The sequence below is a fragment of the Bubalus kerabau genome, chromosome 3 (assembly GCF_029407905.1).
Source record: "Bubalus kerabau isolate K-KA32 ecotype Philippines breed swamp buffalo chromosome 3, PCC_UOA_SB_1v2, whole genome shotgun sequence".
Classification (NCBI taxonomy): Eukaryota; Metazoa; Chordata; class Mammalia; order Artiodactyla; family Bovidae; genus Bubalus; species Bubalus kerabau.
Genome location: NC_073626.1, coordinates 691,110 through 760,637, shown reverse-complemented (window position 1 = coordinate 760,637; position 69,528 = coordinate 691,110). Strand labels below are relative to the sequence as shown.

Genomic DNA, 69,528 nt, shown 5'->3' with positions numbered 1-69,528 from the left:
ACACCGTTGTGACTGGGCTTCACCGTGGTGGGCTTCCCAGAGTCAGCCGTTTTTTGCAAAGTGGCAGCCCCGCACACAGCCATGCAAAAGTGTTATTTTCGCACTGACTCTGGCTCACTTACTGTCTTTGCCACGTTTTGGTAATTCTCACGCGATGTGAGACTTCAGTACTAGTATTTATTATTCTTACGTGCATTACGGTGGTCTGTGATGAGTGGTCTTTGATGTCACTGTAATACCATGGCTCACTGAAGGCTCAGACGAGGTTTAGCATTTTTAACAATTATTCATTTGCACTTGGTTCTGGCTGTGCTGCGTCTTCCTTGCTGCATGTGGCTTCGGTGGTTGCCCCATGGCGCATGGGATGCTCCCGGACCAGGGATCAGACTCCCGTCCCCTGCATTGGCAGGCGGATTCTCAACCACTGGACCACCAGGGAAGAGCCGGGGTCGAGCATTTTTAGTGATAAAATGTTTTAAAATTGAGGTCTGCACACTGCTTTTGGACACAACGCTATTGGCCTCTTGACAGGCCCCAGCAGCGTGCACACATAACTTTTACCTGCCCTGGGAAACTAAGAGTTTACGCGACTCACTGTGTTGCAGGATTTAGTTTAAGCCGAGCCCACTGTATCTCTGAGGTCTGTCTACGCGGATCTGCGGCAGGACCGGCGGCCTCACGTCAGAGGAGTCGGAGGAAAAGCACCAGAACGGCCACTTGGGGCGCCGCGGACCCCGCATCCCGGGCGCCGGCCGGCTCTCACCACAAGGGGGCGCGCTGGGCTCGCCGGGCCGGCCGCAGCCCTCCTCGCATGTCATTCTCTGTATAAACAAGTTACGTGCAAGTGTTTAGGATATAAATTACGACCATGCCGGCTGCCTTGCAAGGAATGTAAACACAGCACTGTGGTCGGAGCAGACTCTGAAACTGACTTCATAATTTATAGCAGGCCCCCGAGTAGCTCAGAATAAAAGGGGGAGAAAAATCCCTATTTGACTGCAAAGATGATAAAGCAGACACAAAAAAATGTTTAAATCACAGCGAGATTTTGGAAAATATAGAAAGGAAGCCTCAGGATTAGGCAGACAGTTAGGACTTTGTAAAACAAGATGTTAAACTGAGACTGTCTTTGGACTGAAAACTGACTCGGCATGCAAGTCTCCGGGTGGGAGATGTCCACCCCAGGGTATCGGGGGCCTGGTGACCGACCGGGGGACAGCTTGCAGGAAGTGGGAATCCAAGGTGAGTCCTCAAAGTGGACTCAGCACCTGGAGAACCTCTGCCTCGCTCAGGGGTCTGCAGGCTGCTCGGACCTCAGGGCTGGCCGGCACCAGGCCCTCTGCCCAGGCTGGTCTCCTCTCTTGGTCCAGAAGTTCTCAGCCCGGCCTTCAGCATCTGTGACTGGGAAGGCCTGGAAACCAAGCAAGAAAGGAAATGGCCAAGAGGGAATCCCAAGGGAAACCACGGCTCCCTGGAGAAGGATGGATGGGACCAGAGAGGCAGACTGGGGCGGCACGTGGGGGCCGACCTCTGTGCCCCGAACTGGGGGTGGACACATGCCTCATCCTGCTGCTGTCCCTGATGCCGGGACTGCCCACACCCTCCTCACCTTCCCCTCCGGACACAGGGATCTGACGGCCACCCAAGGAAGCAGGGCCTGTGTCCTGGGCACCTGCCCTCTGCTCGCAGCCCGAGGAGGGCAGCCCAGCCCAGCCGGTGGGGAAGCGAAAGCACGGTGCAGAGGCCGGGCACTTGGGAAGGACAGCGAAGGGCAGGGGCACCTGGCTTTCCTTTAAGCTCCTTTCACCTTCTGGTTTCGGTTTGGCCAGAAAGAGCGAGGATGAAGCAAAGAAATAACAGAAAACGTTTCTTCTTCCCTTTCTCTCCTGAGAAGACCCACAATCAGAACCTGGCCTGCGTTACTCAAGGCACAGACCCCACACCACGCCAATTACACAGCTTAGAAAAAAAATCCTGCCCAGTGTAGAGTTGCATCGTCCTGGCGATCAGATGCCCATGGAGGAGAGAGGTCCCCCCCGGCAACTATTTGTTATATACATTTTATTGAAAAAATTGTACATCAAAATAGTTTGGCAAACTGTAAAAGTATACATAAGTGCAAATATATCCTCCTTTTAAAATACAAGCAAAGTGTGAGTATACACGAAGATCATAAAAATATCTTTAAACTATGGTGGTAGAAACAGCCTTGTAAAAACGTTGTATTGTCACAATACTGGAGACCACGTTTCTTAAACTAGACACATCATTGCTAAATACTTTCTTGATAATGTTCTTTGGCACCTGGATCCAAAGGTAGTGTTTGGCAAAATACAGCTCTCCCACTGAGCCAGGCAACAAGATGACGCTCTCTTGGAATCTTGTGCTGGGCACTGCCTTTTTTAAAAAAAGAGCACACACATTTTCCATAGACAAAGAAAAACACATACACACACAGCCCGTCTGCCTGTTTCAGACCCTGATTACTGAAGGCAATGAAGATCCCAGAGTTCCACATTTGTGTTTTCTGCGTGGTAAGTTTTCACCATCTCCCGTCGCTGGGAGCCTGCGTGTGTTTGGGGCATTACCTCACCGGGGGTTGTCCTCCTACCAAGAGTGGACAAACGTCAATGCGTGACGCTCACCTGGGGTCTCCAAGTGACTGGCATGGCCACGCTGGGAGTCCACCTCGGTCATCGCCCGGGGGCAGCGGGGGCCTGGGCTGGCCCCCGCCCTGCGTTCACATGACACAGGGCTTAATGTCCTGGCAGACGCTCTGGTGGTGGTGGTGGTGGTAGTAGGGGCCGCTGGCAGAGGGGTGGAAGGAGGAGATGCCGTTGAAGTTGAGGACGAAGTCTTTCCTGTCGCACACAGGCGTGGAGTGGTGCTGGTATCGAGGGAGCCCCACTGAAAGGGGAGAGAAGAGAAACGCTCTTCAGAAACGTTTGCTCCACTAGGGCGCGGCCTGTGATTCTTAAAATTGTCCTTTAACATGCATCTCTTTTGACTCCAAGCGGGTGGGCCTGTCTTTCTATTGCTGAAAACCTGGGAGAGGAAACCCAGCCCCAGAATGTCTGAGTTTCAAGCTTTGGCCACAGGATGACTCTGGAATTCCGGTTTGCTATTTGGTTTTGAGGGGCCCACAAACACGGAGCACAGGCCGCTTACCCAGAAGTCAGGCTCTCCGTTCCTGAGTTCCTGTTAATCCTGGAGGCCGGAGGGGCTCTAACAGCCACCGGCCCGGGCCCTGGGCACTGGCCCTAGGGCTCCCGTCCCAGAAACACCACGGGCTCCCTCGCTTCTGGTTTCCAGCCCCCGCCCCGCATTATTTCCCAAACAACTGATCGCCAGGCAGTGGCAGGAGGAGCCGAGGGGGCAGAAAACACTGGCGGGGAGAGGGGCCGGGAGAACGCGCCCATCCCAGGGTCGTGCCTCTAGACAGGGGAGAGCCCAAGGACAGGGCCTGCCCTTGGGCGAGGGCTCGGCCGCGGCCCCTCCCCCGCGCCGGGAGCCCCTGGAGCGCCGGGCCGGCCCGCAGCCTCTTCCCGGACCTGAGGCCGGCCTCCTGTCGCCGACTTTTGCTTTTGCTTTCTCGGCGCCTCCGGCCCGGGGGGCGCAGTTGGCTGGGGGGTCCAGGGGCAGGCCTCTCAGGCCCAGCTGGGCTAGGCCTGCTCCCTGAGGCCTCTCCAGCCTCCCGCGCTGGGGAATCCGCAGCCCTCGCCGGTGCCCGGCGGGCGGTTCTCCGCGCGCACACCCTAACCCGCGGCCCGGCGCCTCGCCCGGTCGCCCTGCGCTTGCGGAGCCGCCCGGCAGCCCCGTGGCCAGAAGCTCGGCCCATGTTCGGCGTCGGGCGGCGCCGACTGCGGCCCACCGCGCGCCCAGACGCGAGTCCCTGCGGCCGCGCAGGTGCTCCCGCCCCCGGGCTAAAGCACCTGGCGGCGCCGCTTCCCACGGCTCTAATCCGCGGCCCCGTGTGGCGCTTTGATGAGGCCGAGGCCGAGGGGCCTCCTCGAGCACGCCGGCCTGGGTCTCCCGGGGCGAGCTGGGTGCGCGCTCCGGGCCCTTTCTCGGCCTCCCTGCTCCACTCGCAGCCCCGGGTTCCTGAGGGACCTGGCTCGGGAGACGCCTGCCAGGCCGCGGGGAAGAGCGTTGGCGGAGGCGAGGGTCAGGGCACTGGAGGGGCGGTGGGGGTGAGAAGGGCGAAGCAGAGCGTCCAGGCTGGCCAGGGACTCCTCAGGCCGCAGACTCGGCCCGAAGGGCGCGCGAGCCCTGGGGCTTGGGAGGCGGAGTCCCTTCTCCCCTAGAGGGGCTGTGCCAGCCGGTCTCCGCGCTTCTGGGACCTGGGCGCGCCTGGTGTGCGGGGCGGGACGAGGGTGGCCTCTCAGAATGGTCAGAAAGCTCTGTCTGCGCGATTTGGAAAGTTTAAGGAAGTGTTTCAGGCCAACAGCGAGGCCTCGGGGTGCAGGTGGTGGCCTAGCGGGCGGCTGGAGCGGGGACCCGGGAGGAGAGGCCGCGGCGCCTGCAGGCGAACCGCTGGGCGGGAGAGCGCAGAGCGCGCCGCGCGCCCGGCGCTGATTGACAGCCAGTCCGAGGGGGTTAAAGAAAATAAGAGCGGAGGGTCGGCTGTGTTGGTTACTTGTTGAAATTCCCATAAAACTGAACAAGACTCCGCTCTCAGTGGGTTGAGTCAGGCTGGAATCCTCTCCGGTGTGGTCCGCCCAGACGGTCTTTGTTTAGTTAACCTCTGAGACCCGCAGTTAAAAGGCCTATTCGGGAAACTTCACCGTCCGGGGAACCAACATCTTTTGCCCATTTCTGGGCTTCCTCTCTCCCTGACGCTCTGCTCCCACGCCGATGCACGAACGTACAATGCAGGCGTGTCAGCCTGGAAACCCTCTTCCAGTTGGGGTGGGTATGGGTCTGCTCCAGCCCCGCTTGCCCTGCACACCAGCGTGCCGCAGAGGGGTTAATGCGAGGTTTATCTCCACGGTCCCCATAAACCTGGCTAAATATTCAAATTCCCTCCTCCACCCCTTCTGTCCCCTCCCACCTCTCACCGCCTTAGGCAAGTCAATAAATTTTCATAATCTGCAACCAGCACAGTTTACACGAGCAACACTGCAAGTGGGGCCCAAGGGCAGGCCTTTCTCAGGGAGCCCCCTGGGCCCTGGGGCCTGCGGGCCTGGGCCGCACCAATGTGTCATCGACTTGGGCCCACTGAGGGGAGGCCGGGGCGCCGCTCCTCCCTGGCCACACGTCCCTCCTGTGATGGTCCCCCGACCCCTCTGTTCCTGGAGGCCCTGTCTCCCTGCTCCGGACGCCTCTCAGCAACGGCCCAGTGCAGCCTACCCCGTGCACTCCTGGGGACACAGCGTTTACTCTCAGGTGAAAGCACAGCAAAACCTACTTTAAAAGACAAAAGAAAGCAGCCACGGCGCCCTGGTCAAGGTCCCCTAAGCGCAAGCCTTCTCCCTCGGGCAAGCCAGGCCTGAGCTCTGAGCCCTGCAGCCTGCGGAGACTCTGGACACCGGCGCTTCCTTCCCTCCTGGAGGGGTGGAAACTCCGGAGGCCCGGCGGGGGCCAAGGGTGTCGGGGAGGCCCTGTCACCCCACCCTCTCCAAAAGGGCGCCGGCGTTGCCCAGGCCTCGGCGGCCAGAGCCGGGAGGCCAGAGGCAATGGCCCGCGGCTAGGCAGCACGTTACCTGGGAGGTCCTCGCGGGCGTTTTGATGCAGGTAACTCTGCTCCAGCGAGTAAGAAGACATGCTGCTGTGCAGGCCTGCGGGGGCCGCGGGGGTGCTGCCCGGCGTCAGGGCGGGCGGCTGCTTGAGGTAAGGCGAGGCGCCGGGAGAGCTCCAGTGCGCCGCGGGGCTGGTGTAGGGCGAGTGGCACTCGATGGCGCTCGCCACGGCCGGGGACGAGGGCACGGGGCTGCTGCTGCTGTCCGGGCCGTAGTCCCCGCCGCCGCCGCCGCCCCCAGCCGCGCCGACGGCCCCGGGCCCGGCGGGCACCGGGCAGCTGGCCATGTAGGTGGAGCCCGGGTTGGGCGACATGTGCGGGACGTGGTGGTGGTGGTGGTGGTGGTGCGGGTGTGCGTGGCCCGGGGCGCCGGCGCCCGCGTCGTAGCCCGCCGACATCATGTCGAGGCCGCCGTAGCCGCCCTGCCCGTGGCAGCCGAGCGGCGCCGACGGGGGCGCCTGGAAGTCGAAGCCCTGCGGCAGCAGCGAGGCCCCGAAGCCCAGGCCGCTCACCACGCGGTGGTACATGGGCTTGAGCGCCTGGCACTTTCGCCTGAAGCCGCGCGGCCGGCGGCGGAACGAGCCCTCCTCGAACATGAACTCGCTGGCCGGGTCGATGGTCCAGTAGTGACCCTTGCCCGGCCGCCCGAGGCCCTTGGGCAGCTTGATGAAGCACTCGTTGAGCGAGAGGTTGTGGCGCACGGAGTTCTTCCAGCCCTGGTAGGCGCCGCGGAAGAAGGGGAAGCGCGCCTGCAGGAACTGGTAGATCTCGCTGAGCGTCAGGCGCTTGGCGGGCGAGCTCTGGATGGCCATGACGATGAGCGCGATGTACGAGTAGGGCGGCTTCTCCGGCCGCCGCAGCCCCGCGCTCGCCTTCTTGGCGCCCCCGCCGCCCGCGCCCGGGCCCGCGCCGCCGCCCGCGCTCTTGCAGGCGTTCGGGGCCGCGCCGGCCGAGGAGGCGGCCGAGGACGAGGACGAGGACGACGAGGCGGCCTCCAGGGCGGCGGCGGCGGGCGGCGGGCTCATCAGGGCGGCCTGCAGCGCGCTGGGGCCCGGGCTGCGGGCGCGGCGGAGCGGGGCCGGCGGCGGGCGCGGCGGGGGTGGCGGCGGCCCGCCCTCGGAGGTCATCGGGCGCCCGGGAGCGGGGCCGGGCGGCGGGGGCGGGCCCGGGGCCGGGCGCGGGGGCGCGGGAGCGCGGGCGGCCCAGAGGCCGGGCGAGCGCCCTAGCCCTCCGCCCGGGCTGCAGCCGCAGCCGCTGCGAGCCAGCGCCTCGCCGTCGCCTCCCTCAGCCCTGCCGGCGCTTCTGGCCGAGGCCGCGGGCCGCCGGCGGCGCCCGGCGCATCCCTCCCCGGGCCTCGGGCCCGGCCTGCGCGGCGGCCTCCGGGCCGCGGAGCCGGAGAGGCCGGGCGGCTGCGCGGGCGAGCGGCGACCGCGGCCGGGACCCCGGGGACGAGCCCGACGTCTCCCCTCAGGAGCGCGGCTCGCTCTGTCTCTCGGACTTCCTCCTCCCGCGCCTCCCCCGTCCCCCCACCGCCCGCCCCCTCCTCCCCGCCCCCCCGGAGGGCGCGCGGGGCCGGCGCTCACTCCTCCCCCCGCCGCCGCCGCTCCCTCGCTTATCTCGCTCCTGGCTCTCCGGGGTCCCCCTTGGCCTTTTAATGCCTCTGCCGAGCGCTCGCCCTGTCCCCCACCCACCCCCTTGCAAGCCTAGGGATCGCACCCCGGCTCACATTTGCCTTGGAAGACACCGCCGCCCCCGCCCCGCAGAACCCGACCACCTAGACTTTAGGGAACCTCCTTTCTCTCTGCCCCCGACAGCACCCCTGTCGCCCATCCCGGAGCCAAGCGCCCCCGGCGGCGCGGCCCACCCGGCTCCTCCCCTCCCCTCCCCTCCCTTTCCCCTCTCCCCCCACCCCCCTCCCCCTCTACCCCTTCCCCCCGCTTACCCCCCTCCCCGGGCCGGTCCTCTGCCGAGTGTGCGGCCGCCGGACCTCCGTAGCCGCTGCCCCTGCGCCCGCGCCGACGCCGTCCGCCCGCCGCGATCAGAGGCTGCCGAGCCCCCGCCGCGCGCCGGGCGCCCGACGCCCAGAGGTAACGCGCCGTCCCCGCTCGGGCCCGCCCTGCAGCCCCCGCAGCGGCGGCCAAGGCCGAGGCCCGGCCCGTGGAGACTCTCCTTTCAGGTCGGAGAGGACGCCTGTTTGCATCTGTCTCCACTTCCTTTCGTTCCCACTTGAGAGTTTGTACAAAATGCAGGAAGAAGGCCCTGAGGAGTGACAGGAGTGAGGTGGCCGGGTTTGTTCTCTGTGTCGAAGCGGGTAGGCTGCTGTCACCGGCTTGACACCCCGGGCCCCCGCGCCGCCCCCGCCGGCCCGCGAGCCCCCTCGAAGCTGCCCCCCAGGGACAGAGCTCCACCCAGCGTGGCCGGTCCTCTTCCAGCTAAGCAAGAGGCAGGCCGGGACGCACTCCCAGTGAGCCTGGACCGTTAGTTTCTGGATTACACGTGCAGGGACTGGGCTGGAAGGGGGGGCCGGGGTCGGAGGCCTGGGAGCCGCTGGGGCCACAGAGGGATGATGGGGGTGCCCGGAGCGGGTGCTGCAGACCGCGGACCGCAGGGGAGGCAGGGCTGCTCAGAAGGGACGGCTCAGCGGGGCGGAGAGAAAGAGAGGTGGTGCAGGGTCCCAAGAACGTGGCGGCCAGAGCCGCCCGGCTGGAACAAGCCCGAGGCGGGCCCTGGGGCTACCCCAGGTCTGCGGGCGGCCCTGAGCCCAGGGCTGCTCCCGGCTGAGCGCGCCGGTGGGGCTGGAGGAGGGAGACGGAGGGCGGGAGGGGAGGCTGGGGGCTGGGCTGGGCTGGCCCCAGACAGTGACCTGAAGTTGAGTGGAAGCAGGCTTTTTCCATCAAACCCTGCCTGGATACCACACACAGAGGCCGAGTGTCAGTTTACTGCCCTGAGCCCGGCTCCTTTTCCCTAAGCTCCGCTGTAATTAGACAAAGAAAACCTAAATTAGCTGAACAGGCGTCGACAGCTTCCTCCAGAGCACCCCTGGTACCTACATGGGAATGTGTCCGAAAAGGGCTTGATTGTAGCCGAGAGTCAGCTAAGAAAACACGGCCCAAATGAACTCAGTTTACCGCTCATTTCCAACAGAAAAAAGAAACAAGCCGCTCTTTTCCGGATGGGATGTTTTGCTTGAGATGGGGAAGGGGCTTTGCAGTTGTTTCCACTTCTAAGAATTCCTTTCTGAGTGACTGGTGAGCGTCTTTTTTTTTTTTTCCCCTTTTTGATAGGGGCCCATTAATTTCACGGTGTTTTTTCTCTTACCCCTTTTGTCATTTTACAGGGAATAACTTAATTACAAGTAAAAGTGGAAGTATTCAATAAATAGTGTGTTTACTAAATCAATGCTTTAAATGTCTGAAAAATAATGAAATACAGTAGGAACTGAGTGAGAAAAGGATATCTGAAAGGAGCTCCCCTGTGTGTGTTTGTGTGTGTGTGTGTGTGTGTGTGGCAACTGGCACAGCTGAGAAGCACAGGGACAAGGAAGGCAGTCATCTCCTTTGGAGCTGGGAGTGGTAGGCAGTGGATTTGGGGAAAATTCAGTAAGCTGATGTGTCACTGGCTCACCTCTCTGATTTCTGCACCTGGAATTCTGGGTCCCTTGGATCTCAGGTCCTAAAAGCTTTTAGGATCCAGAGAGTGAAGAAAAAGCACCAACCCTAAAACCAGGACAAAGTTAGTGATAACCTTGCATACCAGTAGTTCTCAGTTTGGGAGTCTTTTTGAGAATATGATGGAAGCTATGGAGCCTTCTTCCAGAAAAAATATTCTCAATTTGCCCAGGATTTTAGACGGTTCATGGATACTCATTAAAATAAATACTATACATTTTTTGGCTTCTACCAACTTATCTGCTTAAGTCATCAACAGTTTTTAAAACTCCTTTGCCATCTAAATGATGGTGCTTTCCATTTTACCTAAACCCTCTGAACTTGCAAGATACACCCTCCTGCAGCCTGGGGAGAGTCCTAGGAGGCCAGGCAGATGCTGGGGAGGCAGGAGGCTTTGGGCAGCAGGTCTGCAGACCTGGGCCCCCTCCCCAGGGTCTCAGTGCTGCCCTGTGCTCCAGGACCTTCCGGAGGTTGGGGCCCCTCATAGTTATCTGAGCAGCAAGGGGCTCCTCCTCAAACCTCTTTCCTGGAGCTCTCCCTTCTGCCTTTGGAAGCCGTTCCATATGTTCCTTGTAGGTTTCACTGCATTCATCTCATGTGACCCTCAGGTGGTCCTCTACCTTCCCCTTTAGGGATAAGGAAACTGTGGGCCCAGAGGTCAGATAATCAGTCACCTGTGGACAAGTGACAGACCCAGCCGGAGCTCAGGTCCGGGGTCTCAGCCCAGTGCTGCTGCCACTGCCGGGCAGCAAAGCCTCCGGGAACTTTAATTACTGTTTTATACACATCTCCTGGGTGCGCATCATGCAATACCAATTATGTCAAACTCTGTCCCCGGTAGGAATACCTGAATTTCTGTGTGGCAGATGGTTGAAAAGGAAAGTTGTGTTTGTTTCTGAAATAGCCTTGCTCAGGAGGCTTCCGTGTTTCCAAGCTCTTCCTGATAGACTTTCACCATCTTATAAACAACAAAAGTCTTGACTTCTATCTTAGGGGAAGGAAAGGTATGGTTCCTTAAAATGAGTACAGATCCGACCAGGCACTCCTCAGTTAACCAGAAATAGCGGGGTGCCCCGGGTCCCCTCCGCATCCCCAAAGCTGACCCCTCTCGGGTTGACTGTCTCCATCTGGGCTGTGGGTTCCTTTCTGCTGCAAACCCCAAGGTCCCACCCCCTGCCCCAGCGCAGGGGAATGTAAACTTTGGGAAGCCTGTGTTTCTCTGATTTTGTTCTATAATCGGCATTTTATTCTAGGAAATCTCTTCATTATTGTGGTTTAAGTTTTATGTTCTTAGCATGCTTCTCAGCTGCGTGGGTTTTACATGAGATGGCTTAGACTAAACCAGCTACCCACCGGAGACGCACCCATACCGCCCTGCTTTCGGCCCTCTGAGACCTCCATCACCAGCACCCTGGTCCTGGGCCTGCCCTCCCTTCCCTGCCTAGGGAGTCACCGTTGCCCGATTCCCATGGAAAGTGACCACCCGCCCAGCCTGTGCTTTGGTGCACAGCTAAGGTGGCCGCTCCAGAGGGCAGGGCCGCCCAGGGAATGAGCCTGTGTGAGGAAGCGTCCCAGAGGCCCATCTAAAAACTCTGATTTACAAGAGAAAGTCTGGCCCCAAGGCCAGGAGGAGGCGCCGGCTGTGCTTGGAGAGGGCACCTGGGTCTGAGCGGCAACAGCGGGAATTTTACACCCCTGTCTGCTGGCCTTCCTCGGCCCAGAGCGCCAGACCTCCAGGTTTGAAAGCCAGTCACCCAATTCCCAATGTTTATTTAGATAGATTCTTCCGCTCTCCAAAGCTCGTGTCCCAGCGGGCAGGACGCTTTTACAGCCACCTTCCTGAATCCATGGGTGGGCCCCAGATCCGCAGCCCTGGCAGTGGGTGGGGGGCAGACTTGGTCACTCTCTTGGCTGATGGGCGGTGCCTGGGAGGAGGGCAGGGGTCCCGCATCTTCCATCCCTGCAGTGCCCGTGCTTCTAGGCCCCCCTACACTGGGAAACGCATCTCTGGGGTGCTTCTGGGAGCTGGCCCAGACGCCCACCGGCCCCAGCTTGCTGCAGCTCCACAGTGGACCAGCCTTGGGTCTCTCCCCGACGTCCTGCTGTGTTCATTGCGGGGGGAGGGCAGGGCTTGAGCAGTGTTCCTGTGGCAGGGGTGGTCATCCCTCCCAGGGGTGGGAGCTCTGACGCCCCCAAAGAAGAGGAAGGGCAGTGCTGGAACACACACTAGGTGTCCGTCTCCTAAGGGGGCGGCTCCAGTACGCTTCCAGTGGTGAAGCCTGTCCCAGGCATTCCCAGTCTTGGGAGAAAACAGGAGGAACAAGTGGGGTGCTGGAGCCCTTCTGCAAGATCATTGAGGGTCAGCTTCGGGGGCTGGGAAGGAGCCCCGCTGATGAGATGAAGACCTGGAGCCGGGCTGTGTCCGGGGAGCGGGCCGAGAGCGCCCTGAACGCCCTACATCCCTTCCCGAGCCCACCCTGCTGGGCCCCTCTCACCCTGCTTCTTCGTCCCCAGGCTCCGGGGGGAAGCAGCAGGCACGCTGGGCGGGGCGGGCTGGCGGGCGGGCTAGGCCCAGAAGGAAGGAGGGTGGGCGACCAGGACTGCGGAGGCAGCGAGCAAAGGCGTTCGCGCTGGGAGGTCGCAAGACCGCTAGGGAGAGACCGAACCGGTCCGCGGCAAGGCCGCGAGCCTGGGGCGCCCTGGCGGTCCCAACCCCACTCGAATCAGGGTTTCTTCCCGCGTCTGGCTCCTGCCCTCCCCTCCTGCCTTCCCTTCCCCCCAGTAAATAAATATCTCCCCGGGCAGCGAACCCCGCGTGCTGGTTCGCGATGGATCAACTTCCTGGAGCATCAAAACCGCCCTTCTGTCTCCCCGCTGCGCTCAGGATATGGGGCGCTCTCACTTCTCTTCAAAAAAGGAAACGTAGCTCTTCCAAAAATATAAATCAGCTCTGACGTCCAAATATTTCTTTTGTCCTTCAGCATCCTCTGCACGGATAAATAAAGCGTGCTCGGCGCCCAGCGCCGACTCGGGACCTCTGGGCGCCCAGACGCCGCCTAGGTCCTAGGAGCTGCCTTTCAGGAGCCTTCCCTCCAAAGGTCCCCCCATTCCCGCCCTCCCCCGCCTCAGCCAGGCAGAGGGTCCCCTTCCGGAGGCGGCCTGACCTCGGTGACCCGCGAAGCCTGCTGGAGGGGGAGGGAGTGCTAGCTAGTTCTGGGACAGGGGCCCGGGAATGCACCCGAGGCCTTGCGTGCTAGACAAGCCCCGAGGCCGCCTCCCCAGGCCCACCTGGCCTTCGAGGTTCGAGTCTTCCCTAGAAGGGAGCGGCCGCTGGCTCCCCAGCGCGGTTCCCACCCCCAGGGCCGCCGCCTCTTCCAGGCAGGCCCAGAGGGCGTGGAGACAGACATCTCCGAGGACGGCGGCCTCTCCGCGGCTTGGTCCCAGGGGTTCCCAGCCCGTCCAACGTCCAATGGTTGGACCCGCTTCAACCTTACCTGCCACCTTCCCGATTTGGGAGAGGTGTCAGGTTTTTGGCTGGGGCTCCCAAGTGAAATCTATACCAAGGAAAGCATCGGGCAGCAGGGCGCTGGACAGGCGCTGGGAGGGTAGCAGCAGGGCACCGCAGGCTGCCTCAGCCTGTGTCCCTGACACCCCGGTGCGGGGACCCTCCAGCCTTTCCGCTGCCCCCCGAACCCCCCCACCCACCCCGGTGCGGGGACCCTCCAGCCTTTCTGCTGCCCCCCCGAACCCCCCCACCCCGCCCCGGAAATCACCCCGCAGCGCCCACGAGGTGCAGCCTGAAGGCGTTGGTCCAGGCAAGGCGTCTCCACCTGCCTGGGCCCTCCCCGCCTCGGCCGGGAGGCCTCCGGGCTGCGTGATGGGGGCTGTTCTCCAGCCCCCCTTCTCCAGGGGGGTCTTTATTGATGAGCTGCCTAGAAACTCCCGCCCGAAACGCCCCAGAAGGGTTTAGACGATCCATCACCCGCCACTTCAAGAATGCTTCCTCCCTTTCAAACAATCCTCGCACACCAGACGGGCTGCGATGGGGCGGGGCGCGCACTTGAAAAAGGACAGCCAGAAAATCAACGTCCAAACCCTCCCACAGCCTTTCGGAAACAGGGACTCGGGCCAAACATCCCTCCGGATGATTTACGCGGCCCGGTGGTCCCAGACCCCGACCGTGGACCCTTCTTGTGCGTGCAGCGCGAGGCCAGCGCGTGCGCGCGTCTCCGCGGGGCGGTTCGAGTTTTAGGGGAAGCGCTTTCCATCTCGGGGTTCAGGGCAAAAGGAGAACCCGGCCTGGCGGTCACGGTGTCCTTGCTGGTGAGAGAGGTGGGCGGCAGAGGGCAGGCACGGTTTTCTGGAGCCGTCACTAAGTGCCACCCTCCGAGAGAGGGGTTCCGGGGGTCTCGGGGTCGCGGGCTACCGCCCCTCCCCCAGGCGCGCGCAAGTTCCTCTAGGTTCCGCCGGGTGGCGCCAGGCGCTCGGGAATCGCGGGGCCCGCTGCGCCCCGACACCGCCATTGCCGCCCGCCGCTCCCGCCGCCCCGGACCCGCCGCCCCCGATCTTCCCGCTCAGCCTGCCGCCCCCGACCCGCCGCCCGCAGCCGGTCGCCCCCGACCCGCCTCCCGCAGCCCGCCGCCCCCGACCCGCCGCCCCCAGCCCGCCACCCTCGACCCGCAGGGCCCAGGCGACTGAGTCCGGCGCTCGCCCCCTCGGACTCGGACTCGGTGGCCACCTTAGGACACACCCTGCTTTCCAGACCCCTCACGCGTTAAGGCAGAAGACGGCCCGTCAAACGCTCGGGACCCTCCGTGGAAACGAGCTCTGCCTTGCGACCCAGCTGGGTCTGCAGAAGAAAGTCAGGCTTCGGGTTGGCCCCTCTGGTTTCCCGCCGCCAGGAAGGGGCCGGGGCGGCCCGCCTGGAGCTCTGGCCACCGAGGTCTAGCAGAAAACAAGCGACAAACAGACCCCCGGCCGGACACTGGACAAGCCAGTCGCTTCGTCCCCGCGCCCGGGAAAGCGCTTTGCGCACTGAATGGCGGCGAGAGACTGCAAGACCGTCTCTTGTTGTCTGGGTCTAAGTGACAGGAAGAGAAGTTGGCGTTTATTATTTCTTCTTTTTACTAAGGAAAGCACCCTACATTTGTCCTGGCAAAATGCAGAAGGGAGTTTTTGGGGTCCTTTGGGGCAGGCTGCATACGTGGAGTGGGAGGTAACAGGCAGGGCAGTGGTGGGCTTGGGAGTCAAGCTGTCACCACCGGCCTTCGTCTGTGACACCGTAGGGGGGTGGGGGGGGGGGCCGAGCTTCACATTTTAGGAGATAAGAAGGCTTTCTCCATCTAGTCTGACTTTTACTTAAAAATTCCTCAAAATTAACTTTATTCAGGTATACCTTACACAAAATAAGGGCTTCCCTTGTGGCTCAGCTGGTAAAGAATCCGCCTGCAATGCGGGAGACCTGGGTTCCGTCCCTTGGTTGGGAAGATCCTCTGGAGAAGGGAAAGGGTATCCATACCAGTATTCTGGTCTAGAGAATTCCGTGGACTGTATTGTCCATGGGGTCGCAAAGTCAGACATGACTGAGTGACTTTCACACACAAAATAAAACACACCCATTTAAATGAAGAGGTTGTGTTTTTATTCTCATATTTTTTCTTACTAAAAGTTCCAGAAGTGGAGGGTGTATCGTAAGCCATCCCTCAACACCCATCATCTCGATTTCCATTTCTTGCTAAGATATTTCGGAGCAAATACAAACACGGTGTTTTAAAAAACCCCCTTATTAGTCCTCTCCACGCCCTCCAGCTCTGGCTCTCTTGTACCTAAAATTGCATTTTGGTGCAGACAGGCACCTTCCTTTGGGGACTTGGAGACCGGTTGAGATGTGTGCTTTAAAAGCACAATGCTCTCTTCTGCTGCCCTCTCCCCCAGTGACTTCCAGCCCCAAGTTTCTGGGCTTCCCTGCCTACTGAGTTGGTGAGGGGTAACAGCCTTTCCCATCACTGGTGTGTCCTTTAGCAGTGAGTCTCCGGGACACTCATTTGTGCAGTCCCCAGAGTTACCCAACACTGCCTCTACACACATGCACCAGATCATACATACAAAATTCATTTTCCTGCAAGATCACTTATGTATAAAGTGTCCTTTCACTTTATATGTGTGCAGTGTATGTGTGTGTTTATCCCAGCGGACCATACAGTGCTTTCCAATCTTACCCAGACAGTGGCCAGCTGGGAAAAACTTTTTTTTTCACATTGTTCAGAAGCGCCTGTGGAGGCTGGGGTGAGGGGGCCATGAAGGGCAGGGGGTAGACCAGAAGGCCCTAGTTGGCCTATATCCCCAAAGGCCAGTATGTATCTGATGTTAGTCAATTTGCCTGATTTTCTCCCAGTCCCCCTAACTGTACCTGGTATCTTTGTTCTCAGCCTCCCCCTTAATGCAGCCAGAGTGGGTGGGGAGAGATGTGACGTCGTAGGTGGCCTTTGACAATTGCACCTGCTCTTGGTGACGGTGAGCTCTTTTAAGTCTGTGAGCTTCAATTTCTTTTTTTCTATGTATGTAAAATGGGAATAATAAAAATTTTTAAAGTGTCTCGTCCCACAGTGACTATAAAGATGAAATAAACATTGTGAAAAAATTAACATTTCGAAATGTCTATGTATGGTTATTTTTGTCCCCACCCAGAAAAGCACTGTTTGGTTATAAGGTTCTTTGAAGACTCAGGTCCCTGGTTGCTCCCCCTCTCTCGTCAATCTCTTACGTTGCACGTTTGGTTGGGTTTTTAATAAGGAAAAGATGGGTCCTTTGTCTGCAAGTTTAAGCCCGCCTCTGCGGGCTGGGGTCTCCGGCTCTCCGGGTGTGTTCGGGCTCCGTGGCTTCACCGCGGAGAGCGAATTCTCCCCGGTGGCGGGAGGCTTCCCTGGACCAGATCTCGCGGCTCCTGGAGTGAGCTGACTCTTTCGCAGTACCCGGGACGGCGCGCACCCTTGCAGCTCGGTGGGTGGGTTCCCCGGGGCTGGCGCAGGCGGACACCGGGGCGCGGCGTGCGTATGTGTATGTGTGTGCGTGTGTGCGTGTGCGTGAGCTCTGGCAGAGGAACCCACTCGATCGAGGAGGGTAGAGAGCCAATCGTCCTTAGGATAGTGTGCCCGCAGAAAATCGAAGCACCCGCGTAAGATGCCCAGCGCGCCCGAGGCCCGGGTGTGGCGCGTGGGCTCGCGGCCCAGGGGCCGGTGGAACCTCCGACAGCGGCTCTGCACCGTGAGCGCCCGGGGAAGCCCGCAAGTGCGGACAGAAAGCGAAGCTGCGCGCTGTGCCTGGGCAAGGGGTCCTCGCCGGCGGCGGTCTCCCACCAAGCGGCGGCCCACGTTCGCGGTCTCGCAGCGGACTTTCCTCCATCCCGTCTCATCTCTCCTTTGCGAGAGGCACGGGCTCTGGGCGGTGCTGCGGGGGCGGCGAGGCAGGCGAGAGCCCTCCCGTCCGGTCTAGCCCAGCGCCCGGGCGGCGGGTGACGCCAGGCCAACCAGCTAGGCTCTCGAAGCTCTGATGGGAAAATGTAACGTGCAGTTTGAAAAGCTAATAAATATATACTAGGTCGCACATGCTATATAGCTCATTTATTTCTGTGTATCCCCAGCCCGTACGTCTTGCCATTACTTGTTTTGCGACCACGAGCAAGTTACTCATGTTTATGGACTTCTGTTTTGCCACTTCTCTCACCGGGGTCGTAATAACAGCAACGAGTTCAGACAGTCGAGCTCCTAGAACCAACAGCGCGCCGCGCGGAGGGCGCGCAGCAAACCTCGGGGATGGATTGGGCGGCGCGGACCCGCTGCCCTCGGGCCGGGGTGGGCGCGGGCCCCGTGGCTTTCCCGTAGAGGCCCGGAGCGGTGCGGGGGCGGCTAGGGACAACTGGGCCCCCGGGCCTGTCCCAGTGCCACCTGAAGTCCGGCGCTTCGTGTTAGTTTTCGTATTTAGGGTCAGAATGAAGAGTTAGAAACGCACCCCGGAGGACGGAGAGGCTGGCGCGGGACCTGCGGGCGCCAGGCCGGAGCCCGGCGCGCGGAGCAGGTGCGGCGGGCCCAGCTCCGCGGCCGATCCAGGGCCGCAGGCGCGTCGGGCTCGCGGGGCACAGCCGGTCCCCGCCTCGGCCTCCACACCCGCCGCTCCGGGCGGCCAGAGCCCTCGGCGGCCCCGAGGCGAGGTGCCCCCCGGGGCGGGAGCGCCACACGCCCGCAGGGCAAACAGGGCGGCGAGTGTGGCAGCCGGGGATGGAGAGTTTTCGTTTGCGCGCCTTCCGAGTGTCCGCGTCGGGTGATCCGCTGCGCCGTCTCCGGATACTACCGGGAAAGGACGACCGGACACGGCCGCTTTTCGGTTGTCGGCTGCGCTCCGGGCCGGCGTGGCCTATCCGCCGCGCGGGCAGGACGGCGATTCCGCGCGGAACCTCCGCCCCGGCGGCGCAGAAGGGAGAAGAGGAAGTCCCCTCTTGAGCCTCATCAAAAGCAGATTCTTTAAGTGTCTTAAGAAAAGCGGAAGGATGGGGAAATGGAGAGACGCGGCGCCTGAGGCGTCAACGGCCTTTTCAGACTCTGGCCTCTGGGGTGTCTGGCTTCTCTGCGGGTGACCGAAGGCACCTCGTCCGAGAGCGCGTTTTACCTGTAGAAACGCCTTCTCAGCTTATGGGCCACTGAAATAAATCGCGCAGATAAACTCCTAAAACAATCCGGCAGTGCCAGAACCTCTTTTCTTCACGGCGGCATTTCGTTCCTTCTTTGCATTGCTCGCTTTCGCAGCTGAAGTTTCGTCTCCAGGTCGGTGGCTTTGCAAAGTGTTTTCACACCACTCAGCCATGTGTGAACGACTCATGAAAGTGAAGTCACTCAATCCTGTCTGACTGTTTGCGACCCCATGGACTGTAGCCCACCAGACTCCTCCATCCATGGGATTCTCCAGGCAACAGTACTGGAGTGGGGTGCCATTTCCTTCTCCAGGAGCCCTCCTGAACCAGGGATCGAACCTCGGTCTCCGGCATTACAGGCAGACGCTTTATTGTCTGAGCCACCAGGGAAGTCCAAACTTTGCCCATTAATGCAGACCCGGGATACATTCAGAATTTTATTTTTCCTTTGGAAGGATAGTGCATTTTTGGAAAAAGGAAACGCAGTTCTTGTTTGGTGTTTAGCTAGTGAGAGAGAGTGGGTTGGGACTGGAGGCCCCGGGCAGAGGAGACCCAGACGTGGGAAGTGCTTGGCTTTGAAAGAGAGGGACACGCTGGACGAGTCACAGTCGCTCATTCCATCTTCAAGTCTCTGGAGTTAAAACATGCTGAGAATCTAAAAAACTGTGAGTGGTTTCCTTTCATCAACTTTCCATTCAGCAAAAGGGGCTCTGAGTGCCGGCCCCACCCCCACTGAAAGGAAACTGTTTGGGATCTGAAAATGCACGGCAAATCCCCCAGGACCGGGGTCTGCGGTGGTCAAGGGGCACTGGACAGACAGGGTTTGGGGTGGAGGCTGGTGGTGGGGCCTCTGCAGGTCTGGTGGACAGTGAGCCCCTCTGAATCTTGGCCTGAATGCATTGGGGGTCTGGCTGGTGTCCGGGAGGGGGCAGGATGGCGGCCTCCATGAGGAGCCCTTTCCAGGGGAAGCGGTTCAGTCCGCGGTCCCTGCAGCCGCTGGTCGGGTGGAGGGTGTGCCCTGGCGGTGGGCAGAGGGAAGGGCCATGTGGAGCCCGGTGAGGGGGATGGAACAGCAGCCTTTTCCTCCTGTGGCTTCTACCTGTGAACACAGAGGGGGTGGGGGCTCCTGGAAAGGGCTGAGCCTGGAGACCTTTGCATTTGTGAGTCAGTTACCAGAAAAGCTTTGCTGTGTGTTTTACGGACACAGGGATTTAAGAAAAAGGAAAAGAATGTAGATGCATCTAGCAGGTAGGTATGACTGGAAAGTAAGGGTTTGGGTTTTTTTTTTGTTGTTTTTTTTTTTTGCTTTTATTTTTCAATATTAACAAATGTATGTCTGTAGTAATGTGAAAATATTAGGTAATTTGAGGTTTCTTGATTTCATTGTAATGTATTCATTACATTACATTGTAATGTATTCACAATCCCTTTCTAACCAGGAAATTGTTTTGGAGGCCACAATTCAGTTGATGTCTGGAGCTTGGCTACCACTATAAGGTGAGGATCAGAGCTGGGCGATGTACATAGCATCCTTCAGATTCTCAGCTGAGGGGTCATTTCTCTGATTTTGAGAAGCTCAGTCACCGCATCAAAGTGACCTTCATGAAAAGTTAAAACCTTTAAGAAAAGATTTAAATTTTGAAAATTTAAATGACTTTAACAGATTCTAAATTTCCCTTTTATATGATAGCTTGCATTGTGTTTTCTTGTGACTCAGTTTGTCTTTTCTAGAGAAAGTGAACAACTTCAGTTCAGTCCAGTTCAGTCGCTCAGTCGTGTCCGACTCTTTGCGACCCCATGAATCGAAGCACGCCAGGCCTCCCGTCCATCACCAACTCCCGGAGTTCACTCAAACTCACATCCATCAAGTTGGTGATGCCATCCAGCCATCTCATCCTCTGTCGTCCCCTTCTCCTCCTGCCCTCAATCCCTCCCAGCATCAGAGTCTTTTCCATTGAGTCAGCTCTCCGCATGAGGTGGCCAAAGTACTGGAGTTTCAGCTTCAACATCAGTCCTTCCAAAGAACATCCAGGACTGATCTCCTTCAGAATGGACTGGTTGGATCTCCTTGCAGGCCAAGGGACTCTCAAGAGTCTTCTCCAACACCACAGTTCAAAAGCATCAATTCTTGGGCGTTCAGCTTTCTTCACAGTCCAATTCTCACATCCATACATGACTACTGGAAAAACCATAGCCTTGACTAGATGGACCTTTGTTGACAAAGTAATGTCTCTGCTTTTGAATATGCTATCTAGGTTGGTCATAACTTTCCTTCCAAAGAGTAAGCGTCTTTTAATTTCATGATTGCCATCACCATCTGCAGTGATTTTGGAGCCCCCAAAAATAAAGTCTGCCACTGTTTCCACTGTTTCCCCATCTATTTCCCATTAAGTGATGGGACCAGATGCCATGATCCTAGTTTTCTGAATGTTGAGTTTTAAGCCAACTTTTTCACTCTCCTCTTTCACTTTCATCAACTTAGGACATGTCTATCCTCCCATTAATCCTTTAGAGAGGGAGAGAGGCAAACACGTCTTCACCGGTTGAAACAAGGAAAGAGGAATCATTGCAAGAAGAGTAAGCCCTGAAGTCAAACAGGTTGACACCTTCATTAATAACTGGGAGTTTCAAGAGAGCAGAACATTGGAGAACGGTGAAAAAAAAATGTGCTTTAAAACCTTTGTGTTATCTAGAGCGATTTCTAGATGTGTTTCTCTGTTTGCCCAGTGACTTGTCTCCCCTCTTCCCTACTAATGACAGCATCTCACGCCCCTCCCACTTGGGGCTGGCCTGGGGCAGTCACTTGTTCTCTGTGGTTGGCCCCGTGCAGGTGTGGGCAGTACCCGGAGCCCTTCCAGGGGTGCTCAGTAAAGGTAATAAACAAGGATGCTGCTTGGGACTCCTGTGACCATCCGGTCACCTCCCCAGCTGCTTGACAGAAGCCCACTTACAGTAGACGAGGACTCCGGGAGGAAGCAGAGGAGCCGGACAGCTGTGTGCTGACCTCACTGCTGGGGGCGCTGGCCAGACCCTGGAGCTCTCATTTCATTCCTTGGTTCTCAGACCGTTGTTAAGTACCACTCTGTGCGAGGCACAGTTCTAGGTGCTGTGCTGGGGAACATTCAGGGAGGGGACAGTCAAGGTGTCCACTTTTAAAATTTAAGTTCAAGGAAACAGACGGCAAACAATTATGTACAAGACAACCTTTCAGATAAGAGAAAAGTGAAGGCAGACTGTGAACACTTCCTGATGGTAACGCAGGAGAGGGAAAACAGCTTCCCATTTCCAGGTTCTGTGGCTGAACCCCCTGTAATAAAAGGTAAATTAACAATAGAAAGCTGAAGCTCCAATATTTTGGCCACCTGATATGAAGAGCTGATTCATTGGAAAAGACCTTGATGCTGGGAAAGATTGAAGGCGAGAGGAGAAGGGGACAACAGAGGATGAGATGGTTGGATGGCATCACCGACGCAATGGACATGAATTTGAGCAAGCTCCGGGAGTTGGTGATGGACAGGGAAGCCTGGCGCGCTGCAGTTCATGGGGTCACAAAGAGTTGGACATGACTGAATGACTAAACAAGAGAAAAAGAAAAAAAAAGAGAGAAGCAAACATAAATTCAACAACTTTTCTATGTCCTGAATACACGGGAGAGACCCAGGAAAACAGAGTCACTCCCTGAAATGGCCAAGCCTTCTGCTTGGACACCATCTTAAGCTAAAAATGAAAGAGGTTGAGGTGGGGGTCCCCAGGAAGAGCTCGGTGACAAAGAAGTGGTCCCCACTGCAGAGCCAGCCCCCACCTTCTCAGGTGATGAGCGTCTCCTGTGACTATGAGTCCTCGGCTGCCTGGCGCAGAGGGGGACACGACAAACGGAGGCTTCCCTCATCCTTCTGGAGGACTTCTAGGGTTTCAGAGCTTCTCCTGTGTCTGCCTTTTCTAGGATAATCAAAATCATCCTGGGGGTAGCATATTCTGTACTGGAGGTGATAACGAGCAGGGCGATGCAGTGGAGAAACGGACGCTGGGTAGGGGTCAGCCGTGGAGGACCTGGGGGTGTCATTGACCTGGACGTGATGGTCCAGAGACACAGCGTGGGGAGATAGGGCAGATGGAGCAGCAGAGACAAGGCCCTGAGGAGTGATCTCGGGGTGTTGAGGGTACCCAGGATCAGGGCACCTGGGCTGACGAGCCCCCACCAGGGACAGGCGTTTGGGATGAGTGAGGCATCACTGGTGGGCGGTCATCGTGTCTGCCTTCTGGGCTCTCCTTTGTTCAGGCTGTCAGCCCTCCCCCCACCAACACTCACTACTCTCCTAGGTCACATGACATCACCAAACTTCCCTTTGTGGCCACACGTCTGTCTTGCAGGATCTGAGCTCCCTGAGCAGTGATTAAACCTGGCCCTCAGTGACGAAGCATGGATTCCTAACCACCGGGAATTCCCCAGACTTTGTATAGTATAGCTTAATGGGTCACAAACCTTTATTTTAAATGTTTAATTAATGTATTTATTTGGCTGTGCTGGGTCTTCACTGTGACATGCAGGATCTTTTTCCTGTGAGATGTGAGATTTTTAGTGATGGCAAGTGAACTCTTTCTTAGTTGCAGCATGTGGGACCCAGTTTCCTGACCAGAGACAGGACCCAGGCCCCCTGCACTGGGAGCATGGAGTCCTGGCTGCTGGGCTGCCAGGGAAGCCCTGGTTACAGAGCTTTTGACTGTCATGTCCCCCCATTTTCCATGAGGCACTCATATTTTACTGGCGTACATTTGCAGATAGGCTGATTTTTTTCTCATTTTGGTCACAGAGGCACATTGTTCCTGAACTCTGTGGCACTCAAGTCTGGCTCTGTGGCTGGGGAGGATCAGTGAGGGGTTGGAGGAGACCCCGCCTAATTCGGGGCTCTCCTGACTATGGTGGGCGCATGTGCAGGTCTGGAACTCGGGCTGCTGGGGAGGCGCAGAGGGGGCCACTCTGCTGAAACGGATGGAGGTGCCCGCCGTGGTGTGATGCTGAGAGTCGAGCACAGGGTCTCAAGGACGTTGACGAGGGAGCTTTCTTGTGGTCAAGTAGGTCAGAGAGTCATGCTTGGAAATCAAAAGTGGTTTGTGAAAGGGAACCAGAAACCCATAAGGACGACCCAGGCTGCAGCAGAAACCCTTCGTAACACACTGACTCAGGAATCTTGTGTAGGACAGGCTTTGGAACTGGCTCTGTTAACAGCTCAGTGATGCCAGCAAGACCCCAGATTCTCCATCTTTCTGTTCTGCTGGCCACAGAATCCACTGCGTCCTAGAACTCGTTTATGTCATGGCTGTACGAGAGCCGTGTCTGGATCTCTGTGCTTCACGTTCAGAAAGACATGTTTGGGGAGAGTCTGCAGCAGTGGAAGGAACGTTAGCTCCCCTCCTAAATGGGAGCCAGTTTAGGGCCTGTACTTCCCTCTGTGCTGGCAGCAATCTCCCTGGAAGATCCTTCGTGGATGATCCAGCCAGTCGTGGGCAAATGCAGTGGACTGGCCCATGAAGACGCCTTCTCTGGAGTCTGAAGCGGGGCCAGTCTTCCCTAAATCACATGCTTTCACTGGATTAAGAAATGAAATCCAGGTTCTGTAAGAAGGAAGTAGGGGAAATGCATGCAGAATAGAAAGTATGTGGGAGGCTTTTAGGGTGAAAAGTGAGCGTGTCAGTCGCTCAGTCGTGTCTGACTCTCTGCGACCCCATGGACCGCAGCCTGTGAGGCTCCTCTGTCCATGGAATTCTCCAGGCAAGAATGTTAGAGTGGGTTGCCTGCCATTCCCTTCTCCAGGGACTCTTCCCGACCCAGGGATCGAACCCATGTCTCCTGCATTGCAGGCAGATTCTTTACCATCTGAGCCACGAGGGAAGAAGAACCTGAAGTAGATGATTTGAATGTCAAAGAAAATGTAGTGTGGGAGGATATGGGATCGGTTTTTTCAAAATTGTAAGATTCTATTTGTGTGAAATTGAATCTCTGTTCCTGTCTGAATGTGGTGGCAGAGTGGGGTAGGAGAAAAAGAGAGTGCCCCCTAAAACTATCACCAGCATCAGCTGAGGCGCTGGTGAACGCACAGATTCGAGAGACAGATGCAGTGTTTAAGGATGGGGTCTGCGCTGCTCTGTTTTCCAGCAGTGATTCACATGCGTCTGATGCAGCTCGTCAGCTGAACTCCGTCTGGAAACCACTGGTAATGGTACAGAATACACATTTTTCTGAGCACATGTGAAACATTCACAAAAGCTGACTGTGTCCTGGGCCACAAAGGAAGTCTCAGTAAATTTCTAAGAATTTACATCATATGAACCACGTTCGCTCACCACAATGCAACGGCCTCAGATGTACTGAACAAGAACATAAGAAAGGTTATAGGAGCATCCCCGCAAATTATGAAATAACCATTGAGTCACAAAGCTTGTCATGAGAGAAACTGTGAAATGCTGAGAGCTGACAACAGAGAAGGCACTGCATGTGAAAGCACAGCTAAAGCAGCACCAAAGGGAAGCTTACAGCTCCGGAACCAGTGATCAGAAAGCATGAGAAACGCTGGCTGCAAGAAGCACAAGCTGGAATCAAGATTGCCGGGAGAAATATCAATAACCTCAGATATGCAGATGACACCACCCTTATGGCAGAAAGTGAAGAGGAACTAAAGAGCCTCTTGATGAAAGTGAAAGTGGAGAGTGAAAAAGTTGGCTTAAAGCTCAACATGCAGAAAATGAAGATCATGGTATCCGGTCCCATCACTTCATGGGAAATAGATGGGGAAACAGTGGAGAAACAGTGTCAGACTTTATTTTTCTGGGCTCCAAAATCACTGCAGATGGTGATTGCAGCCATGAAATTAAAAGATGCTTACTTCTTGGAAGGAAAGTTATGACCAACCTAGATAACATATTCAAAAGCAGAGACATTACTTTGCCAACAAAGGTTCGTCTAGTCAAGGCTATGGTTTTTCCAGTGGTCATGTATGGATGTGAGAGTTGGACTGTGAAGAAGGCTGAGCACCAAAAAATTGATGCTTTTGAACTGTCTTGTTGGAGAAGACTCTTGAGAGTCCCTTGGCCTGCAAGGAGATTCAACCAGTCCATTCTGAAGGAGATCAGCCCTGGGATTTCTTTGGAGGGAAAGATGCTGAAGCTGAAACTCCAATACTTTGGCTACTTCATTCGAAGAGCTGACTCATTGGAAAAGACTTTGATGCTGGGAGGGATTGGGGGCAGGAGGAGAAGGGGACGACAGAGGATGAGATGGCTGGATGGCATCACTGACTCGATGGACGTGAGTCTGAGTGAACTCCGGGAGTTGGTGATGGACAGGGAGGCCTGGCGTGCTGCGATTGATGGGGTCGCAAAGAGTCGGACGCGACTGAGTGACTGATCTGATCTGATCAGAAATTAAGAAGGAGGAGGGTTCTCAGGTGGCAGTAGTTGTAAGGAATCCACCTGCTAACATAGGAGACTCAAGAGACACGTATTCGATCCTTGGGTTGAGACGATCCCCTGGAGGAGGAAATGACAACCCAATCCATTGTTCTTGCCTGGAGAATCCCACAGACAGAGGAGCCCGCGGGCTACAGTCCATGGGGTCACAAAGAGTTGAATGTGACTGAGCTTGCACACACACATAAGAAAGACGAGGAGCAAAGAAGCGAATGGCCAAATCCAGGAAACCGGAGTAAGGCTGGTAGAACCATCCGAAGAAGCAACACATTAGTCTGAATTTTTACTGAGAAACGACAGTGCCCACTCAGGCTGCATTCGGTGGAGAATGCATTCAGTGAAGGATCCTTGAAGGCTCTGGTTTGGGAGGGCTGCAGAGTCTGTTTCAGAAGCTGCATCTCCAGAATGACGTCAAATCCCAGCACAGACAGCTGAGGAAGGAGGCCCTACAGTGGCTGCCATGCTCAGCACCTCGAACACTGACCACAGACATCAGGGCCTCCTGGACTAGCTGAGGCCTCTGAGGGGCCGGGCCAGGGAGGAGAGTGTCCATCGCAGGCCTGGTGCCCGTTCCCTCACCTGCTGTGTCTCAGAAGGGTCTGGCTGGCAGAGTAAATCTAAGGGAACCCAGTGCAGGGGGCTGGGAAGACGAGTTTCCTTCTGGCTTCCACCTTGGGAGACAGAACTCATTTATGGAAGAAATTCAAAAGACATGGGGTCGGTGGGTACAAGGCAATACCTTCTGAATTCAAGAAGGAGGGAAATTGTAAAGATCATGGCAGATATCGATAAAATGGACAACCTGCTTCTGCAGTATTGAGATAATTTACAGACCAAAAGATGTTTCTTGGAAAGGAATAATAAGGTTGACAAATCTCTGATGAGACTTAGAAAAACACTAATGTTGCACATATACAAAAATATATCAGGAAATAGTGATATAGAGAATTTCATATCATTCATAAATGAATGATTCTTCATCCTCTTGGGATTCAGCGTCCTGAGACAGGTGATCTCTGTGTGAGTCTGACTCCGATGCTGGCCCTGCGTGTGTGGGAAGAAAGGAGGCTCCGGCTCCTGGATTTCCAGGCCGTGAGTATTTCCTCCCAACAGGACTGTGCAGAGTAAGAAGCATCGCAGAGGGGCAGCCAGCAAGTGAGGAGCACGTAGTGCCCGCAATGCAAGTAATTTCGTTGGTTCTGTGCTGATGGCTGGAGGAAATGGCAACCCACCCCAAGATTCTTGCCTGGAAAATGCGATGGACAGAAGAGCCTGGTGGGCTACCGTCCACGGGATCGAAAAGAGCTGGACCTGCCTGAGCACACGCACTGTTGATGGACGTCAACATTCTTCACAAAACGTCGTTACCATAAAAAAGCTTCAGCAAACACCGTTGTTGTAATTTTTATCCTAGAAATGAAAATTATCCTAGAAATTTATTAATTTAAATACATTAAAAGATATGAATGATTTTATGGCTCTTGGTTAAACTAATTTCTTTCTTGAACAGTTACAACAATTTACAGCCTCAGCTGCTATGATAAAGGAGGATCTGCCTCATTACATGTTTCCTAGTTTTGATTATTGTAACAAGGGTGATAACTCATGGTTGTTTTTACTGGAATTTTAAAGTATATCCGAGGGTAAGCAGCTTTACATACATTATCTAAGAGGTACAGTATTTTGTATGGGAGATGTCATGACCTTTGCTTCACAGATGAGAAAACTGAAGCTCCAGGAAGGTGAAGGATCATCCCTCAGTCAGTCTAGAATGTAGGGTTCAAACCTAAAAAGGCTTTTACTTATTATTATTATTATTTACTCTAAAGCTCTTATTTTAAACTACTGTTTTAGTTCATAGAAATGGATATATTCGACTAAATACATAAACTATCTGAGGACTAGAAACAAATGTAGTCAGAGCTTCCCAAAGAATGTCCCAAAGAACACAAGATTTCTCAAGTTCTCAGAGGAAAAAACAACTCAGTATTTAAAACTTTGGGAAATGCTGGATAATGGGTCCCCTCTTGGAGATTCCTAGTGAACGTCAGGATTTTTAAGGCTTTCAGAAGTCTCGAAGCAAAGAAACTGTCTAACTTTGTTTAACATTTCAGAGGAGTAGAGTTCCAAGGAACGTGTTTGGGAAACGCAGCCAAACGTTGTGCCTCGTATTTCTGAGTCACATTTTATAGTGTTGGCTGCAGCATCTAGACGACGGCAAAGGATACTGGTGGGAGTGGGTATTTTATTCCCTGATTTAATGAGAATGTTTCCAGAATTTCATCACTAAGTACTGTGTTACCAATGAGTTTAAGACAGATACCATCTTTATTACCTTTTTTCCAATGTAAAGAATCAGAGATGGATGTTGAGTATGAGGGGATCATACAGAGAGGGTTGTTCAGTGTCTGTTCATCAGGTGGACAACGTGTCTGATGGACAGGGCTCCCTTCCCAGGGTTCCTGGAGTAATAAGACAGCTCCTGCTTGGGCTGGGGGAAGACACATGCATTTTCTGCCAGAGGCAGCACATGGGTTTGTCATCTTTGCTGTGGGCTGCAGAAGCAGGGGCGCGAGTGTGCCCCCCTGAGGGTCAAGCACAGCTGGGCTCCCTGTCTCTAAATGCAGCATGCAGCCCAGGGCTGGGGTGGGGAAAGGGTAGGGAGGGGGACAGATTAATACTGTTCGTGTGAGGTGGGGTGTGAAGAGCTGGCTTTGACGTAGGCTCTCTGCACGCCCCTGCCGAGGGGCCCGAAGCTGTGGGGGTCTCCCTCTCCTCCCCTCACACACCCAGCTCTTTCCTCACCTTGGCTGCAGGCACTGGGACACGGACGAGCAGCTGTTCCCTAGAGATCCCCAGGCTGCCCAACCCTGGCTCAGATGGGCATAAGAATCAAGGATGGAATCAGGGCGGTTTTGGCCACTTAGGACATAAGACTGTGCTTTTGGCTGGAGAGGACTTGGAGATGGAGTCCTAAGGGTGCTGGCAAGTGAGTAATTGTATTTTAGCTCTGGAAACCGCTTTTTCACCCCTAATCTCCGCATCTTCCAGCTTATGGGGTGGTAAGCAGCCCCAGTGTGCATAATGAATGCTGACATCACAGGTCCGGGCATGGAAAGCATCAACTCACCGGCACTTCTATTAGCGACTCTCCCCGAGGCCGCACAGTCAGCCCTTCCAGCTCAACGTTCTGTCTGGACCCGCAATGTCTCATGGGGCTGCTTCATCAGGACCCACATCATCACCCGCGTCCCCCTCCCCCGGGACCATGGGGTGAGATGCATCATCGCAGCCCTGATGCAGCGATGTGGACGTGCGTCTTCCACCTTGGCTGATTAGGACAGTTCAGCTCAGTCGTACCCAACTCTTTGTGACCCCATGGACTGCAGCACGCCAGGCCTCCCTGTCCATCACCAACTCCCAGAGCTTGCTCAAACTCATCTCCATTGAGTCGGTGATGCCATCCAACCATCTCATCCTCTGTCATCCCCTTCTCCTTCTGCCCTCAATCTTTCCCAGCATCAGGGGTTTTTTCCCAATGAATCAGCTCTTTGCATCAGGTGGCCAACGTATTGGAGTTTCAGCTTCAGCATCAGTCCTTCCAATGAATATTCAGTTTTCCAGGAACCCCGTGTTGTCCTGACCTAGGAGGCTGACAGCTGCTCGGGTCTGTGACAAAGCTGGATGCTTCTACCTTCCCTCCTGCTCTGTGTCCCAGCCTGGGACCTGTGAAGCTTTGGAGATTTGTATCTGAGTACAGAGTAAGTTGAAAGCTAGGTGAAGGAGGAAGGGCTGGTATATAGGGATGAAGTATTACTTCTTAGTCTTCATGGGTCTTTTTTTTGGTGAAGTCAAGACATTGTCAAAGAGACGAGGACTGAAAACTAAGAATTTTCCTGTGAGTGGAGAAGCCTTCATTTCAGAGCTGATGGTAGTGAGAGCGCAAAAGTGATCCATTTCCTCCATCAGCCTGGCTTTCCCATCCCTGGACCCTCAGGCTCACGGTGAAGAGCTGCAATGATGGTTGCGGTTTATAAAAGTGAGTCTTATGAAGTACTGATCACAACGTATCCAGCTCGTACTTAGAAACCAGGTAGGGTATAAGTAGAGTGGGCTTGCTGAGGAGTTGGCGTAAATTCTCCTTTCTTCTCCATCCTACTTGGGACTTCTTCTCATTTCAAATGTTATCCAAAGTCTCTGCTTTGCAATGCCTAAGTTATAAAATGGTCTTTTGTCTTCACTTTGAGATAGGAAAATGTATGCTCAAGGAGGCGTGGATGGCAGAGTCTGGTTCAGAGTCTGGGGGTGGAGGGGTCCCCCCAGCACTGGGCTCAATGTGGCGGCTGCTGAGTGGGGTCCCGGCCTCACTTTGCTCCTCCAGCTGTGGACCCCCGGTGGGGGTGAGGGTCAGGTGGGAGGGACACCCCAGCTGGAGCGCGGCAGCTCTGTCCGCCCTGTTTGGCCGCTGATGACACGACCTTGACGTTCGTCCAGCACGCTCTTGGGCCTCGTTTTTTACTTCAGATTCCCCCAGGCAGCAGCGCCGCGCTTCAGCATTCTTGTTGCTCCCCTTTGATTTTGAGCTAACGCCAGCTCCTCAAGGCCCAGAAATGCCCTCCTTGCTTTGTTTTTATCAGCTTGATGAAACGTTGCTAAACTCCTTATGCTTAAAAGAATTCCCTTTGTCTGGGGACAAAGAAAAGAAAATCCAAACAAACAAAAAAAAATCAAAGGTTTCCTGCTTTTCCGGGTTATCACCATTTGAACCTGAAAATAAGAGTTTCAAATACTTTCTGTTTTGAATGAAATTCCGAGGAATGGTCCTCTGGCCGTGGGCCTGCCCTGGTGCCGGGGAGGGGGCTCCAGGAGAACTCACGCAGGGCCTGGGAATCGCCCGCCCCTTTGCCTGCGTGGGAGCCTGGCGGGCCGGGTCGGGGTGGGGGCGGGGGCGAGGGGTGCTGTCCTCTTTCTCGAAGGATGTGTCTCAGGTTTCCTGGTTTCCCACGAGGGCCACTTAGCAGATGCTGGTGATGAGGGGCCTCCGAGGTGAAACTGAGCTCCTGCTCCTGGGGCGGAGGAGGGTGAGGATGGTGGGGGGACCACCTGGACAGGGATCATCCAGATCGCATCGACTTGGTTCCTGAAATGGGAGCATTTTATTTTCACAAGTTCCTTTTCCCGTGCCCTTTCTTGGAGTGACGTCTTTCTCCAGGCTGCATTGTTGTAGGCCAGGTTATCTGCAGGGCAGTGGGACCCCGGGTTGTCTGCATTTCCTAAAATTGTGCTTTGCCCTGAATGTGGCAGAGAGATTGTCCATGCGGCATTGAAACGGGACGGCCCGGGGCAGCTGCGCAGCCGCCCTTCTGCTTCCGTGGCTCCCGGGGCCTCACGGGTCCGTGTGTCCAGAGCCCTCGAGTCCGCAGTGAGAGCCCCTGGACTTCTGAAGCTCCCGGCCGGTTTTGTGGAGTTCAGAACCGCCTTGCTTTTTGAGATCATTTTCCCCCTGGCTTTCCAGGAGGAATCATTTTCTAGACCCAGTGTGCGCTGACTTACAGTCAGAGATGCAGCCTGGTACCTCCAGATACAGGTCCAGATTCTGCGGTTCGTGGGGAGGAGACAGAAACGCGCCGGCTTTGCTGGGCGCCCTGTCGTTTTGCTGTTCAGAGTTGTCTAATTTCCTGCTTTAAACACTCGCGCTTTAAAGTTCATTCACATATGAAATTGAATCACGTGACGGCGTGTGGGGAAATTTTGGCCAAAAAACATTTCCCTTTGATCTGCACGTGCTGTGGGTCCCGTACGTGCTGCCACTCCTGAGGGGACAGGTCTTCCTCCAGGCAGGGCGCAGTTTAAAGTCCACTCTACTCAGTGAGCAACTTTGTAAACGGGTCCTAAATCTAGTTCTGAAAAGGATACTATAAAAGTTTGTTTAGTTCCTTTATCTTTAAAATAGGGAAAAGACACTAAGTAAATCCATAGAATTATTTTGTTACCACCAAGAGAATAATTTAAGGCATAATAAATCATAGCAATGTAGCAATCGTTTCTAATACTTTGCGGTAATTTGTATGAGAATAAATGATCATTTGTTACTATGAAATTATATTACTGAGCCACTTGGAAGCAGGATTCTGTTTTATTATTTTTCATCTTTGTGATGCTGATGGATCTGCATGTGAATATTTGCAGAACTTTCATATTTTCAACAAATGCATATTGAATGCTCATCACGGGCCAGGAAACTTTCTAAGTGCTGTCGAGTCAGAGGTGAGTGGGCCGGACATGTTGGCTGCCTGACTCACATGGAAAACACTTGGGGGAGTGTAAGGGGGTCACAGGATAGACCGTGCTCTGGCCCGAATCACGTCTGGGTCTCAGCACCCAGGATCCTGCGACTCTGTTTGGAGGTGGGGCCTTTACAGAGGTGGTTAAGTTAAAAGGAGGTCACTGATGCTGCTGCTGCTGCTGCTAAGTCACTTCAGTCGTGTCTGACTCTGTGCGACCCCATAGACAGCCAGCCCACCAGGCTCTGCCATCCCTGGGATTCTCCAGGCAAGAACACTGGAGTGGGTTGCCTTTTCCTTCTCCAATGCATGAAAGGAGGTCACTAGGGTGGGCTCTGATCCCACAGGACCAGTGTCCCTATGAGGAGTGAGGTCACAGACACACACAGAGGAGGACCACACGAGGTCACAGGGACAAGGCGGCGTCTCCAAGCCCAGGAGAGAAGCTTCGGGAGGAACCAGACCCTGGCAACACCTTGATGTTGGATGTCCAGCCTCCAGACTGTGAGGGATGAACACGTGTGGCCTAAGCCGCCCCGTCTGTGGTCCTTTGTCAGGGCTGCCCGAGCTGACCACACAGCCAGGAAGCTCCCTCATGAAACAGAAAGGCAGATGGTGCTTCAGGACAATGGTCTCATGTCAGCTCCTGTCCTCTGGGGTGAACACAGTGATGTTCCCCCAGCAAGAGCTGAGGAAGGGCTCGGCCTGCCAGCAGCCCCGGGACAATGAGGGGATGCCCCACTGCCATCTCCCCAGCACTCTCCTAGCATCGTCACTGCCGAGTGTCCAAGGCCCAAGAGGGAGTGCTGAGTGCTGGGGGTAGGTGGGCTTCTCAGGAGGGTTGCTGTTCATGCATCTTTCTTCTCGGGAAGAAGCTGAGGTCCTGCTTTGGCCTCATTTTTGTCTCTGTTAAGTAGATAAATGTGGTTTGCATCACTCAGAACCTTGGGAATGTCTTACAGGATATTTCTGGAATGGGCAAAGTTCAGCACAGTCTGGAGCCAAATGTCCCCGTTACTGAGTCAGTATGGTCCACGTGTTTACGACCATCTCCAGAATGGTCTGCACGTGTGTGAAGCTGACGGTGCAGCTCGGCTCATCCCTGGGAACCAAGGAAGAGCTGCGGGAAGCGGCCGGCTGGAGCTGCCCGCGGGCGTCTTCTCTGTTTCAGAGCCTGCAGCTGCGGACAAGGCCCGCAGCTTGATGAAGCTTTTCCTCTTCAAAGCACGCAGCCTTCTAAGCCAGGGTTGGAAGCCCCAAAGGCTGCGGGAAAGCCCCAGTGACCTTTGGGGTCTTTGCCCGGACTCTGCCTCCAGGACCAGCATCTCTGAAGTTTCTGAAGGGAGTCACCTCTAGCAGAGTTCTCAAACTGTGGTCTGTGGCCCCCTGGGGTCTCTGGAACTCTTTCAGGGTCTTTGAGGTCCTAATAATAATAATATATTCCTAATAATTATATTCCAATAGTTATTATTCCTAATAATAATATTCTTCTTCATTTCCCTCTCCCGCACTCAGGCAGCGGGGTTTTCCAGGGGCTCTGAGGCACGTGGAAAGGGCACACTGCCATTGAATGTGAGCTCGCTATCTCTGTGTTCCCTACAGTGTTAATAAGGAGGGTCGAGTTGCACATTGTGCATTTTCCGAGATTAACACCTTTAAATGCTTCTATGTCCCTACTAGTTATCTTCCATTATACCTACTATAAGACTGTTTTTTTTTCAAATCTTAAGTTCTCTTAGCTATCATTAGACTTATTTATGTTATGAAATGGGCTTCCCCAGGTAGCTCAGATGTAAAGAATCCACTTGCGATGCAGGAGATACAGGAGACATGGGTGCGATCCCTGGGTCGGGAAGATTCCCTGGAGGAGGGCATGGCAATCCATTCTAGTATTCTTGCTGGGAAAGTCCCAGGGACAGAGGAGCCTGGTGGGCTACCGTCCACGGGGTTGCAGAGAGTTGGACACAACTGAGTGACTAACTTTTGTAATTTCTGGTATTCAGCATTTTACAACATGTCCTACGGAAAAAGAAAGTAGAATTATTTATTTACAAATGAAATGCTTCTGTACATAGAAAATTCAAAAGATTCAACATGAAACAGTTAGCAGGACTTTTAATATAAAAATAAGGGGAAATTTTTATTTACAGCAACAAACATTATAATATCCCTAAGGATAAGCAAATCAAGGTAAACTATATTTAAAAAATAATAGTCTATCAAAGAACAGAATGTAAAACCAAAATGTAAAAATGATTAATAAGACAATAATAAATAAAGTGGTAATTCCTCCCACATCAGTGCATGCTTTTAATACAGTTTTAAGCAAAATCTCATTAACTCTTTTTAACTAGACAAAATGTGTCTCTAACATTTGTAAGGAAAAGTGAAGGAATGAAGTCTGACAAGATATTTTTGATAATGAAAATGAGTGACCAGGACTATATGTGTACATATTCTTAGAATTTACTGTGAAGCTACAGTGTGGAATGAGCATAAGATCAAATGCATCAGTTTGATTATATACATGTTAACAAGCTTCATCTTTGAAGGGAAAAAACCAAACAACAACAAAAAAATAATATTAATTATGTTGTTGTTGTTTAGTCACTAAGTCATGTCTTACTCTTGGTGACCCCATGGACTGTAGCCCATGAGGCTCCTCTGTCTATGAGATTTCCCAGCAAGAATACTGGAGTGGGTAGCCGTTTCCTTCTTGAAGGGATCTTCCTGACCCAGGGATCAAACCCCTGTCTCCTGCATTGCAGGCGGATTCTTTACCACTGACTGAGCCATCTGGGAATCCCGGTATTAATTTTAATAAGGTAAAATTCTATATGTTATTAAGAGAAAGAAAATCTATTTTTTTCTTTTTTTTTGTAAATTAATTTAATTGGAGGTTAATTACTTTACAGTATTGTAGTGGTTTTTGCCATACATTCATGTGCATCAGCCACGGGTGTACATGTGTCCCTTGTCCTGAACCCCCTCCCACCTCCCTCCCCATCCCATCCCTCTGGGTTGTCCCAGTGCACCCGCCCTGAGCACCCAGTCTCAAGCATCAAGGAACAAATTATGTGAGTAACCAAATCACTGGAGAGAAAATATGAAAAACTATATATAAAAGAGTTCAATGTCACTAATGGACAACATAACATTTGGCAAAAAATAAAAAAAAGAAAGAAAAGCAATTTCAAGTTTCTTATGCAGAAACACAACAAAAAGTAAGCATGCTTTTTTGACTTATTTCAGTTAATATTTCAACTTTATGGAAAAACATTGTATAATTTAAATTTTATAAAATTTATAACTGTCTAAAACTGTTACTCTTTTAGAATTGAGTTCAGTTCAGTTCAGTCACTCAGTCGTGTCCGACTCTTTGCAACCCCATGAACTGCAGCACGCCAGGCCTCCCTGTCCATCACCAACTCCTGGAGTTTACCCAAACCCATGTCCATTGAGTCGGTGATGCAATCCAACCATCTCATCCTCTGTCGTCCCATTCTCCTCCGGCCCTCAATCTTCCCCAGCATCAGGGTCTTTTCAAATGAGTCGGCTGTTTGCATCAGGTGGCCAAAGAATTGGAGTTTCAGCTTCAACATCAGTCCCTCCAATGAACACCCAGGACTGATCTCCTTTCAGATGGACTGGTTGGATCTTCTTGCAGTCCAAGGGACTCTCAAGAGTCTTCTACAACACCACAGTTCAAAAGCATCAATTCTTCATCGCTCAGCTTTCTTTATAGTCCAACTCTCACATCCATACATGACTATTGGAAAAACCATAGCCTTGACTAGACGGACCTTGTTGACAAAGTAATGTCTCTGCTTTTCAATATGCTATCTAGGTTGGTCATAACTTTCCTTCCAAGGAGTAAGCGTCTTTTAATTTCATGGCTGCAATCACCATCTGCAGTGATTTTAGAGCCCAGAAAAATAAAGTCCGACACTGTTTCCACTGTTTCCCCATCTATTTCCCATGAAGTGACAGGACCAGATGCCATGATCTTAGTTTTCTGAATGTTGAGCTTTAAGCCAACTTTTTCACTCTCCTCTTTCACTTTCATCAAGAGGCTTTTTAGTCCCTCTTCACTTTCTGCCATAAGGGTGGTATCATCTGCATATCTGAGGTTATTGATATTTCTCCCGGCAGTCTTGATTCCAGCTTGTGCTTTCTCCTGCCCAGCGTTTCTCATGATGTACTCTGTGTATAAGTTAAATAAGCAGGGTGACAATATACAGCCTTGATGTACTCCTTTTCCGATTTGGAACCAATGTGTTGTTCCATGTCCAGTTCTAACTGTTGCTTCCTGACCTGTGTACAGGTTTCTCAAGAGGCAGGTCAGGTGATCTGGTATTCCCATCTCCTTCAGTACTTCCTCTAAAATAGAATGAAACTTATTTGTGGTGTATTTTGTCATATTTAAGGATAAGTCACTAGCTTTCAAATGGGAGATTAGAAGGCTTGCTTTCTCTATCCATAACTACACTGTCTGGGTGGAAAGATGCTGTGAAGGATAAATGGATGCATCAGGGTATTCTCTTGCTCCCGAAAGGAGCCATCTAATCCAAGGAAACTGGATAAGCTATAAGTAAAAAATAGAAATATGATGAAAGCTATTTCCCCTCAGTGCTATAGATTAATAATTTACCATCTGGTTTTTAATGAAATGGAAAAAAAATCAGATTACACTAAGGTGCCAGTTAAATTGTGACCATCAACTTTGGACTTCCCACTCAGAATTTAAAGGAAAAGGAATATAACATTGGAAACAATGAGTTCTTTTTAGACATTTTAGACATTAAATTTTCTTTGAAAAACAAAAATTGCTTGTTACTACTTTCCAAATGAGAAATTAAAAAAAAAAAACCACAGGAGCATCTTACGGAGTAAGGGTGGTCAGCTGGGGCAGGGCACGCAGCACACAGGGACACGTGGAGCCACGCACCGGCCTTGCTGGACGTCTGCTGGCTGGCCAGCCGGGGAAGCAGTCGTGGCATGGCCTTTCCAGCACCACGGGCACCCACTGCATCAGAGCTGGGGCTGCAGACAGGAAGATCTCGTCTGCAGACTTGCACCTGCAGCTTCTGAAGGATGCTTGGCTTGCCTTGCCTGTATCCATCTGGGCCAATCAGCGATACTGGGTAAAGCACAGGTGGGGTGACGTAGTCCAGATGATGAACCCCTTTCCTGAGCCTCGTGGTCTGTCCTGGAACAGCCGTGCTGACGTCTGCCCTGCTGGTGTCTCGTCACAAACGAGGACGGATGGAGGCTGAGCTGCACCAGGGTCACCGCATCACCACTTCCGCACCCACGGGGAAGAGCCCGCCGCCCCTTAAAAACGTCCAGAGGAAGTGTAACTGCCTGAGCAGATTCCAGGGGTCTCTGAGGCACTGTTCTTCCTGCTTGTTTTTCTGTCCCTCACACTGGACACCTCACCTATCTTACAGACTAAGAGTTCTTCCTCTCCCTGCTCTGATATGATGTGGAGCTCTAGTGAAGTTTCATTTCAGTTTTTGTAATTTTTTGTTTGCTACACCCTGTGGCATATGGAGCTTCCCAGACCAAGGATGGAACCTGTGCCCACTCCATTGGAAGCATGGAGACTTAACTACTGGACCACAAGGGAAGTCCCATAATATTGTTTTCTAGATTTGCCATTTGGTCTTCGGAAAAAAAAAAAAAAATCCTTGTATGGATATTCTGTATTTGGTGAAACATTCCTCACACTTCCTTTAGTTATTTAGATATGGTTGCCTTTAGTTCTCTGGACACATTTAAGATTGCCAGTTTAAAGCCTTAGTCCAGCCTGTGTGTGGGGTTTTCCTGGTGGCACGATTGGTAAAGAATCCTCCTGCCAATAGAAGAGATACAGGAGATGCGGGTTTGATCCCTAAAGAATCTGCCTACAATGCAGGAGACAGGGGTTTGATCCCTGGGTCAGGAAGATCCCCTGGGGAAGGAAACAGAAACCCACTCCAGGATTCTTGCCTGGGAAATCCCATGGACAGAGGAGCCTGGTGGGCTACAGTCCATGGGGTCACAAAGAGTCAGACACGACTTAGCAACTTAACAACAACATACCTGTGTGGGGGCCATAATTTCTTGTTTCTTTGCAGGTCTTGCGATGTTGTTTTGAAAATTGCATGTTTTAAATAATATAACGTGGCAACTCTATTAAATTCTCCCTCCTACCCAGGGGTTGTCGTTACTGTTTATTGTTGCTTCTGTTGTTTGTTTAGTGGCTTTTCTTACATGGAACTAATTCTGTAGAGTCTGGGTTCTTTGTCACGCGTGGTCACTGAAGTCTCCGCTCAGTCATTTCCTCGGTGCCTGGAGCCGAGGTCTTCCATGTTGCCGAGGTCCTCGTGTATGCAGGACGATGCCTTCAGCTCCCAGGGGGGCAGGATGGCCGCGCTGCCTTAGCATCACTCACTGGCACAGAGCCTCTGGGTCAGCCAGAGGTGAGACGTGAGAACTCTCAGGTCTTCCCCGGGACGTGACAGCCTTGCACACACGTGCAGCCTCCTGGACCCCTGCAGACACGTCAGAGCTTCTCGAAGCCCTCTGAGGACATCTCATCACTCAGCCCCGTTTTTGCTCTGTTTTAACCACGGTTTCAGGCAATCGTGATGTTACACAACTGCCCCTGATCTGTTTCTCACAAGCGTCCTGGGGGAAAGGTTGTTCGCCTTTCATGTGAGTTGGGTCAGATACAGTGGGGTCTCTCATAGTACCATCTAGAAGCCACAGAGGAGAACGCTCTGGGGAGGTTCCAGTCCGCTCTCTCCTTTTGAGGCCCCCAGGCTCCTGGTTTTCAAAGTTCCGAGCAGAAAGGGTGGAGGAGAGGGGACGCGGGCGTCAAGGTTCCCGCTGAGAGGAGGCCGTTTTTCCTGAAGGCAGGCTCGCGGGTTACCGCGGCCTTGGTGAACGGCCATCAAGGAGCGTTGATGGCGCGGGTTGCTGCCAGCGCTGACGCTGCTGTGATGGAGGAGAGGATTTCTGGAGGCCTCTCATTGCCGTTCACAGTGACGCCTACGCCGTCTCCACAGCAAACCCCCGAAGCCAACCTGCCCGCTCATCAGCCGAGTTCGTGGAACGTCTGTATCGTGTGCTGCTGTGAAACCACTCGGAGGATGAACCGTGTCTCCTGAGGTGGCGGGGTCTCATCATGTGTGAAATTAGAAACGCTGGGGGGAATGCGTTCGTGTGTGTGTCCACTTACGTCCCACTTTCTGGAAGCACGACCCCCGAGTCCCCGTGCGTGTCCGTGTCTTCCTTTGTGCGGGGACAGGTGTGCCAGGACAGCGCGGGGTCAGGACTGGCTGCAGTGAGGCTGGGCGTGTGGCGGCTGCCCAGCGGTCTGTCTTTGCGTTCCTCAGAGACTGTGGGGGGCATGTCTCACGTTTGCCATTTCTGAAGATGTTACCTCAAGAAGTATTTGTGAGGACAAAACTGTGCGTTATTCTACAGTCCAGAAGGGTTTTACACGTAAAGTTCTCTCTTTTTTCCTCCGCTTTCTATATCCACAACAGTACATTTCCAGGGTCATAGCGTAGATAAACTTCTATTGTTCTTGTTCACGTACATAAAAGACTGTCTAGTTCAGAAAAGTAAATGCTTTTTACTTTTGCACTGACTCGGCACGTTTGCTTTCTAGACTCGAGTGAGGAGCCATTCACCTGATGCTTCCGGCCAATTCCCAGCTCTGCTTCCGGCGACGCAGGGTTACCCCCGAGACGGCCGCGAGGGCCCCCAGAGCCGGTGCCGCCGGCCAGCCACGCGGAACCTCCGGGACCCGTGAAAGGTGAGGGGCGCGTCCAGAGGGCACAGCCCGGCTCTGGTGCCTTGCGGGACAGCCTGCTGTCCTGTTCCCAGCCCCCAGATGTCCGTTCCAGAGTCTAGTCGCCAAGACCGCGGACAGCCGCTCCTCACAGTCTTATTTGGCTGCAGTAGGTCTTAACTGTGGGATGTGGGATCTAGTTCCCTGCTGCTGCTGCTGCTGCTGCTGCACCAGGGATCATACCCAGGCCCTCTGCATTGGGAGCACAGTCTTAGCCACTGGACCACCAGGGAGGTCCCCGCTCTTCACCCTTGAGATGCCCCAAGTCCTCTCTGCCCGCCCCCCAATGCAGGGGCCCCTCCCACCCGGTAACGTTTAGCTTCAAGAAGCCACGCGAGGGAAGGGGCTGGGGCCTGGGGCGGGCAGCCTGGTCATGGTAACACCCAGGCTGTGGACCCACAGGGCAGAGCCGGAGCAGTCGGTCCCTCAAGCAGCGAGCAAGGCCGTGGACGAGAGGCTGGCTCCACGGCATGCAGACCCCTTACGAGCACCAGGGGAGGCGGGCAGTGCCGAGGCCAGTCGCAGGCTCCTGAGCGAGGACCGGCCCTGTGCTGACGCCCAGCATGCCCACTAATGTGGGGTGCGGGACGGGCTGGGGGTGGAGTCCCAGACCCAGCCCTGCTGGGAACGCAGCAGGAGCAATGCGGCCCATCGGCGTGTTCTGTTCTTTTAGACGCCGATGACTGCAGGTCCGGGGTCCTGTGAATAAAATCTTCCCAGATCTCTGAGAAACCTTCACTTACAGAGATGTGAGTACCGAGAGAATGAAGCTGCAAACGTAGAGCCTCCATTTACAACCTGACAATTGTACGTGGGGGAAAAAACCCAAACCTAAGCTACCAGGTTCCGCAGAAAGGGACTTGGGATTATTGGCCAGACTTTTTTCTCTTAAACTGACAAGTTGAGAAATGTATATGGTTAAAAAAAAAAATTGCTAAAAGCTCAAAATGTATGAAAAATCTCCCTGGTTCAGTCCCTGGTCCTGCTGCCCTGAAGGGACTGCATTGTCAGCTTCTGTGTTTCCTCCTAGGAATAATCTGTGTGTGAGCAAATTTAGGCCAAATATTTACCTATCTTTTTATTATATTAAATTGTGGTAAGATACACACAGGACAACATTTACCACCTTAATCATTGTTACGTCCACAGGCTAGTCGTACACCCGATCTCCAGAACTTTTTCATCTTGGAAAACTGAAACTCTGTCCCCATTAAACAACAAAGCCCACTCTGCTCTCTCCCTCAGCCCCTGACACCTGCCCTCCTAATCTGTTCCTATGAATTTGATGACTCTGGGGCCTTCATATGGTGGAATTACACAGCATCTTTCTCTGTGTGGCTGACTGACTTCACTGAACTGTCTTCAGGTTTCCTCTGTGCTGTAGCAGGTGAGGCTCCTCCGTGCAGCAGGGGGAGAAGACGAGCTTGAGAAGCCCCCTTTGGGCTGGACGGTGATGCTGCCCATCTTCCTGATGGGGTGTCTGCCCGCAGCTCCCTGAGTTGTGTGAGCTGGTGATCTGACCCCGCTGCGATGTCAGCACTCTTCCCACTGCTCAGTCTCACAGACTCAGACTCTTTCTGAAATGCATCAGAAAGCCCCGAGGTCAGCGCTCTTCCCACTGCTCAGTCTCACGGACTCAGACTCTTTCTGACATGCATCAGAAAGCCCTTTACGTGTTTTCTTGGACGGTCTGACTTCCGGGGTGGGCAGGTTGTGGTCAGCAGGGTACAGGTTCTGTAGGATGCTGCCCCGTTGTGGGGCCCTTGCTTCTCAACGTGACGGTGATACAGGGACCCAACCCACCCTGCTCCATGCTGCACGATGCCAGCCTATGCTTCACTTCTGGCTCTGAGGTCCTGACGGGGTGAGGGCCATGGGCTGCCCATCACTGCCGAGAGAGAGAACGGGTTAGCCCGGCCGCCTGGCTGGAGGGGGAGGAAGTCACCCAATGATGCCGTGGGTTCTGGGAAGAAGAGCGGGACCGCGGGGATGGATGGCTCCCGTGACGTCAGTCCCACTTGGAGCCTTGATGCTTCCCTCGCGCTGGTGGTGAAGGGGCAGTCCTGCTGAGCTCCATGGCCTTGAATTTGGAAGGAACCCTGGGTGACTTTAGGTTAGCCTTGCCTGTTGTGTGTCCTTGGAGGAGAACACACAGCTGAGTCTGGGACTGCAGCAGCTGGGCTGAACCTAGGAGGCGACAACAGGTCATGACCACCAGCCGGTGCCCTGACCTGAGCGGCGCGCCCAACCAGAGCCAGTCACATCCACCCAGCAGCGCCCGGGGGAGGCAGAGGCACCAGCCTCTTGTGTCAGCTCAGCCGCCTGTGACTTGGAGCTGATGGGGGTGTCCTGCAAACATGGAATTCCCCGGTTTGTCCCGCAAGCCTTCAGGTGGGGACCCAAGGCCACCAGGATGCATGGCTCCCTGGCCCCCAGGACAAGAGCTGGAGAAGGGAGGTTGGCTGAAACAGAGGCCGCCCTCCTGGGCTGTGGATGAGGTGGGAAGGCTGGTGAAACTCTTCTGTAAACGGAACTTCTCAGAGGCTAGTGTGTGTTAGCCTCTCAGCTGTGTCCGACTCTGCAATCCCGTGGACTATAGCCCACCAGGTTCCTCTGTTCATGGGATTCTTCAGGCAAGAATACCAGAGTGGGTTGCCATTTCTTTCTCCAGGGGCTCTTCCTGACCCAGGGATTGAACCCTGGTCTCCTGCACTGTAGGCAGACTTGTTACCAGCTGAATGTGGGAATCGTTTGGGCATCTGTGACCATGCAGGCTGTGTGTCAGTGGGTCTGGGGCCGGGCCAGCTGCTCTGCGTCTCTAATGGACACTTGGATGAAGCCCAAGTGAATGGTCAAAGATCACCCAGAAATCAAGGCTGTATTGAAATCTAAGCAAAATTGACATTTATTTTCTTTTTCCCTAGATCCCTGTCCCCACTTAGGGCTTCTCTGGTGGCTCAGATAGTAAAGCATCTTCCTGCAATGCAGAAGACCCAGGTTCGATCCCTGGGTCGGAAAACCCCCTTGAGAAGGAAATGGCAACCCACCCCAGTATTGTTGCCTGGAGAATCCCATGGACAGAGGAGCCTGGCGGGCTACAGTCCATGGGGTCGCAGAGAGTTGGACACGACTGAGCACCTGAGCACACACAGACATGCACACCACTTAACCTGCCTACCTGAGATAATGCTCCAAGTAAGTATACTCAGAGTCTTCCTTCTTATTTACAGACTGTTTTGTATCCATGGCATGTCAGTGCCTAGTGGTAGACATTCAGATGGCTTCTCATCTTTGTTCTTTTAAAAAAAATTGAGTTTTATTAGTGTATAGTTGATGTACAATGTTGTGTTAATTTCGGGTGTGCAGCAATGTGACTCAGTTATGCATTTGCATACATTCATTCTTTTTTAGATTCTTTCTAATCTTTGTTCTTAAAGCCAGAATGCAAGGAACAGACTTGCTCACATGAATATCCCAAGTGTGTTTGGAAAGGTGTGAATTTGAATGAAGGGACGCATATGGGACGCTTGTACACTGGAAACTGTGATTGTTCTAACTATCGAGGACCCCAGGGACCAGGCGTTCTGACGGGCTGGCGTCCTCTGGACTCAGGTCAAGCTGGCTGTCTCCCAGGACGCCTTCAGTCCTGCACGTGCCGTTATCTTTCCACCTCGTGCTTGTGCAATTGTTTTCCTGGAGTCTAAGTGTGGGGTTGACTTACACAGCCTGTTAAATTCCGTTTGCTGGCTTCAGACTGCCATCTCACCTGCTGAGATAACTGTGGTTATTGACTTTGTCATCTAACATTTTCCCTCACTCTCCTGGGTTATTTCATCTTCACAATGGATTCTTCCTTCCATCCCCCGATCCGTCCCTCTCTCCCTCCATCTGGTGACTGTCTCCTGCGAGCTCTGAAGCCTCTGTGCTCAGCTCTGGGGTGTTCACCATGGTGAACCAAACAGAAAGGAATCTGTGTTCTCCTGGACTTTTGTTCCAGTGGGGAAGACAGACACTAAACAAGGACAAATAAGTTCCATGGATGTTATGGTGATGATGAGTGCCAGGGAGGGAAATAAAGCAAGCACGAGGGACAGGGAAAGGGTGGCCAGAGAAAAGCCTCACAGAACGTGACATCTGAGCGGAAGATGTTTCAGCCCAATTCACTGGACAACAGGCTGAACAGAGTTCTTTCACCTGTCACTAGAGGCTTCCCTAAGGGCCGACGTTAATCCACGAGCTGGCACCTTTGGGTTACAGCTGATGAATCCACAGACGTGCTCTGTGATGAAGTATCCAGACTGCATTTGTCGGTATCCATGGCTCTTCCCTGATCCCGGCTGGTCCCGCTCTCACATCAGAGAAGCAAGTTTAATGTGAAGGAGGTTTTCCCCTTGTTGCCGCGATGCAGCAGTGAGCAGTGAGTGGAGGGGGAAAGGGGCAGCTTGGCGTTGACCATCCTCGGGGCCTCAGCGATAAATCACAGGTGGAAAGACCAGATTCTCTTGGCAAAATCATAGGAAACTCAAGATTTTTCTCCAGGAAACTTTGGCGAATGTGTTTCTGAGTAGCAGGCACTCCTGGCACTCCACCATCTCCAGCCAACCCCCAAGCCCGTGGCCAGTGTCTCCGCAGGTGGAGGCGGCCGCCGGCCGGCCCCGCGCTGCTGCCCCGGGCTCTGTCCAGGTGAAGAGCTGTCTTCTTTAGACTCACCTGCAGGCTGCAGTGTTGCCGTGACTATCTTCCCAGCTTTGGGGCGGGCTCTCCAGGTGAGCAGACGGGCAGGGGAGGCGCAGGCAGACACTGAAGTCACAGGGAGGCAGGGAGCACGAGGTTCCCGGGTAGCCCAAGAAGCCAGGCAGCAGCGGGGCCTCATCGGGCCGGCCGTGTGCAGAGCCGACTGTCTGCCGGCTGCCCTGGCCTCGGTCCCTCCGTCTGTGATGTCAGTGGACTGGACCAGGTTGTTGCTGAAGCCAGTGCTCTGCCCCTGAACTTCAGGTTCTGTGTGTGTGCTGTGTAAGTAGCCACCAGGGCAGCTACGCTTTAGAAGCTGGTTTCTCAGAAACTGCTCCAGATGGACGAAGGCCCTGGGGCCTGAGGACAGCCTGGTGCCAGCCAGGATGGGCTGGGACCCAGGGAGGCTTGGAGCCCCTGGGGGGTGTGGCCCCAGCTGGTGAGCAAGGCTGGGGGCCCGGGACCAAAGCGTACTGATCTGGTGGGAGATTAAACAGCGGAAACAGCAGCAAGAACCAGACTCCCCCACACAGTCCTCCAGCCCCCCTGCTCCAGAAGCAGGGGACCCCCTGACTGTGAGAAGGTGGGTCTCGGTTCCGGAGAGCAGGAGAGCAGACCCCACCCTGGTCAGAATGGCCCTTTGTTCTGAGACTCTCTGACTAACGACGCTGCTATGTGAAGGCTTATGCAACCTGGCAGAGCCGGGCCCTCGCCCCGACCCGGAGCCTGTGATCTGGGCGCCCGGCCCGAAGTTGCGCAAGAAGTAATTAGGGGTCCAGCCGAGGCTTGCTGGCTCCTGGTCAGGCCGGGCTACCGGGCCCAGCACCCCGACAGGCTCGTTAATGTTTAAACCTCCTGGTGCGGGAGGGTGTTTTGTCACCGTGGAGGGTTCAGCGTGGGGCTGGGGTGGAGCGGCCGGGGGGAGCTGACATGCTGTTCTTCCTGCCCCCTCCCTCTTTTCCATAGAAGTCATTTTTAAAGCTTTCTAAAAATCTCTGAATTTTTTTAAAAAGTTCTTTAAAAAAATAATTTTCTCCACTAATCCATTATCTTCTAGAAATAGACCTCAAGTATAACTTTAACCTTGAGAAATAAGTGAAAAATAAAAACTCGTCTAGCTTCCTGTCGGCGACCAGAATCTCAAGGGGGAAGACAGACAGCTCTATGATCTGGCGAAAGCTTGAGGGCGCGCGTGGCAGAGGCCACCACTGCCAGGAAGCACCCCCCTGCCTCCAGGAGGGCCCGGCCTTAGAAAGCAAGCCTGCCTGGAGACCTTCCTGTCTGCGGGCTCCTCTCTGCAGAAGCTTGCGAGCTCCTGGCTCTGTGCTCTGAGGCCTCGTCGCCAGAAGCCAGGACACCCTCCCGTTTGTGCATCCCGGGAGGATGTGCCAGCCTCAGTCCCCGAGGACTTCACCCCCAGGGGCTTTGCCGGGACCAGGGACAGGGCCCAGACCAGCAGCCGGCACTCCCTGCTTCACTCATAGAAGAACCCGAAGTTGTCCGTCTGCGCAGTTTGGGGACATCGCTCAGGTATGGGATGCGCTGGCCTCTGTCTCCATCCTCACGGGCCCAGGGCTCATCTCAGAAGAATGAGGTTTCTGTCCCAGCTCACCTGCAGCCTCCCCTCCCTCCCTCCTTTGTTTTCCTTCCCTCTCAGTGAACTGGGCTTGTTTAAATTGTAAAGCAATGGACTATAATGGTAAAAAAAAAGTTCTTCCAACCGGAATAAAAATGCATAAGATGAAAGATAAATGGTTTTCCCCACACCCGCATCTCTGCAGCTCTGTCAGCAACCCCCAGGTAACTCTACAACGTGTTTGGTAAAACCCCTCTGACCATTTCCTCTGTGAGCACTTCTGTGGATGGAGACGCACAGGAAGCCCTGTGCCGAGCACAGGACCGCAGTCGGTGTGCGGAACACACGGCTTTCCACACCACTCCCGTCCTGACTGCCCGGCGGTCCGCTGCGAGGCTGGACCCATGCACTGGTGCATATACATCCTCCCTAGTTTGGGGGACCACAGGCAGGGCTGCCCTACACACCCCAACACGTGCCCTTGTGCTCAGCTGGAGCAGTGCACCCTGGGGATAAAGTCCTAGCAGTGGTTTTGCTGGGTCAAAGGTTATGTGCGTTTTACATTTTAATAGGCATTGCTCAACTGCCCTGCAGAAAAGGTGCACCAATTTACAGCCCCATTAACACTGTGTGAACAGCCGATCTCCTCACAGCCTCACCAAACCACATACTATCAGACTTGCAGTCTCTGCAATAGACAGAAAACAGCAGGTCTTTCTTTTCTTAAGTTCGCGTTTGTATTATGAAAGGTGTTTATGGACTATTTGCCACTTAGGGTGAAAATATGCTAGCCTTGACCATGGTTCATTTCTATTTTTAGATGTTTTGAAAATGGCTTTCTAACAGCTTTCATTTATCATTAGCCAGTTAGGTCACAAATATCTTCCCCTTTTGCCTACTATTTAGGCACAGAGGAGTTTACAATATTTACAGAGAGAATTGATCTGCACTGAGAGTTTCCGCCCGGCTCACACGGAGCCCTGCCTGCATAGAGAAGACTTAACCTCTCCCGCTCCCCTGTCGCTCTGCCCTGGGCTTGCTTTCCACACGCGTGTCTTTGCCACTCCGGCCTGTGTTCTGGTGTACAGGGCGAGGTAGGGATTCGGTCGGTTCTTTGGAGTTTGCTCATCAGCCTGCTGGCTCGAGCAACCCACTGCTGGAGGGGTCTTTCAGCTCCCTGGGAAGTAAGTGGATTCAGACAGGCTTTTGGAGGATACAGACAGGAATATGCCTCCTTCCCTTATTCTTAGATAGATCTGGCCCTTTCCCCAGAACCCTGGCCTTTTTTGAAGGAAGCTTCAAGGAGTAAATGCAAAAAAGAATGATTGAGAGAAAAACAGAAAATAGAGGCTTCTGGTGGGAAAAGAAAAACACCAACTTAAAAGGGTTAAATCACTTCTGTGCATAAGCCACTTAAGATTCCACTTAAACTGAGTGCAGAGTCCCTTGGACAGCAAGGAGGTCAAACCAGTCAGTCCTAAAGGAAGACAACCCAGAATATTCACTGGCAGAGCTGATGCTGAGGCTGAAGCACCAGTGCGTTGGCCACCTGATTTGAAAAGTCAGCTCATTGGAACAGACCCTGATGCTGGGAAAGATTGAAGGCAGGAGGAGAGGGGGACGACAGAGGATGAGATGGTTGGATGGCATCACCGACTCGATGGACATGAGTTTGAGCAAACTGCAGGAGATAGTAGAGGACAGAGGAGCCTGGTGTGCTGCAGGCCATGGGGTCGCAAAGAGTCGGACACGACTTAGTGACTGAACAACAACAATAAACAGAATCACTGGGCCAGAAAAACAGCCGAGCAGATGAATTCTGTTTACCATTCGTTTGCCCAACTCTGCTTAAGAAAGAAGGAATATACAACTTATTTGTTACTCTCATTTTAACAGTATCTCTGCAGTGAGTTTTCTTAGTTGAACAGATCAAAAATCCTGTGGGAAGTCCAAGAGGTCACATTTATAGCCTGGGTTTTCAGGATTCCTCCCATAGTTCCTAAGTAGGTCGGGTATTTTCTCTTTAAAGACCAAATAAGTTAATTGCACAATCAGTAGAATCAGCAATTTCGACTTCTTGGCATGAGTGATGTGATATGCATGTTGGCAAAGACCTAGATACTCTGATTTGCAGCATAATTCATATAATCCTGTAGATCAGACTCCAGGTGATTTAGTTAAAAGGTACTGAAGTGCTGCTTCTCCCCCGCCCCAAGCACCCAACGCACAGTAAACTGTGTAATTTGTAAGATGATCTAAGGTGATCGATGAGGATTTGGTCTCATCGTTAGGGACTAAGGAATATCACAGCTGTTGGTCCCGATCCACCACGCCTCTGCTGCGCCTGCCCCGCCCCCTCCTAAAATGCGGCCTTTCTGGATTTTGTGAATCCACCTCTCCCCCTTCCCTCCTTCTCAGGCTCCTGCATCAGCCTCTCCTTGTGCTTCTCGCACCCAAGCTCCCCTGGCCCTCCCTCAGCTCAGGACACCCACCCCATCTTTAACTTGAGCTTTATTTGCTGACTTTGTGTCTTTCTTTCAACGGATTTTCACCCAAGTCATTGCACGTGCCCTGGATGAGGCCGTCATGCCTCCAGTGGGAAGAACTGTGTGGACCGTTCCCAGGCACTCCCCAGCCCCGTCTGTCCTGGGCTTCAGACAAGGGTTTCCAGTCAGGGAACCAGATTCCTCGGCCTCCAGAGTCTGCCCCCGCCCCTGTGCACTTGGGGAGATTCAGATGGTGCCTTTGAGCACATTCAAAAAGTGTTCTTTCCTCAAAACACTTACTTCCATTGGGCAAAATTGTTGGAATTACCGAGACTGCTGAGAATGGCACCCTTCACCTGTATTAGGGAGGGGACAACCACAGTCACACGGCCCTTTATCTTGTGTTTCAGAGACTCTGTTGCTGCCGGTTGAGGGGTTCCCTGTGGCCCGCCTCCGGCTGTGGCCCTGGGGCTGAGGGTGCACGGCCGCCTGCCTGCCCGCTGCCTGGGAAGTGCCCGCCTCTGCAGGGAGGATGTGCGGTGTCCAGCTGACTTCCCCTCGACGGAAGGAGTGACGTGGCTTGCTGTCGTCTCGGATGAGCACAGAGTTGTGCCTGCCAGGCCCAGAGTGGCTGCTGCCTGGCTCTCCGTCCAGGAGGAATCCACCACTTCACCGGCTGCCTGGGGCGACAGCAGAAGACACCACGGGCAGGGCGTGTGGGCAAGTGGTCTCTCGGAATCTCTCGGAACTCATGTGTCCCCCGGTCTCGTGGGGCGGCCATGTGTGGTCACGTGACCCGTGCATCCTTCAGGCAATGTCTCCCCAGGACCAGAGGCTGCCTCTGCCCTGGCCATGCTCAGAGCCTTCGATACAGCCTCCTCCTCCAAAAGGGCAAAGCGGTGCTGCTCAGGGAGCCATCGGGGGCCACGGCCTGTGGGCAGTGTCTGGACTGAGGGCCAGGCCGGAGGGCTAGCCGGGCCATGGCCCCCTAGCAGGTCCTGGTGCCCAGTCACTCCCCCGGAGCCTGGCTGCTAACTGTGGGCCTGGGCTTTAGGTTGTGTGTTTGTTTTCTAACTTGGACAGTTTGTAGTCAGAGGAATTCAAGAGCAGATTTATTCCAGTGCACTTGAATAATGCAACTGAACATATTACTCACATCCCTGAACAAAGGAGGCGGCGCCCCCCCGGGGAAAGCCGCCTGTGTCCTGCGGCAGCGGACTTCTTCACCGTGCAGACTGGACTTGCTGCCGGTCGCTGGGCCTGGCTGGGGCTTACCTGGACCGGCGGCCGATTTCCAGAGCTGTTTCTTTCATACTGAGCATCTCCACTAGTGCCGTGTGGCAGATAAAAGCTTGAGCTCGGCCGCGGGAATATTCCCAAAGACTCTGCCGTTCATGTAGGTCTGTGGACGGGCGCCTCTGGGTGTGGACAGTGAGCGCTCGAGGCCGGCGAGCCCGTCCACGGCCCTGCGGTCACAGAGCGAGAAGGGCATTTGTGAGGCAGCCTGGTCTTCCTATGCCTGTTTTCTCTATTTTACCCCTGGAGGATGTCTGTCCTGTGTCTGCAGCGTGACTTAGAGTGACTCGATGGTGGCATCTGAGACAGCAGGGGATGTGGGGCGCCTCTGGGTCCCTCTGAGAGCCCTCCACAAACAGCCCGCGGCCGGTCCAGAGGGGGCTGGACCCTGATGCTGTCGAATCCACTGTGCCTGAAAGAGGGGTGGGTTCCAGTCCCCTGTGACTGGTTAAGAAACCCCACTGGGCTGTGCCCAAGGCCCTCTGCCAGCCGAGGGGCCAGGCCCGAAGGGTGTCTGAGCTGCAGACACCCCTCTTCCGTCATAAGTCATCCTGGGGTTCCCAACTGGAGATCCGGGCTCAGGTTATCTTGGCTGGGTCCAGGTCGGCAGACAGCTCCTGCTGACGTCCTAGGAAGCAGAGGCGGAGGCTGCCCTCAACCTTTCCCGGATCTGGACAGACAGCCTGCCCGCCTGAGGGCTTGCTTCAGCCAAAACCCAGAAGGCGCCTCGTCATTTTGCAGTAAACAATGATGCACCTTTTACTGCATTTATAAATGTCCCCAGAGGCTATTACTCATAAGGGGTTCAGCTAATAAATACAGAACTAATAATTACCTCAGTTCAGAGTGCTGACGTGTGTAACTGCCGTTGGGGTCGAGAATGTCCCGTTTGCTCAACCTCCCCGGCACCACGACACCTGCGGCTACGGAGCCGGGGTGCAGGCTGAGGTCAGGGGTCAGGGAACAGGATGTCCTTCCCGCTGGCTCTGAGTGTGGTGGACAGGCTGTGGCTCTGTCACCGGGTCCTTGGGGTGTCCTTTCCTTGCAGGGGTGCTGGGTCCTGCTGTGGGCCCTGGACAGATGGCAGCCCCGGAGCTGCTCTGGGGGCTCACCGGGCGTCAGGTGGGACTGCAGCAAGGCTGTTTCTCTTCTGCTTGGGCACTTGTTCCCTTGTCCATCCTCGGCCAGGTGGCCAGGTGGAGGGAACAGTCAGCCCAGGCTGTGCGTGGATTCAGTCGGAGGTCAGCCCTCTTGCTGGGCAGCCATCGGTTGGGCCAGGCCCCTGGTGCCCGGCCTCATCTCCCGGGACCGGGGCAGGAGAAGACAGAGCTGCCCGCACTGCCGGCCTGACGCCCACCGCATGAGGTGCGGCTCGTGTCCCCACATCCTCCCGCCAGGCCTCATGGGGTCCCCAGCTGGCCAGTGTGAGGCCACAGTGCAGCCAGGAAAGGCCTGGCTCTGCACCCGGGCTGGCCCGCAGCCTGGCACCGGGGACGCTGGCGACCGACACATGGGCGAACAAACGGGACCAAGATGGGTCTGCTTGGGAGGCCTTCCCTGAGGAGGCAGCCAGGCCTCCCACAGATGGGCCGCCTCCCGGGCCCAGGGACAAGTCAGCTCCCTCAGTCTGGGATGGAGTCCCCCCTGCCCCAGCTCCAGAGCCCTGGGAAGATGCCGGGCCCCACTGCACCCACACCATGGAAGCAGAGCCCCAGAAGTCAGGGGGCGCCCCAGCTAAGAGGGCAGGCCTCCGCAAGGCCCTGGAGCCTGGGTTGCCCCAGCTCATCTTCCTGGAGCCCCATCCTGAGCGCTCCCGTGGATGGACCGGCTCCGTGGTTCTGAGCCTCATAGACTTCTGACAGCAATGAGCACAGCCAGCCAGAGGTTGCCAAACCTTCCTGCCTTTCCCCTTAACCATTAGACCTGGATGATCAAAAACCGCAAATCCGTGTCAAGGCTGTTGAGTAGTTTGCTGTCTCAGATCCCAGACGTGATGAAAAGCCCGAGTCGTGGCAAATCCTCTAGGCTAAACTCCCTGAGAGGAGAGGCAAAGAGGCTCCGGGCATGCAGGGGGCAGTGTCGCTGTGTCAGTGTTCGTGTCTGCCTGTAGTGCCCTGGGAAGGCGCGTGTAAGGCCCGTGTGTAATCTGGAGAAGGGCAGGACACCACTCGCTTCTAGCCAACCATCCGTCTGAAAGCCGAACACAGACGTCCGCACAATAGCGCTGTGTGACGTCGGAGTCTCTCCCAGTTTGAAAAGAACCTGGAATCGGAAGAAGATGAATTTTTACGTTTTTGATTACAATCTTAGAAGACACTTATTAGGGCCATTTGCTGACAACATTAAGAATTAACAAGTTATGTCGTCAAAGCATAACAAGAGTTTAATGGTTTCATTAGGGAACTGTAAAGTCTGTTACTTAAAGAGAACTATTGTGGCATTAGAAAGCAGGAAATATTTACTGGACTGTTTGCAGTCTAATTTCTAGCACCCAGGCAAAGCTCAGCTGCTATCATATAAAGAATTTGTTGTTTAGTTGCTAAGTCGTGTCTGACTCTTTGCGACCCCACGGACTGTAGCCCGCCAGGATCCTCTGTCCATGGGATTCTCCAGGCGAGAATACTGGAGTGAGTTGCCGTGCCCTCCTCCAGGGGATCTTCCCGACCCAGAGATCGAACCCACATCTCTCACACTGCAGGCAGATCTTCTACTGCTGAGCCTCCTGGGAAGCCCAGAGTAAAGAAATAAAGAACAGTATAACAGAGGGGTAATGTCTGGACGTGTGATGCCAACAAAGCTTTGATGCCTAAGAAAGTTGTGGGTCATGTCGTGCATTGTGTTGGCATTTTTTACATGTGAAAATGGAAGGTGGGTTACTGGAAGTTCTTTCTTTCCAGCATGGGACGGGCCGTTTCTGTTGTTTTGGGAGAGTGGGAGAGGCCTGTGGGAGGGTGCCCATGCATCCCTTCACCAGTGAGCAGGGCTGGGGAGGGTTTCTGGGACCCTCTGGGCACAGAATCCTGCTGTGCCCTCGGGGGGGTCGCTCTGCAGTCACAGAAAGGGCACCAGGGGCGCTGCCTAACCTCGACAGTGATGCCATGGCCCCCCACGCCCAGGCCTCCCCTGGAGTGGGGCACCAGCTCTCACTAAGGAAAGAAACCACATCGCAGTTTGGGAGGCTCGCCTACCAGTTAATGAGTGAACTGAGACAGTTGTCTGATAAGTTTAGGCCACACTATGTTTCGGTCTGAATTATCCCGATAATTGTGTTACGATGGAAAGAATTCTGAACTGGATCTTAGTTTCCTCTTGGGTCAGGAAGGAGTGTTTCAGCTACCCTGTGGCGTGTTTTCTCATCTGTGAGATCCAGTTCAGTTCAGTCGCTCAGTCGAGTCTGACTCTTTGCGACCCCATGGACTGCAGCATGCCAGGCCTCCCTGTCCTTCATCATCTCCCTCTGCCTTCAATCCTGCCCAGCATCAGGATCTTTTCCAATGAGTCAGCTCTTCACAACAGGTGGCCAAAGTATTGGAGTTTCAGCTTCAGCATCAGTCCTTCCAATGAATATTCAGGACTGATTTCCTTTAGGATGGACTGGTTGGATCTCCTTGCAGTCCAAGGGACTCTCAAGAGTCTTCTCCAGCACCACAGTTCAAAAGCATCAATTCTTCTGTGTTCAGCTTTCTTTATAGTCCAACTCTCACATCCATACATGACTACTGGAAAAAACATAGCTTTGACTAGACAGACCTTTTTTGGCAAAGTAACGTTTCTGTTTTTCCATATGCTGTCTAGTTTGGTCATAGCTTTTCCTCCAACGAGCAAGGAGAGGCCTGTGGGAGGAAGCCCACCTGTCTTTTAATTTTATGGCTGCAATCACCATCTGCAGTGATTTTGGAGCCCCCCCCAAAGTAAAGTGTTTCCATTGTTTCCCCATCTATTTGTCATGAAGTGATAGGACTGGATGCCACAATCTTTGTTTGTTGAATGTTGAGTTTTAATCCAGCTTTTTCACTCTCCTCTTTCACTTTCATCAAGAGGCTCTTTAGTTCTCCGTTTTCTGGCATAAATGTGGGTCATCTGCATATCTGAGGTTATTGATATTTCTCCCGGCAATCGTGATTCCAGCTTGTACTTCATTCAGCCCAGCGTTTTGCATGAGGTACTCTGCATGTAAGTTAAATAAGCAGGGTGACATAAGATTAGGGTCTGCTCAATAGAGTCAAAGAGTTATCTTTTATTTGTGTGTGATTTTTCCTGAGAAGGGGCAGTGTTGCTTTGTGACACGGTGGCAGTGGGACAGAGTGGGCCTGGGGGGCCCCATGAGCCCCTCTTCCCCTGTGGGGTGGGGGTGGGGACTTTCTCCATTTGCTGCTTCTTTTCTTGAGAGCGCAAGGGACTAAGAAGTTGGCTCAGTTCTTGAAGGAGCCCAGGGCGTGGGGCGGTCTGCCAGGGGTCGGGGGTGGGGCAGGGCGCAGTACCCTGCTGCAGCCTCTGCTGTTTGGGAGAACCCTCTTCTATCTTAGGAAGCGGCTGGGCTGTTCGGGTTTTCTGGCACCAAAATCAGCAGATTGATCCCGGGTTGTAGGGGGCTTGGCCTGGGGCACTGGGGCAGTGCTGGCCCTACAGGGTGAGGCCGGGCACAGGGCATGGGTCGTGGGTTTCTCTCCGCCAATCCAGCGCCCTGGGCCTGGAGGGTTCTTCTGGGTGGGGGTGGTCAGGTGATGCGACCACAAGCACGTGGGGCGGGGCGCCCTGGCCCAAGTCTCTGGCGCTCAGGTATCAAAGGGCATTTCCTAAACCAAACAGACCCCCACCCCACCCCGCTGTCCTGAGCTCCCGCATCAGTCGAGGGTCAGCTGCCCTTGGCCTGTTGTTTGCACAGGTGGGCCTTGGCCTCCTGGCCTGGAGGCTGGGGGAGGGCTGAGGCAGGTTAGGGCTGGGGAGGGTCAAGGGCGGGGAGGGGCGGGGAACGGCGGGGCGGGGTGGGGTGGGGCTCCCTTGGGCCCTGCCCTTTGCCCTCCGGAGTGCAGGAGGAACGGGGTTTTCTGGGCAGATTTGGGAAGGTTGGACCTCGGTGGAGTCTCCCAGGGAAACTGCCCCACGGATGCCAAGCTCCCAGGGCTGGGTGGGTTGCAGCCGCCACGGGACCTCCGCCCTCTGCCCCCTCCGGCCAGGCCCAGCAGGGCGATGCGCAGGGTTCTCGGGAGCGGGAGCCCGGCAGAGGTCATGACCCCTGACAGGGGCGCCCAGGTCCCCTGACTCTGGCCTTTTTGTAGAGAACCTGATGGTCGCTGGCGGCGCGGGAAGGGGGCCCCTCACTCACCAGAGTCAGGAGTGTGTCTCGGGGAGGACTGACCTTGGAGGGGATCGGGAAACTCTGTGACTGAGAAGATATCCCCTTTCCCCTTCCCGTTTCTGTCCATTCGCAGAGTCGTCCTCGTGTATCTACTAGACATGAAAACACTGGCTTTACCAGCCCGAGGGGGCAGTAGGCAGGGCCGGGCCTCTGAAGGCGGCCAGTCAGAGAGGAGGGCTTGGTTGGCTGGAGTCAGCTATGGGGATAGGTGGGCGCTCCCCGGGCTTCCCATGTGGCTTCAGGGTCGCAAGGAACTGAGCGATGGGTCCCCACTTCTACCCCGTGAACCTGGGCTCCCCCCATTTCAGTTTTATTTTCTCGTCTAATTATTGGCCATGTGGGTGCAATTTCCGTGTAAATGGGTGCCTTTTGTCATAATTCAACCCTGTTATTATCCTTCCTCATGACCACTAAGCAGATCAAATCAGAATCAGTCAGGACTTGCTTTCCGTTAACTAGACTTAGGGATGGGCTTTTCCCTCCTATTTCTGCCAAAACACAGCATCCTGAAGTAAACCCCACTCACCATACCCAGCCTGCACGTCACCCTCTTGTCTTGGTTACGATGACACCTGCCCGACCCCCGGAACAGGAGCGGGGCCTGAATTTACATCCTCTTTGTCTTCACTCTTTGCATTCCTTTCCCAAGACTGCAGCCCAGGGACTGTTAGAGCTTGGCTGCCTCTGAGTTTATGGAGAAGTAGTTCCGGTACTTCCTCTGATGGACCCTCCCTCCTATGTCCCGCCAAACCAGTGGTTTTCCCTGCAGATCAGAAGGAGCTAGGGCCTTCAGGGACTCCAGCAGATAGAACCTCCTCTGCATTCCTAAGTAGGTGGGTGGTTTTGTTTAGACACAAAAAACACTGACTTTCAAAGTGCTCTTAAAACTTCCTTGAAGTACTTCCCTGGGGGTCCAGTGGCTAGGACCCAAGCTCCCAGTGCAGTGGGCCAAGGCTCGACCCCTGGTCAGGGGACTAGATTTTACACGCCACAGCTAAGACACAGTCAAATAAATAAATAATTAAAAAAACAAAAAACTTCCCTGAGGAAATCTTCAGTGTTAAGACAGTTCCTTGCCAAGATCACATTTTTGAGTGTGATCAGAACCAGTTTACCCAATATCTGCTTGAGGCTAAGATGGTTAACAGCTGAACTTGTCCCCAGAGGTTCTTGGGAAAGGGGGGCCCACACATTATCATTTCTTCTGGTAACTTAAGTGAATTCTTAGAGGTCATTGCTTTGACGTTTAAGAAACCCCACTGATGGAAGTTGGATCCTGCAGAATCTTACAGCAATGTGTCCAGTAATGAAATCCACAGCATCTACCTTTACTGAATTATTCAAGAAAACAGTTTGAACTCCACAAGGAGTTTCTTAAGAGTCAAACCTGAGATCATTTGGGAGGGGGGTGCAAAACTCCGTCTCCAACCCGTCACCACAAAGTGCTGAAGTCAATTGTCAGTTTTATTAAAAAATAAGCACTATGCCTGGATTTCATAAAATTTATACATGAATATGTACACAGACACAAATAAAATAATATTAAAAATAAAAATCACACTTGCTTTCAAGTGGCAGTGATCCTGGCACCCCACAAACATAACGGTCAGCTTTTCCTTGGAAGAAGCCACCTGGCCTAAAGAGACCACACTTAAGAAATGACCCAACAGACAGTAAAGCCGCAACCGTTGCCTGCAACATTTTCCATTCAGGTTTCAAAAATATATAAATAATTTAATTACAAAACCCAACAATATATATATTTTTCATCCTTTGGCACAGTGAAACATTGGTCAATGGCAGAGATGAGGGAAGCTCCTCTGGCCCCTCCCGCACAAGGCGGGGGCCGGGACCCCCGCAGTAGTCGAGTCATGTATCACCTGGAATGGTTCCCTGATGTGCTGTTTAGGTTTTGTTTCGCTTTGTAAGGGACAAAGCAGTGGAAGGTGCAACGAAAACAGCACGAACAAGGCAGAGCCTGGGCCATGAGAAGTTTCTGTGAAGGGGCCGGCACAGGCTTGGTCAGGAATGGAAACTATCGGAGGCCCTGCTTTGCTCCTCTACAACGTGAGTTATAAAGGACGAAGGGAAACGTTCGGGATGCAGTTGAGACCCTTCTGTCCGGTGTTCGCTCTAAGGCACGTCGGGTGATGGTGCTGTCCTCGGGCGGAAAGCGCCCGGCCGCGAGCCCGCGTCCCCCGCCGCCCCGACGCGCTCATGCCAGGAGCGTCTCAGGCCGATTAGGCAGGTGCGGGCCGGATGCGCGGGCCGAGGCCGCGAGCAGGGCGTCGGGCAGCCGCACGGGGCAGTACAGGTGCGCACCGGCTGCCGGGCCTCGGAGCGGCTTGGCCGGGGCCGGGGCGGCCAGGGGTGCTAGGAGGAGGGGCGGCGCCTCGGCCCCGCGAGCTAGCAGCCCCGGCGGCTCGGCCGCTCCAAACGCGCAGAGCGGCAGCAGGGCCCCAGCGGGCGCAGCCTGGAGCAGCGCCGGGTAGGCGGGCGGCGGCGGGCAAGGAGCCGCGCCCCAAGGAGGGCGCGCCCCGGGGCCCGCGTCCCCAGCGCGGCGGCTGCGGAAGGGCTTGCTGAGGATACTGTCGATGGCGAAGGGGCCGGAGAATCTGCCTACCGGGCTGGCGCGCCCCTCCGGGCGGGCGGGCGAGCGCGCGCGGGGCGAAGCCGGGGCCTGGGCGACGGGCGCGGGCGGCGGGGGCGCGCCGTCCGGGGGCCGGAGCGCGGGGCCGGGGGCCGCTCCCCGGTGGCTGAGGCGCTTGCGGCGGCGGCGGAAGACCCCGTCGGCGAAGGTGTACTCGCTGTTAGGGTTCAGCATCCAGTAGTTGTCCTTGCCCCAGGGTCGAGAGGGGTCGCGAAGCACCTTGACGAAGCAGTCGTTGAGCGAGAGGTTGTGGCGCACGGAGTTGCGCCAGCCGGTGTAGCTGCCGCGGAAGAACGGGAACTTGCCCATGAGGTACTCGTTGATCTCGGCCAGCGTCAGGCGCCCGCCCGCCGAGTCGCGGATGGCCATTGCGATGAGCGCGATGTACGAATACGGGGGCTTGGGCCGCCGGGTGTACGGCTTGCCGCGCGCGCCCTCGCCGCCGCCCGCACCCCCCGAACCTGCGCCCCCGGCTCTGGGCCCCGCCGTCGCCCCCGCCGCGCCCGCCGCGCCCGCCTCCTCGGCGCCCGGCCCGCCGCCCGCGCTCCGCTCGCCGCTGCCTGCTGCCGGGCTGTTGGCTGCGCAGTCCCCGTCCGAGCCCAGGGAGTCGTCGCCCGCGGCCGATAGCGGAGATGGCGCGTCGCTGCCGCCCGCACCCTCCAAGTCACTCCCCGGCTTATCCCCTAGACCCGGGCGGGGCCCGAACACCTCCAGCTTCATGCCCGCGCCCGTCCCCGCCCGGCGCGTACCCTTTGCCTCCGCGCAGTTCTGGACAGCGGGCGCCCGGGGCGTGGTGGCGATCGGGGCCGGGGTCCTGGCCTCTCTCTCCCGGAGCTCGCCTTCCTCTGGGTGAGACAGTCGCTTTCCGGATTGGAGTCCCCTTCCGCTGGAGTTCTTCTTTGGAGTGGTTGTGCTTATTGGGTGAACCGACAGGGGCGAAGAGGGAGGAGCTGGGGGCGTACTGGCTTCAGGGTGAGGAGCGGAGACTTGGGGGAAGGCGTGCAGAGCCGCGGTTCTAGCCTCGGGTGCCGGGGCGCGCGGGGCTTGGAGTTCCTACCGGAGGAGGAAGCGTGCGCATCTGCTTCCCGTTCCAGAGATGGGGTTTCTTCTCCCGCAGTCGCAGGTCCCGGACAGGCGTCCTCGCGGGTCGAGTCAGTGCTGGCTCCCGTGCCTGCCACCCCGGGGCGAGGGTCCAGCCTTCAGCCTCGAGCGCCCACAGAGCCGAGTCCCCGATGCCGCGGCGCCCGCAACCGCCTTCCCGCCCCTGGCCTCCGGAGCAGCATCTCCACGCCTGCCGCCGCGGCCCCGTCTCGTCTCCACCTTCGGCCCGTCCCAATATAACCCCGCGGCACCCCGCGAGGGCGGGGCCTGGGCGCCGACGACGGATGCGGAACGAGGTGGCCCAGGTGGCCGCGGCTCCGGAGCGGGCGCGCGCTAGGTGGGGGCCACGCGGCGGCGCGGCCGCAGGTTGTTTGTTTTGGGTCCGCCCGGCCCCGCCTTCCTCCTCCCGCCAATGGGAGGCGTGCGCGCGGCTGAGGTCCTCGCGTGTGCGCGCGTGCGTGTGCGCCTCGGCTCGGGGGCCGCGCGCGGGCGCTCGGGAGGGGCCCCTTCGCCCCGGAGTTCACGGAAGCCATACGAGAGCGCGGCCGGGGCACCTGTCGGGACGCCTGGCGCGGCTGGGGCCCGCGGGCTCCCTAAGCCACACTTGGTGTGCGGGTGCTCTGCGAGGGGAAACGGCGCTGCTCCCCCACGCAGACCCCCGTCGTCCCGGCCGAGGGGCAAGCAGCGGAGCACGCGCAGGACACTGCGGTGACCTCCCACCGGGGCCGCGCGACGTGTCCTTCTCGGGACCTCGTTTTGGGGACAGTCTCTCTCTTCTTTCCTTCTCTAATGAATAAAAGTCTGGACTCAGGATTGGCTGCACCTGAGATGACCTTGAATCGCTCTCATACTGGCCTGACTTTCTTTGTCTTCCGTGGCCTCTTCCCTCACCTGGGCGGGGGCTCCTGCGAGGAGCGGCGGGCGGGGCCCCTGCCGGCCTTGCACGGCTCTCGCCCCCGGGCTGCCCGGCGGCCCTCCTGCTCCAGGACGTTCGCTGTGGTTTCCGTGGCACCGGCGTCTGGCGGTCGGGAAAGCGGGCTCTCTCACCTCAGCGGGACGCCCGGCGGCGTGGATGATCCCCGAGGGCGCACTTCTAACCCGCTGCCCTTCCAAGCTGAGGCTTCGTCCTTTTCCGGCCTTTGTTGCAAATAAGCGACAGAGCTGCGAGTAGGTGGGACCCCCGTCGATGTTTATTTTATTACTTTCCACCATTTGTGCAGAAAATGTACACAACCCTCTCTTATCTTTTTTCAGGCAGTTTTAAAGGCATTCAGCATGGGGTCCGAAAAATGACGGGGCCATGGAGATGTTGTTTCTGGTGTTTGGGGAAAAGATCTGCTTTAGAGATTAGATTGGATTGCGTGCCTGCCGAGAGCTGGGAGCTGGCAGGAATGGCTTTTTTTCTGAAGGCAGCTGCCGGAGGGGGCTGGCTCCAGGCCAGGGGTCTGTGGTCCCCAGGACCTGGAGGTGGGGTGGGCTGGAACAGGAGAGCAGCAGGTGAACAGCCAGGGTGACAGCGTTGGCAATGAGTGCCGTCCTGGTGTGAACTCTGGAGGTGGGACCAAGGCCTGTTTTATGGGGCAGGTAAGCTGGGAGCTTGAAGTGTGGGTCATCCGGCTGCTGCAGAGTCTAAGGCAGGCCAGAGACACTCCAGGGCCAGGTGCGCGGGGACCCAATTCCACCCTGGAGACGCCTAGGAGGCAGTCCTGCAGGCCTGTCCGCCTGGCCACCACCACAGCCCTGCCTCAAGCCACCCAGAGCCTGGATTCGCAGCAGTTCCCTTTCTGGGCTCCCCACCGGCTGCCCCCCAGCCCCTCCTGTCTCTGTCTCTGCTTCCCCCTCGGCCCCCAGCGGTTCTCCAGCTGGAAGGTTAGTCTGGGAAGTGCTGGTGAGCTGGGCATGTCGGGGGTTTGATCAGAAGGGAGAGAAGAGACCTACCCACTGGGCCCTGTTGCCACTCACAACACGCACAGCAGCGACCTTGGGCCCTGTCCTCCCTGCCGCGCGTGTAAAATGATGCCCAACAGAAGGACTCCTGTGCTCATTGCCTTTGGCACTGCTCCTTTCTTGGGGTGAATATACGGCATTGCATTTCCGCCTCTGGGCACTTGGGCCTTTGGGTGAACTCCCAGAGCCCTGAGATCCTACCCCTCGCCCCTGCTCCAGCCTGGCCTGGTAGGAGGGGGCGTGTTGAAGTATGGGTGCTCTCCCCCCCACTCCCCCCTTCAAAGGAGTGTTGGTCCTGCCGGGGAAGCAGCCCCCCACCCTGCCCCCTGCAGCAGGGTCTCCTCCACCATCACCATTCTGCTGGGGAAAGGACCAGCCATCACTCCCGTGGGGCGGTCTCTCCCTGCCTCAGGGCTGGGCTGCTGGTGGGCTGCAGGTTTGGGAGGAGGGGAGTGAGGTGCGAGGGGCATGGAAGTGGGGGGACTGTCACCAAGAAAACCTTTTTTATTTTCAGGGTGACAGCTTTGGGAGATGGGGAGAGGGCTTTGTAAAGGAAGACCCCGTTGACCGTGGTGGGCAGAGGGCCACTCGGAAGGTTGGAAAGGCCCCCCAGGAAGCCAGGAGTTCTTTTTACGTCCCTGCTGTGTCTCCAATCCTTGCCTCAAGGACTGTCTCGCTGTGCCATTCCTCGAGGCAGGGTTGCGCTGCTGTTCAGAACCCTTGTTACCTTTACCGTTCTTTCACTCCCAAGAAGCCCTCCCCCTTCTGCCGGTACAAGAAGGCGGAGGTGGATGGAGGTTGCCCTCCCCTCTGCATCGCGTGCACGGCGCCCTCCAGGCCGGTGTGGACCCTGCAGGCATCTCACGTCTGCTGTTTGTGGGTTCCCTAGAAAGGCTTGGAGACGTCTGCTCCCTAACTTTCAATCCCTCGGGGACCAGCATTGATGGGTTAATGATAAATGCCCATCCGTGGAGCCTCACCAAGCACTGTGTTGGGTTTGAAAGACCCATCTGTTTGTCCATTTATTCCCTTGCCCTTGAACTTGTGTGGCAATGAGGAGGTAAACCTGGCAAAGCATGAGCTCGCGTCTCAGTGGTCACCAGGGCTCCTTGAGCCTGGAGAAGGGCACAGCAACCCACTCCAGGATTCTTGCCTGGAGAATTCCAAGGACAGAGGAGTCTGGTGGGCTGCAGTCCATGGAAAGAGTCGGACACGACTCGGAGACTAACCCTTTCTTTACTTTCTTTCTTCTTGGGCTCCTGGAAGTGGTTTTAGGCAAAGGAAGGACGTGTGTCCATCTCCAGACAAAGACTAACAGCTGGAAACCCTCGGTGGGTTTTGAACTCACTGTTACCTGATGTTTCACTGCTCCATGCCTAAACCTCGGGGTGTGACTTCTGGAATGTGAAGGACTCAGTGGACCTGACTCTGCTGGAGACGTGGGAGCTGGCCCCAGTGCACACAGCATCCTGGACCCAAAGGAGCCAGGGAATCAGCTCTCTCACTCTCCCCTGCCCCCGGACACCTGGAACCGTTGGTGAGCTTCTTGCCGGGTTCCCTCTGCAGGAGCCACCTTTGGCCTCTGGGTCTGAAGAGAAGGTGAACTTACGTTGCCTGCCCTGGGGTCCCAGGCCTCTAACTCTGTGAGAGCGGCCGTGTTGGGGCCCCAGTGCACAGGCGTGGCTCAGATCCGAGCTCCATCACTTGTGGAACGGGGTGGGGCTGAAAGCTGGGGCCTGATGTCCTCTTCAGGGCTCAGGCCCAGCTCCCTGGACATGCCTTGCTCGTGGTGGAAGGGTGGAAGGAGGGGAGCTGGCTCTGCCCAGGCCTCCTCCGTGGCCTGGCTGGCTCGTGGTGACGCAGGGCCCTTGGGGGAGCCTGCAGGGTGGGCACGAGTCCCTGTTGGAGCCTGCCTCGCTGGCCTGAGCTCTGTCACTCTCTTCCTGCTGCTGCTCGGCCGGGGACTCGGTTTAAGCAAGGGCCGGGCACTGTCCGGCACTGTTCACCAGGGAAACCCAAGGGCTGTGCTGGAAGTTTCTCTGGAGACCACAGGGGTCCTGACCACAAGAAGCCTGGTGGGTGTCCCTGCGCTGCAGATGCCGCTCCTGGGCGGTGGGCCCCGGGCGTGGGAAGGGCGGGCAGGGGCGCAGTGACCTGGGGCGGAGAGAGGGGTATGGGGCTCCCTGGGGAAGGGGGTGAGGACGGGGGTCAGCCCCAGCTTGGGGCAGAGGAAAGTCGGGGGGAGGATGGAGGCCAGGGGAGCCGCCTGAAGCTCACGACAGCCCTGCTCCCTGTGGGAGCTGCTGCTGAAGGGGAGGAAGCCTGGGGGACTTATCACGGTGCGGTGACGGCTTGATCCTGGGGTCATGGAGCCGTCCTCAGGGCAGCGCTCCTGGTCCAGCTCTAGTCCAGCTTCCCTTTCACCTGAAGTCCTTTAACTTGTGAGTTTTAAAAGCAGAGCAAGAAAGCTTGCACTTCCCTTTACGGTAGGCTAACGACCAGACACACGCCCGTGTTTGTCCAGGAAGGAGACCTCTGGGGTGTGTTTGAGCCTCCCCTCTCCCCCTGGCACTGCCCCTTTGACCTGCTGCCACAGCATCCAGCGAGACGGGGGAGACGGCAGCTGGGACCCGCTGTGTCCTTGGAACGAGACGGTGTGTGCAGGGCCCACTCAGCCCTCCCCTGCCTTGACCAGGAGCCCCAGATCCTGGGAGTACAGCTTACCATGGGCAGTTGGGCCTATGGAGACCAGACGTCTTTGCAAAAGTTCAAAAACTCCCTTCAAAATCCCACAGGGCCCCCATCGAACTCCTTAATCTTGGCTCAATTAAACTGAGCACCGACTGTGGAGCAGTCAGAAATATGACGGGGGCTTCCCTGGTGGCCCAGTGGTCGGACTCTGCATTCCCTCCGTAGGACCGCAGGTTCCATGCCTGGCTGGAGAACTAAGATCCTGTGGGACTGAGATCCGCAGCATGGCCAGTTTTTTTTTTTTAATTAAAAAAAAAATTATGAAAACATGATTCTACAATTTTATGCCCCAAAATATTGGCCACTCTAAATAGTTTATATTTTTAAATGAATAACTTAATGACATCATTCATGCATTTAGAACACTTCAGAAAGCTTTTTGTTTTGGAGAGTTCCACATAGTTATTGTAAAAGGTAAAGAAAATAGGATAATGAACTCCCACATACCCAAGATTCCACTCTAGCCACTCCCAACCGATGGCCAATATTATTCTGTCCTTATTCCTTCCCATTCCTCTGCCACCTACCTACATTTTTTAAAAGACAAACCACAGACAGCATATAATTTTATCTATATTTCACTGTTATTCTAAAGATAATAATTCATTAAAAAAATAACCAAATTCCATTATCATACCTACAAAATTAATAGTAATTTTAACATTAAATACTCGGTATTCAAATTTTCAATTATCTTAAAATGTAAGATTACTTTAAAGTCATTTTTACTGAGCTACATTTTTCGTATAATAAAATGTACCTATATTAAGGGTGCAGTTAAACTGACAAATTTATACACTCCTCTGCTGCTGCTGCTGCTGCTGCTGCTGCTGCTAAGTCGCTTCAGTTGTGTCCGACTCTGTACGACCCCATAGATGGCAGCCCACCAGGCTCCCCCGTCCCTGGGATCCTCCAGGCAAGAACACTGGAGTGGGTTGCCATCTCCTTCTCCAATGCATGAAAGTGAAAAGTGAAAGTGAAGTTGCTCAGTTGTGTCGGACTCCTTGCGACCCCATAGACGGCAGCCCACCAGGCTCCTCCGTCCATGGGATTTTCCAGGCAAGAGTACTGGTGTGGGGTGCCATTGCCTTCTCCGATACACTCCTCTAACCACCATCATATCAAGATATAGAATATTTTTGCCACCATGGGAAGCTGCTTCCTACGCTTGCTATCAACTTCACCTCCTTTTCCATCCTCAGCCCCGGGCTACCTTTGCTTTTCTTTTTTTTTTACATTTATGAACAGCAAGGAGATCCAACCAGTCCATCCTAAAGAAAATCAACCCTGAATATTTACTGGAAGGACTGATGCTGAAGCTGAAGCTCTAACACTTAAGCCACCTGATGAAAAGAGCCAACTCACTAGAAAAGACCCTGATTCTGGGAAAGATTGAAGGCAGAAGGAGAAGAGGACGACAGAGGATGAGATGGTTGGATGGCATCACTGACTCAATGGACCAGAGTTTGAGCAAACTCTGGGGGTTGGTGATGGACAGGGAGGCCTGGCGTGCTGCGGTTCACGGGGTTGCAGAGAGATGGACTGACTTAGTGACTGAGCAACAACAACAAAACATTTATGTGAATTTAGGAATTATAGGATGTATGTATATATATCTGTTTTTTCTTTTTCTGGCCACTTGAAACATTTACTGCCAACAGCTGGTTCTCAGCAATCTGACTGACCCTCCTCCTGTGGCTGGTCTCTGCCACCTGCTCTGTGTCTTCTTCCTGGACTCTAATTACACACGTTTGACTACTTGACAATTAACCTACAGGTTGCTGAGCTTGTGTGTTTGTATTTTGTCTTTTTCCTCTCTATCTGAACATTTTCCATTGCAGTGTCTGCATATTCACTGATCTTTCTTTTGGAATATCTGATCCGATGTTACAATTGTCCAGTTAAATTTTCCCAACAGATACTATACTTTTCTTCTCTAGAAGTCCCATTTGATTCTTTTTTAAAAAATATTTTCCATCTGTCTCTTCATCCTGTTCATGTTTTCCTTTTAGATTTTAAATATGCGTGTAACATATTTTTAGGTGTCCTTGTCCGCTGTTTCCAGCCTCTCATTTGTAGATTTGTTTCTTTTGACTGATTTTCCTTCTTGTTATGGGTAAAATTTTGCTGATTTTTTTTTTTTTTGCATGTCTAGTAATTTTTAATTGGATGCAGGACATGAACTTTAGGTCACTGAGTGTTTGGATTTTGTTTCTTTTTTTAAAAGGGTTTTTGAATTTGTTTTGCTCAAAAAGTAAGTTATGTGTTTCTGATTAACCCTTACCAAGGTTATTTACTTATTTAAATTGGAGTCTGTTGCTTCACAACGTCATGGTCGTTTCTTCTGTACAACAGCGTGAATCAGACATGTGTACACATATATCCGCTCCCTCTCGAGCCTCCCACTCTACAACCCCCGCCCTGGGTCATCACAGAGCGCCTGAGCTGAGCTCCCCCAGCTCCCGCAGCTGTCTGTCTGCGTGTGGCAGTGTATGAACGTCAGTGCCCACTCTCGATCTGTCCCCACCCTGCCTCCCACCCCCATGTCTGTAAGTCCGCACCGGGTTTGTTCTTAAGCCCTCTTTTAGGGCAGCTGTAGACTAGTCTGCGGAGAAGGCAATGGCACCCCACTCCAGTACTCTTGCCTGGAAAATCCCATGGATGGAGGAGCCTGGCAGGCTGCAGTCCATGGGGTCACTAAGAGTCGGACACGACTGAGCGACTTCACTTTCACTTCTCACTTTCATGCATTGGAGAAGGAAATGGCAACCCACTCCGGTGTTTTTGCCTGGAGAATTCCAGGGACGGGGGAGCCTGGTGGGCTGCTGTCTATGGGGTCACACAGAGTCGGACACGACCGAAGCGACTTAGCAGCAGCAGCAGCAGACTAGTCTGCAGTCAGTCCCGTTCCTAAGACGCGCCACTTTTGGCATCTCCGCCTACGGCCCTGGGTGTTCGAGCGGACGTGTCCACTGTGGCTGGTTGGAAGCCGTAGCTCTCCCAGCCCCGTGAGGTCTGGGAACCGTCGCAATTGCAGCTCTTCTTTGGTTCTTGGTCCAGCCTTGCACATGCCGCCCCGCCCCGTGCATGGTCTGGATTTGCCCAGGCTTGAGGGCCCCTGCAGACTTCAGACCCTCCGGTGCAGTCCCCTCACGCCCAGCAGGCCCCGCTGCCCGAGCTCAGCCCCGCGCCCCTCGGCTCAGATGTGGGCCTCTTCTCCCCTCGGCTCGGACGTGGGCCTCTTCTCCCCTCGGCTCGGACGTGGGCCTCTTCTCCCCTCGGCTCGGACGTGGGCCTCTTCTCCCCTCGGCTCGGACGTGGGCCTCTTCTCCCCTCGGCTCGGACGTGGGCCTCTTCTCCCCTCGGCTGGGACGTGGGCCTCGTCTCCCCTCGGCTCGGACGTGGGCCTCGTCTCCCCTCGGCTCGGACGTGGGCCTCGTCTCCCCTCGGCTGGGACGTGGGCCTCTTCTCCCCTCGGCTCGCACGTGGGCCTCTTCTCCCCTCTTCTCCCCTCGGCTCCCACGTGGGCCTCGTCTCCCCTCGTCTGCCCTCAGCTGGGACGTGAGCCTCGTCTCCCCTCTTCTCCCCTCCCCTCCCCTCATCTCCCCTCTTCTCCCCTTGTCTCCCCTCTTCTCCCCTCGTCTCCCCTCGTCTCCCTTCCCCTCCCCTCTGCACGGGGGCCTCGTCTCCCCTCGTATCCCCTCTTCTCCCCTCCCCTCCCCTCGTCTCCCCTCTTCTCCCCTCGTCTCCCCTCCCCTCCCCTCGTCTCCCCTCTTCTCCCTCGTCTCCCCTCCCCTTGTCTCCCCTCCCCTCTTCTCCCTCGTCTCCCCTCCCCTCTTCTCCCTCGTCTCCCCTCCCCTCGTCTCCCCTCCCCTCCCCTCGTCTCCCCTCATCTCCCCTCCCCTCGTCTCCCTTGTCTCCCCTCCCCTCGTCTCCCCTTCCCTCTTCTCCCTCGTCTCCCCTCCCCTCCCCTCTGCACGGGGGCCTCGTCTCCCCTCCCCTCCCCTCATCTCCCCTCTTCTCCCTCGTCTCCCCTCCCCTCTTCTCCCTCGCCTCCCCTCCCCTCCCCTCATCTCCCCTCGCCTCCCCTCCCCTCCCCTCGTCTCCCCTCCCCTCTTCTCCCTCGCCTCCCCTCCCCTCCCCTCATCTCCCCTCGCCTCCCCTCCCCTCCCCTCGTCTCCCCTCCCCTCTTCTCCCTCGCCTCCCCTCCCCTCCCCTCTGCACGGCGGCCTTGTCTCTCCTGCTCCTGTCCTTTTGCTGTCGCTCTAAGTTTACTTTCAGGCAAAACTCGAGGCTGGAGTAATCTCTGGGATCAGCATCATATTGTTTTATATCTTATGTCTAAACACATTTTTATTTGTATTTTGCCCAATTTTCTGTTTGTTCAGTGGAGAAAAATATTCTGATTTCTCCTTCATAGTTGGGAATATAAGCCATGACTTTAAGACACAGTTTATGTACTTGAATTGGGATTCAGATAAAGCTCACACAGTTTGATTGGCTCGTGTGTCTTTTAACCTTTTTAAATGATCAAGTCCATCCTTCGCCTTCCTTGCTGTCTCTTTTTCCTGCCACTTTCTTTTGCTGAAACACTGGCCATGTTTGTATGTTGAGTTTCACACATCATTCTGGATTTCACTGACTCTGTTCCCAGGGTGTTTGAACCTGTTCCTCTGTACATGTTCCCTGGTAGCTGGTCACTGGATTGAGAGACTCGATCAGATTCAGATTAGGTTTTTTCAAGACAACTTTAAAGATGTTGGTTGGTTTTCCATCATAAGGCACACGCCTTTTTGTTGTGTTAGCAGTCACTGATGCTCAGTAACTAGACTAAAGCCTTTCATTTAATTTGCTGAGTTATCACAGAGCCTGGGTCTCAGCAAGGATGAGTTTCTAGACTGAGCAAATGGGACCGTTATATCTAGCCATGTACTTGTTTTCAAAAATACCAATTATGATGACAACTTGGAGCTCCAGTAAAATGTGGAGTGTTTTTAAACTTGCTCAAGGCAAAGTTGTCCCATTTGTACACACTGGAAGGAGGCCACGCTGAATTATATCCATCCATACCTGTTCCTTTCAAAGCTGTGCTCTAGTTGAAGCTGGGCTCAAGTGGTGCTGCCAGGAGGGAAGGCACCTGCCCTCTTCAATGTGAGGCAAGAACAGTTTTTCAGATCAGTCCTCGACAAGGATGATCCTGTGGTGCCACTGTCCCTGCCTGGGGGTAGGCACAGGACTGTGTCCCGTGTGTCGTGTCCACGGGGGCTGTGCCTGCAGGGGTTGTGTCCACGGGGGCTGTGCCTGCAGGGGTCGTGTCCACGGGGGCTGCATCCTTAGAGGCTGCATCCTTGGGGGGTGTGTCCATGGATGCTGCCTCAGCTCTGCGGGTAGCTTGTCCAGAAGGCCTGTCCACCATCTGCATGGACATGCCTGTGGCCATGGGATGCTCTCTGTCTGCTTTGATATGCCCGATCCTCATCCTAGTCCCGTGAGGACAGGGCGGGTGATGGTGAGAGTAGTGAGCGCGGGTGCTGTTCGGGGCTCCGCCGTGAGCCTGGGGACCCTAGCGTGGGTCTGGCTGGGGCCCCTACCCTTTCAAGTCCCACAGTCTTGTCCAGTTTCTTATCTTGCAGCAGCTGTTGCCTCACTGGGGGAATAACAAAGAGTCAGAGTGAGGATTAAATGAAACCTGAGTGTGCTCGGAGACGTCAGCTTAGAACAATGCTCAGCGAGTGGCCAGGACCACAGGGGCTCAGTGGGCAGTGGCCACCTGCTCCCTGCCCGTTCCCGTATCTTCCCTGAGGAGCTTGTGACTGAGGGAACTTGACCTGCCCACAGCAGAAGCCTCGAGCGAGTTCAGCTTGCTGCCAGAACGTTTACAGGGAGCTTGGTGATGCTCGGCCTGGGCCAAGGGGCCTGATGGTCCTCGAGAGCCCAGGACATGTGTGAGCC

At 55.0% G+C, this 69,528-nt stretch overlaps 2 protein-coding genes across 2 annotated transcripts; both read right to left on the bottom strand.

Moving 5' to 3' along the window:
• Window positions 1-2,044: 2,044 nt before the first annotated feature.
• Window positions 2,045-6,864, bottom strand: FOXF2 (forkhead box F2). The gene is made up of 2 exons (XM_055574509.1): window positions 5,703-6,864; window positions 2,045-2,907 (listed from the first exon to the last, which is right to left on the bottom strand). The coding sequence occupies exons 1-2, from the start codon at window positions 6,862-6,864 to the stop codon at window positions 2,741-2,743; spliced, it is 1,329 nt and encodes a 442-aa protein (XP_055430484.1). The 3' UTR covers window positions 2,045-2,740.
• A 49,709-nt stretch (window positions 6,865-56,573) lies between these two features.
• Window positions 56,574-59,191, bottom strand: FOXQ1 (forkhead box Q1). Its single transcript, XM_055574508.1, has one exon. The coding sequence runs from the start codon at window positions 58,495-58,497 to the stop codon at window positions 57,343-57,345; it is 1,155 nt and encodes a 384-aa protein (XP_055430483.1). The 5' UTR covers window positions 58,498-59,191; the 3' UTR covers window positions 56,574-57,342.
• Window positions 59,192-69,528: the final 10,337 nt, after the last annotated feature.

Excerpts from the sequence above, each read along its gene's own strand:
- FOXF2 (XM_055574509.1), bottom strand. The coding sequence starts at position 6,864 with ATGACCTCCGAGGGCGGGCCGCCGCCACCCCCGCCGCGCCCGCCGCCG. Across the intron at positions 2,908-5,702 it reads CGCCCGCGAGGACCTCCCAG|TGGGGCTCCCTCGATACCAG; the intron begins GTAACGTGCTGC and ends CTCCCCTTTCAG.
- FOXQ1 (XM_055574508.1), bottom strand. The coding sequence starts at position 58,497 with ATGAAGCTGGAGGTGTTCGGGCCCCGCCCGGGTCTAGGGGATAAGCCG.